General features: G+C 39.3%; 7 protein-coding genes, 2 long non-coding RNA genes and 1 pseudogene across 9 annotated transcripts; 4 read left to right on the top strand and 6 right to left on the bottom strand.

The window, feature by feature from the left end:
* Positions 1-2,735: 2,735 nt before the first annotated feature.
* On the top strand, positions 2,736-5,925 carry LOC109126387 (uncharacterized). Its single transcript, XM_087465417.1, has 5 exons — positions 2,736-2,961; positions 3,361-4,014; positions 4,118-4,227; positions 4,305-5,108; positions 5,887-5,925. Exons 1-5 carry the CDS (start codon positions 2,736-2,738, stop codon positions 5,923-5,925), a joined length of 1,833 nt encoding a protein of 610 aa, XP_087321543.1.
* A 7,247-nt stretch (positions 5,926-13,172) lies between these two features.
* On the bottom strand, positions 13,173-15,706 carry LOC104710808 (COBRA-like protein 2). The gene is made up of 6 exons (XM_010427464.3): positions 15,321-15,706; positions 14,892-14,971; positions 14,350-14,806; positions 14,092-14,248; positions 13,742-14,010; positions 13,173-13,657 (listed from the first exon to the last, which is right to left on the bottom strand). The coding sequence occupies exons 1-6, from the start codon at positions 15,391-15,393 to the stop codon at positions 13,374-13,376; spliced, it is 1,320 nt and encodes a 439-aa protein (XP_010425766.2). The 5' UTR covers positions 15,394-15,706; the 3' UTR covers positions 13,173-13,373.
* Positions 15,707-18,552: 2,846 nt separating this feature from the next.
* On the bottom strand, positions 18,553-22,478 carry LOC104710807 (uncharacterized). Its single transcript, XR_755081.2, has 3 exons — positions 22,346-22,478; positions 22,125-22,214; positions 18,553-18,902 (listed from the first exon to the last, which is right to left on the bottom strand). It is a non-coding gene; the product is annotated as an uncharacterized LOC104710807 (long non-coding RNA).
* Positions 22,479-25,046: 2,568 nt separating this feature from the next.
* On the bottom strand, positions 25,047-25,572 carry LOC104710806 (protein RALF-like 27 pseudogene; annotated as a pseudogene).
* Positions 25,573-44,381: 18,809 nt separating this feature from the next.
* On the top strand, positions 44,382-44,966 carry LOC147937988 (uncharacterized). The gene has a single exon (XM_087463699.1). The coding sequence runs from the start codon at positions 44,397-44,399 to the stop codon at positions 44,964-44,966; it is 570 nt and encodes a 189-aa protein (XP_087319825.1). The 5' UTR covers positions 44,382-44,396.
* A 5,007-nt stretch (positions 44,967-49,973) lies between these two features.
* On the top strand, positions 49,974-50,709 carry LOC104710805 (uncharacterized). The gene is made up of 3 exons (XR_755080.2): positions 49,974-50,290; positions 50,381-50,467; positions 50,621-50,709. It is a non-coding gene; the product is annotated as an uncharacterized LOC104710805 (long non-coding RNA).
* Positions 50,710-54,380: 3,671 nt separating this feature from the next.
* On the bottom strand, positions 54,381-55,211 carry LOC147937987 (uncharacterized). The gene has a single exon (XM_087465416.1). It carries the CDS (start codon positions 55,209-55,211, stop codon positions 54,381-54,383), a length of 831 nt encoding a protein of 276 aa, XP_087321542.1.
* Positions 55,212-57,154: 1,943 nt separating this feature from the next.
* Positions 57,155-58,105, bottom strand: LOC104715153 (uncharacterized). The gene has a single exon (XM_010432592.1). It carries the CDS (start codon positions 58,103-58,105, stop codon positions 57,155-57,157), a length of 951 nt encoding a protein of 316 aa, XP_010430894.1.
* Positions 58,106-59,840: 1,735 nt separating this feature from the next.
* Positions 59,841-62,204, bottom strand: LOC104710804 (putative methylesterase 11, chloroplastic). Its single transcript, XM_010427461.3, has 4 exons — positions 61,613-62,204; positions 60,870-61,106; positions 60,635-60,778; positions 59,841-60,547 (listed from the first exon to the last, which is right to left on the bottom strand). Exons 1-4 carry the CDS (start codon positions 61,976-61,978, stop codon positions 60,137-60,139), a joined length of 1,158 nt encoding a protein of 385 aa, XP_010425763.1. The 5' UTR covers positions 61,979-62,204; the 3' UTR covers positions 59,841-60,136.
* A 1,313-nt stretch (positions 62,205-63,517) lies between these two features.
* On the top strand, positions 63,518-64,879 carry LOC147937986 (uncharacterized). The gene has a single exon (XM_087465415.1). It carries the CDS (start codon positions 63,518-63,520, stop codon positions 64,877-64,879), a length of 1,362 nt encoding a protein of 453 aa, XP_087321541.1.
* The last annotated feature ends 6,510 nt before the right edge of the window (positions 64,880-71,389 follow it).

Genomic DNA, 71,389 nt, shown 5'->3' with positions numbered 1-71,389 from the left:
TGAACATGGTGTCGATCGATGCTAAGGCAGTGTCGATCGACACTCCCTCTCTGTTCTGACTCCAAGTTCGTTTCTTCTGAATTGATGCTCCAAAATGATCCAAATTGCTCCATTTTGCTCCTTTCATGCCAAAATCCTAGAAAACCTGTAAAGACTCAAAAACATCCTAGAAAACACATCAAAAGACTCTAAAAGACTCATTATATCATGGTTAAAAACCACAAAACCATGATATATCAATCCTCAATTCAGTTTGGTCATAAGGTTGATGAGGTGGCAAAGGCAGAGATGCAGGGGGTTCTTAGGATAACAAATTTGGGCGGTACGGGATCATATCTTGGTTTACCGGAGAGTTTGGATGGGTCTAAAACGAAGGTTTTCTCTTTTGTTCGAGATAGACTGCAGGGTCGGACGAATGGTTGGACGGCGAAATTGCTTTCAAAAGGGAGAAAAGAGGTGATGATTAAATCAGTTGCAGCTGCTGTACCGACATTTGTGATGTCTTGTTTTCGGTTACCGAAAGCAATCACATCTAAACTTACTGGTGCAGTGGCCAACTTTTGGTGGAGTACCAATGGCCAGTCAGGGGGTATGCATTGGTTAGCTTGGGAGAAATTATGTTGTAGTAAGCAGGTGGGCGGACTGGGTTTCAGGAATATTGATGATTTTAATTCGGCGTTGTTGGCTAAACAGTTATGGCGGCTGATTGAGGCTCCGGACTCACTGATTGCCAGGGTTTTCAAAAGTAGGTATTATCAGAACTCGAACCCAATGGAACTGATTCCATCATACTCTCCATCGTATGGGTGGAGGAGTATTGTCTCTGCTAGATCTTTGGTATACAAATGGCTTATTAAAAGGTTGGCTCTGGGGAATCTATTTATATATGGACAAATCCCTGGGTACCAGCTCAATTCCCGAGACCAGCTTTAAGTAAGGGTCCGTTTAAGGACCCTTCTCTCCAAATGACTCATTTAATTGATCGTCAAACAAATATATGGCATATGGATTTGCTCAACGAGCATTTCTACCCGCTGGTTGTCGCATTGATAGGGGCTTTACCTATAGGAAGTTGCCATAAAGCAGATTCTATAGGTTGGCATTTTACGAAAATAGTGAAGTATACGGTTTAGTCAGGGTACCATACGGAACGTAGGGAAGCACCTAGGACGTTTCAGGCCCTTGGTTGTGGTCCAGAGATTATCCCTCTTCTAGCCAGGGTTTGGCAGATTCATTGTCCACCAAAAATACAACATTTTATGTGGCAAGTTTTGTCAGGATGCATTTCGGTATCGGCAAATTTGAGGCGGTGAGGTATTACTTGTGATTCGGGCTGTGCAAGGTGTGGTGCCGATGAGGAAACAATAAATCATGCCATTTTTGTGTGTCCTCCGGCTCGCCAGACTGGGCTTTATCTCAGGTACCGGTGGAGCCAAACTATTTTCCGACAGAGTCTCTGTATGCAAATGTGGATCATTTTTTGGGCCCTAAAAGTCTAGGTTCGCAAATATCGGCTTTTCCTTGGCTTATGTGGTATATCTGGAAAGCAAGGAACACACGAGTTTTTGAGAATAAGGACGAGCAGCCTGACGAGTTTGTTCGGATAGCGGAAGGTGAGGCGACAACATGGCAGCAAGCTCAGGTGGAGAGTGAGGTTGAGGATCTTCCCTCAACCCTGATAATTCTAACCCTTGGCCGAGGGTGGCTGCAGATTCCCTTCCCACTTTTTATTCGGGTTATCGGTGCTTCATAGATGGATCATGGAAAGAGAGTGATAAATTTGCAGTTGCAGGATGTTTTTGTACGTTGTTTCAGGATTCGTCACCGACTATGGGAGCCACCAATTTTCGGCATAGTCTCTTCCCCTTATATGCTGAAGTGGAAGATTTCCTCTGGGCTTTGCGGTGCATGATCAGACATGACTGTGAGAACTGAGATCAGCTCTCTCCTTCCGAAGTGATTTAAGTGTGGAGGAGCTTATCACCGTTAAAGGTTCCGGACTGAATTGAGAGTGTTTGAATGTTTGAATTGTATTGTATTGCTTTTTCAGAAAAATTGTTCCATCCTTACAAACATTCCCCCCCTTACATATTTATACAGACCAATTTATTACCTAATTAATGTGTAATTAATAGGACGCGATCTTCGCGTCCTAATTAATCCTCTTAAATGCGGGAATCTTTGACCGAGCTCGAGCTGCGAGCTAACTAACACGACACCTCTCCGCGCTCTCTTCTTTTCTGTGGGCCTGATGGGCCGACCAGTGCTATGCCCTTGGCCCATTTGTTGTGCCTGGCCGAGGCCCTTTGCCTGTTTCCCGAGATGACGAATCGTGGGTACAACAGTTGTCCCCCAAGTCTCCCGAGTTGGGCAGTTCGGGGGACTTTTGACCTTCAAGGGATCAGTTTTGGGAAACTGAATATTCCCCGTATCCCCACGATTTGATCGTGGTGATGATGAGATTTGCCTTCCCAAACAGGCTTTGGGGCCCACTAGGTAACGTGTTAGCTATAAGAGAGAAGAAAAGCGGTCCGAGACCTTTCACTTCCCCAGGTAATCATTGCTCCCTGGTTCCGTGTATAAAGGTAAACTCGACTTCTCTCTTCTACTCTTAATTCCCAGTTGCATTTTCTTCCTTTTGTTCTGCGTTTTCTCTCTTCTTCTGTTTGTTTCTTTGCTTTCGCCGGAAAGTTCTTCATCCTTCCTCCTCTTCTCACAAACATTACTCAAAAAGTATGTCTCCTCCGAAATCTTCGTCGGGTAAAGCCACGAGACCTTTGATCCCGGGTGTTTACGGCCCTCATCAGCCATCAATTCTCTCGGCGGAGAATATAGCCGAGATTAGAGGGTCCACTGGGATTCCGCCGGAGATCGAGATCAAGTTCCCGGAGGCTCACGAATCCGCGGAGAGTCCCCCTCAAGGGTACTGTTGCGCGTTTAAGATATTTTTCTCTGCGTGTGGTCTGTCGTTTCCCCTCCCCGAACTCATCGTAAAGATGATGTTCAAACTAGGTTTCGCTCTCCCCCAGATGTGCCCGAACTTCGTCCGAACCGTCATGTGTCTGCAAACTCTGGGGGAAGAGTTTGACTACAAACTATCCCTGGCCGACTTTCTTCAAGTGTACACGGTGAAGATAGGTCGCACCAAGGGCACGCTCTACGTAAGTCCGCTTTCTGGACTGAAGGTCTTGATGACTTCCCCGAGAAGGACGAGAAGTGGCGGACTCACATTTGGCCACCTCGCAAGTTCACACATATCGAAGTGGACTTCGAAAATTGGTAGACCGGTGTTCTTAGTTAGGTGTCCTTAATATATATATATTTTTTTTTGCTACTTACTCCTTGTCGTTCCTGTCTCAGATCACTTTGAGCCCGGGGTTCTTTGCCCTACCTTCACAGAGTTTTTCTCGAGGTTTTGCAGCCAGGGTCCGATCGCCTGGGACTCCTTTTCGTCTGAAAGGATTAGAGAATCCACAGCGCGGCTCAGGGGACATTCTCTCATTTGCTCCGACCCCATAAGCACTTCGGAGATTAACTACAGAGAGGAAAGGGCTTGCCGAATCCCTGAGAGGGAGGCGAAGTTAAACATGGTGGCAGCGCTTGCCGAGGGCAAAGCTCGCCTCCCTAAGAAGTCTGGTCCATCTACCCCTAAGGTAGACGGGACTTTGGCATCCCCTGCTGGCCCTTCCCAGCCTCTTACAGGGGGTTCCGGGCCCCTGCCCAGTCCACCCGAGCCTTCCGTAATTGTCGTAGCGGACTCTAGTGACGAGCCGCGAGAGGTTATAACTCCCTCCGTCGAGGTCAGCTCCCAGCGGGCGGACTCGTCCAAAAAGAGGAAGGAGCCTGAGACTTCCTTGTCTTTTCGTGAGAAGAGCCGAGCTCGGACTGGTAAGTCCAGCTCGAAAGATAGGGGTCCTTCCTCGGAGAGGAGGTCTAAGGAAGTTCCCTCTACAAAGGAGTCCGGGGATTCCTCTGGCAATCTGCCTTCAAAGGAACGTCGTCCTTCCCCCCGACGTAATGATAACTCGAGGTTTTTTTTTTTTTTTTTCTTGTTGGGTCTCGGGGACCAAGTAAAATAACATTGCTCATACATTTCAGCTCCCCCCCGCATCCCCAGCTGACCTGATGAGGAGCTACACTCGGCCAGGAGTTTGGGTTCCGGCGTTTGCGGACATGTCCGAGCTCAACCGTGCGAACTTCTTCTGTTTTGCGGACAAGATTGGCGAGGTTAGTGACACATACTTCCTCAGTTTTTGTTTTTCTTTACCTCCTTCGCTGTTTTTTAACGAACTGCGCTTTCCCAGCTGATGATCGAGTTCAACTCCTCGGTGGCGTCTTATGAAGACCAGATGTTTGCCTCTCCCTCATCTTCCGAGGTGAGCCTTCTTCGAGAAAAGATTGCTGACCTGGAAGCCCAAGTGAAGGAGTATGCTAGGCTAGAAGCTGAGAACGCTACTACCGTGGAGAGAGCCGAACAAATCCGGGCTCGGATGAAGAAAGCCGAGGTACAGGTGCTCGACCTCGGAATTGCCAACGAATACCTCCGAGACAAGCTAAAGAAGGCGGGGGACCTCTACTATGAGGCCGCGGAGGATGCAAAAGCGGCGAAGAACAAGTTGCACAAAATCGAGATCCGTAATCAGCTGCTGGAAGCGGGCAACAGCTGCAAAATTGAGAGAGCTCGGAGAGAGGAGAGGCAGGCAATGAGGCAAACTCTCCGCCCTTTGGTCGAAGAGATAAGGGTCACTTTCGAGGAGAGGGAGAAACTAACTCCACTCAAGATCCGAGCCGCTGAGATTAAGGCTAATCGGATGCTGATCGAGGAGATCTCTAGGGGAGAGATCCAAGATATGGATGCTGAGCTCGGACTTCTGAGAGCCGACGAGGAGGAGGCCGACGGAAAAGTTTCAAAGGTAACCCTCCATGATCTCGACCTTTCTGTATTCTCCGACCTCTTGGTGGAAACGCCCGAGCTCTTGTGCATCGAGCACCCTTTGAGCATTACGATCGACGAATCCGGCACTAACCTCGGACAAATGTCGAAGCAGGGAATGGACAACTTTCTGGCGAATACGAGGTCGGAAGCGGAGCTTGCAGAGATAAGCATGGTCCTTCCTGACGCGGCATCAGATCCTCCCCCCCCCCCCCCCTACTCAATAGCTTTTTACTCCGGGGTTGTTTAGGCACAGGTTGCCCCCCGTTTGTTGCTTTTTTCTTTTTGAACTTATTTCGGAGTTTTATTGGTCACGGTGACCACTCCGCATTCGAGCATTTTGAAACAAAGAATTTTACCTTTTGCGAACTCAATCCCCACAACTTAGTTTAACTTAGGGTGAGAAAGAATGCGAAGTATACAACTTTGGTATTAACTTGCGATAATTTGTACGAAGTGAGGACTTCGGTTTTAATTAGAGTTTGCGAAATTAAACCTCAACTTTAACTTTGACAAGTAAGCTGGGTACGAAGTGAATACTTCGGTTTTGATTAGAGTTTTGCGAAACTAAGCTTCGACTTTAATAAGTAAAGCTGAGTACGAAGTGAGAACTTCGGTTTAGATTAGAGTTTTGCAAAACTAAGCTTCGACTTTAATAAGTAAAGCTGAGTATGAAGTAAGAACTTCGGTTTAGATTTGCGAAGTTGAACCTCGGCTTTGAATGATATGTGCAAAGTCTGACTTCGGCTTTGTATGATATATGCGAAGTCTGACTTCGGCTTTTTTTTTAGAACCATTATTAACAAAAAAGTTTAAGAAAACTTTAAATTTTATTAATATGGATAGCTGGACCCGAAGAGGGCTGCCTACGTACCCTTATCGGGATCAAGCTTAAACGTAGTTCGATAAAAAAAGATTAACTGTAAAAGAGTTTAAGGTGTAAAAAATTCCAGGACCTCGAGACTGGTTTTCTCTCTGAATCCTCGAGCTGATAAACTCCATTTCGGACTTCGCGAGTAATTCTGTACGGTCCCACCCTGTTAATTCCCAGCTTCCATGCATTGAGCTCCTCGGTGTTCTCGTAGACTTTTCGGAGGACTAGGTCGCCAACTGCCAAGGGCCTGCCTCAGATTTTGGAGTTAGAGTACCGAGCTACTGCGTTCTGGCAATTCTGGATCCGAACTAAGGCCTGGTCCCAACGCTCATTGATTGTATCGAGAGTGTCCTGTAGGAATTCCTCATTCTCCTCAGCTCGGAGTGGGTTCAGCGGGGTACGGACTCCAGGGACCTCTATGTCAGCTGGGACTACGGCATCAACTCCGTAAACCAGGGAAAAAGGTGTTTCATTTGTGGCCCGGCGAGGTGTTGTTCGAATCGCCCAAAGAACGCCCTGCAGTTCATCTGGCCAGCGCCCTTTGCGAGAATCAAGCCGTTTCTTCAAGTTAGCCAATATGACCTTGTTCATCACTTCGGCTTGTCCATTACCTTGCGGGTAACGAGGAGTCGACTTATTGAGTCGAATCTTCCACTTCGCGCAGAACCCTTCGAACTTCAAGGAGATGAACTGCGGACCATTGTCCGTGACAATTTCACGAGGGACGCCGTAGTGATAGATTATATTCTTCAGCACGAACTGCTCTACTTCCTTGCTTGTTACTTTCAAGTAAGCCGCAGCTTCTACCCACTTGGAGAAATAATCGGTAAGGGCGAGCACGTACTAAACTCCTCCCGGTCCTCGATGCAATGGAGCAATGATATCCATAGACCACCTCATGAATGGGTAAGGTGCGGACACCGAAGATTGGAGCTTGGTAGGTTGATGGATTGACGGGGCGTGCTTTTGACATTTCTCACAAGCTCGCGAATAGTTTTTGCAGTCTGTGACCATAGTAGGCCATAAGTAGCCTTGCCTTTTGATTTTGAAAGCCAGAGTCCAACCTCCGGAGTGATTCCCATTGGGACTGTCGTGAACAGCTCATATTAGCATCGCGGGCTCTTTACCGGCAACACATGTTAGATAAGGACCAGCTATACTTCAGCGCAAGAGTATTCCGTTGTGGACGCAATACCGTGCACTGACAATCTTGAGTTTCCTGGCCGCCCATTTGTCGGTTGGTAGTTCCCCTTTTTCCAAGTAAGCCTAGATTGGGCTCTGCCAGTCGCCTGCCCCTCAGCTGTTAGAGTTCGCACCGCCCGAAGTAGTATGTGGGATAACAGCTTGATTGTCAACTGGTGAGCTTGATGATTCCGGAATTTGACTCGCGTCTAGCTCAGCCAAAGGTGAGTGAACTTCCATCGGAGTAGGTATAACGGGGGCTAGGTCCTCCGGTGGCAAAGAGTCCGTAGCCGCCTTGCGAGCTGCCTCCTCAGCAGCCAACTGTTTTTTCATTGCTCGGGTGACGACATTTGAGCTCTCCAGTCGGATGCTTGGAAACTGGATGACTTCAACGGGGATGATCCTTGTCATCGCAGGATCCGAAGTGGATGCCAGAGATGCTAAAGCGTCCGCAGCGGAGTTTTCACTTTGTGGGATCTTCGTGATTTCAAAATCCTCAAACTTAATGACTAATTCTCGAGCTGTGGACAAATAAGCCTCCATACGACCATCCTTTGTCTCGTACTCCCCCAAGAACTGGTTGGTGACCAGCTGCGAATCGCAAAAAGCTCGGAGTCTCCAGACACCAATCCCTACTGCGAGGCGTAAACCAGCAAAGAAGGATTCATACTCGGCTTCGTTGTTTGACGCACTGAAAGCCAAGCGAAATGACTGCTCGATTACTTCGCCAGTAGGAGAAGTGAGTGGATGCCAGAGATGCTAAAGCGTCCGTAGCGGAGTTTTCACTTTGTGGGATCTTAGTGATTTCAAAATCCTCAAACTTAGTGACTAATGGATGACTTCAACGGGGATGATCCTTGTCATCGCAGGATCCGAAGTGGATGCCAGAGATGCTAAAGCGTCCGCAGCGGAGTTTTCACTTTGTGGGATCTTAGTGATTTCAAAATCCTCAAACTTAGTGACTAATTCTCGAGCTGTGGACAAATAAGCCTCCATACGACCATCCTTTGTCTCGTACTCCCCCAAGAACTGGTTGGTGACCAGCTGCGAATCGCAAAAAGCTCGGAGTCTCCAGACACCAATCCCTACTGCGAGGCGTAAACCAGCAAAGAAGGATTCATACTCGGCTTCGTTGTTTGACGCACTGAAAGCCAAGCGAAATGACTGCTCGATTACTTCGCCAGTAGGAGAAGTGAGACGGACCCCAATTCCTGCTCCCGACCTAGAAGAAGCACCATCAACATACAACGTCCATGGGACTTCGACATTGTCGCCAACCGAAGAGGCTAGTGGGAGTTCGATCAAAAAATCAGCCAGCACTTGCGCCTTAGCACAGGTTCGAGTTCGGAACTCGATGTCATATTCACTCAGCTCGACAGACCATTTAGCTAGTCTCCCGGACTGGCTTGGACTATGTAACACCGTCCGAAGTGGTTGCGTCGTTAGGATTATGATTGTATGGGACTGGAAGTAAGGCCGCAGCTTTCTTGCCGAAGTGACTACTGCTAGGGCCAATTTCTCCATCATAGGGTACCTGGATTCTGCCCCAGTAAATGACTTACTGACATAAAAAATTGGTCGCTGCTCCCCCCTTTCCTCCCGAACCAAGACTCCACTGACTGCACTGTCCGAGACAGCTACATAAAGAAAAAGTGTCTCTCCAAACTCGGGCTTAGCCTAGCCGGTGGTTCGGATAAATAAGCTTTGAGCTGAGAAAAAGCCTCTTTGCACTTCGCATCCCATAAAAAGTTCTTCCCCCCTTTTCTCAACAACTGGTAGAACAGGAGGCATTTATCCGTAGATCTAGAGATGAAGCGGTTGAGGGCTGTGATCCGTCCATTAAGGCGTTGCACTTCGCGCAAAGTCCTAGGAGAACTCATAGATAAGAAAGCATTAATCTGCCTCGGGTTTGCTTCAATTCCTCTTTCTGTGACGATGTATCCCAGAAACTCCCCTGATGGGACTGCAAAAGTGCATTTTGTGGGGTTAAGCTTCATCCCGAACTGATTTAGGATGTCGAAGCAAGCTTTCAGATCTGTGAGATGCGAGCTAGCTTCCATTGACTTCACCAACATGTCGTCGATGTAGACTTCCATGGTTTTTCCGAGCTGGTGCTCGAACATTCGATTTATCAGTCTCTGGTAAGTTGCACCCGCATTCTTTAACCCGAAAGGCATCACCTTGTAACAATAAATCTCGCGGTCCGTAATGAATGCAGTCTTCTCCTGGTCGTCCGAGTTCATAAGGATTTGGTTGTAGCCGGAGAAGGCATCCATGAAAGACATCAGCTCGTGACCCGAAGTGGACTCAACTAACCTGTCGATATGCGAAAGTGGAAAGCTATCCTTGGGGCATGCCTTGTTCAGGTCGGTGAAATCAACGCAAACTCGTGATTTTCCATTCTTCTTTTTGACTACCACTGTGTTTGCGAGCCACTCAGGGTACTTCACTTCATGTATCTATCCTGCCTTCAGTAAACGTTTCACCTCTTTGTTAACGATTTCAGCTCGCTCATGACCCAGCTTCCTTCGCTTCTGCTTTATAGGTCAGAACGTTGGATCCACATTCAGCTCGTGGGAGATAACTTCCGGACTGATACCGGGCATTTCGTCTACGGACCACGCGAAGGTGGCCATATTTTCTTTCAGGAAGGTTACTAGATTAGCGCGGAGCTTGCTATCTAATCCCACTCCGATCTTGATTTCCTGATCCAGAAACTTATCATTGATGAAAATGGGCTCAGTGAGGTCACCTTTTAACTGCTTCCGAACTGGATTCTTCGGGACCTCGAGCTGTGGTTGCTATTGAACCAGGAGCTTGTGACTTGCGAGGTAGCAGCTCCTTGCCGTCCTTTGGCTTCCTAAAACCTCCCGGACTCCTTGCAGGGTCAGAAATTTGACGCACTGATGGTACGTCGAGGCCGCTGCCTTCATCTGGTAGAGCCAGGGAGTTCCCAAAATAATGTTATAGGCCGCGGGTCGGTCAAAAACCGTGAATTCCACCATTTTAACCACTCCTTGAGTGGACACCGGTAGTGTGATCGTGCCCAAGAACATTGACGTCTCGCTCGTGAAGGAAACCAAAGGCGAGGACGGTCCCATAATGTGCTCTTTCCCGATACCCATTCTAGCCAGCGTCTCGAGGAAAATCAAGTCTACCGAACTCCCAGTGTCAATTAGGATCCGGCACACTTTGTGGTTCGCCACGTCGAGTGATATGACGAGTGCGTCATTGTGTGGAGTGTCCAGCTCTTCAGTTTCCTTCTTAGAGAAAGAAACTTCAGGTAGGTCGCTTGTTGTGACCTTAGCTCAATTCGGCTGAGGGCTGGTGAGCTTCTGCTGATGGTCTTTGATCGCATTGATGGAGTTTCGAAAGAGTCGCGATCCCCCCATTATCACGTCTATTCTTTTCTTGGGGGCTGCATCACCGTCAGATTGCTTCGGTTTTTTTGGAGGTGGAGTATCTTTGTCCACCTCGGGAATCGCTTTCTGCTCCAACTCCTCGATTGATACATTTGGCATTTCTCCCGCCACATACTTTTCTGCGAGGAGGTGCATCAGCTTCTTGCTGTCACGAGTGGAATGACTGTTGGTTTTGTGGAGCTCGCAGTACGTGTCCTCATCTCGGACCCACTTGTTACTTGGGAGTACACCACTCTTGGAGCGCGGTAAGAATGGAGGTTTGGAAGGTGAATTTTTTGGAGAATTCTTCTTGGAGATTGAGTGACCGCGAACGTGCTAGGCCCGGACTTCGGAGTTGTAGGCGGAGTCTTTTTGGCGAGCGCTTCGAACCGAGGTTTTCCTGTAGGCAGAGCGTTCTGTTTTTGCGCGGCGGCAATCTTGCCTTCCTCTGCGACTATCCAGTTTGATGCCTGGTGTAGCGCGTCCTGAATGGTTGGGAACCGATTCACGGACAACTCTTCGCGGAAGCGAGACTCGTGCCAGAGGCCGTTTTTAAGCGCGGCCAGAGCTGTGGAGTCCGAGAGTCCTGGGATCTTAACCTGGATCTCCTTGAACTTCGTTATATAAGACCGGAGAGACTCTCCAGCCTTTTGGCTTAAGTTCCAAAGCTGAGCATCTGTCACCGCGGTTTCGATTAAGCTAGAATACTGCTTGACGAACAAGGTTGACAGCTCGGTGAAGTTATTTATGGAGCCGGCTGCTAAACACACGAACCAAAGTAGTACCGGTCCGCTAAACGTTTCTGCGAACAACTTGCAGTACCCGGCATCTGCTTCGTGAGGCTCGAGGTCCACTCGGCTAGCTGTCAACAAGAAGGTCTTGAGATCACTGTGCAAGTTGATGCGGTATCTTTGATGCGGTATATTTGATGCGGACTCGGGCTATGTGATCGGAGAAAGGAGTTCGCCTCGACTCCTCAATCACCCGAAAAATATCTGGAGCTGAAGTGGTTGCACTGTGCATCATGGACCGCATGTCCCGGATTTTGCTCTGCATGTGGAAGATCTCGGGATTGGTAACATACCCCGGAGTCGAAGTGTTTCCATCCACAGGGAGAGGAAGACGGACTGGGACCTCGGGAGATCTGGTGACACCGGGCTGAACCGGAATGTGGCCATCGCTAACCAGCGGTGGCGCTGCTTGCGTATTGAGTTAAGGTGGGAAAGAATCTCCCGGGTGGCATTGGTTGCTGCCGTCTGCGAGGTGGAAGGTGGAGTAATACCGGAAAAATCCAAAGCACGTCGACGTGGGTTTTGGTCGGAGGACAAGAGATCAACCCGATCGGCGTACGTGCGGTGGGAGGCTGAGAGGTCGGCTACGGACGTCGTGACTTCCTCCAAACGGGTGGAGACCTGACTCTCCAGGCTTTCAAAACGTTCAGTAAGAGCGGTGGAGGCTGCTTGCTGACGGTCGGACTTCTCAGACAAGTCCTGCAAGAGCTTCTGGATCACCTCCAGGGATGCCTGATTGGGACAGTCGGTTGCCATAGCGGTGGTTGTGTGAAGTGGATTTGGATATGAAGTCGGAACTAATAAGAGTTAGGCGATAACCCCCCTCCTTCTAGCGCCAAATGTGAGAACTGAGATCAGCTCTCTCCTTCCGAAGTGATTTAAGTGTGGAGGAGCTTATCACCGTTAAAGGTTCCGGACTGAATTGAGAGTGTTTGAATGTTTGAATTGTATTGTATTGCCTTTTCAGAAAAATTGTTCGATCCTTACAAAGACTCCCCCCCTTACATATTTATACAGACCAATTTATTACCTAATTAATGTGTAATTAATAGGACGCGATCTTCGCGTCCTAATTAATCCTCTTAAATGCGGGAATCTTTGACCGAGGTCGAGCTGCGAGCTGACTAACACGACACCTCTCCGCGCTCTCTTCCTTTCTCCGGGCCTGATGGGCCGACCAGTGCTATGCCCTTGGCCCATTTGTCGTGTCCGGCCCGGCCCTTCGCCTGTTTCCCGAGATGACGAATCGTGGGTACAACAATGACTATCGGGATGTGGCTTTTTATACAGACTGCTCAGACTTGGTGAAGATGGTGTCTTCTCCTTTAGATTGGCCGGCATTCTCGACGTATCTCGATGATATCAATACAGACAGGGAAAAGTTTACTTCTTCCTCTTTATCTCTTATTACTAGAAATGCTAATGTAAGTGCGGATTCTTTTGCACACCAAGCGCGTACATCTCCGCATAATGTTTTGTATGTAAACAGTTTTCCACTCAATTGACTCGTATGAATTAATCTTTTGTTGTAAAAAAAAAAACTATATTAAATTAAGACATAGATGGATGAACATTTAAGTAAGATTGAATGGCTAAAACTTATAAGATTTTAAAGAAGAAATCCTACTATATTTTACTACAAGTTATTTATCTGTTTTGTAAACAAAAGAAGGATTTTTTTTTTTCAAAATAAGGAAAAATGAATCTACAATACTGTTCTACATCATATATGAGATACAAAGAAGGATGTTTAGCGTACAATTATCTCATATCATTGAGGTAGCTTTATAACACACTCACGTAAGAGTATCATTAGTGGGGGTTATTTAGGAAGAAAGTTACTTAAAAATAATATATAATAATAAAAGAGAAGAAAAAAATAAAAGAATCGATGATTGAGTTACTTGCTGAAGAATCGTTACTGTTAACAAATAGCCACATGTCATATTTCTAGTAGTTGCCATTAATAAAAAATAAAAAATATATATATATATAATTAAAATAATAATTTTCTTTTTTTAAAAGCAACAATGTCATCGTTACTGCAGTGATGATGGTCCAAACTCACTTGTAATGTAAACATCACCAAACATGTTCAGGACAGTATGTATATATGTATCCGAAACTGGATCCTGTCCTGAGTTCAGAAGTATGAATCAGGTCAAAAGCGCGATTTTGTCGACGTGATCCCTTTACATAAGAATCAAGAAAGAAAAGAAAGTGATGAGAAGTATAATGATTGGCGAGGTTGAAAGGTTTGGAGTAGCGTTCGGAAGCCATGGATAAGAGTCTGGAGATGGCATGACGCAGTTATCACCATTGAAGTAAATGCGCCTGGGAAACCCCCATCCTTTCTCGAATGTGAACTTTGACGGGTCCTTCCGGAAGAGAAGCTCAGACTGTACATTGCCTACGGGACCACCTTGGCTCAACAAATCGTTGTAGAACTTGATTCCCCAAAGCATGGCCGTGTCATCTGCAATATATGATCGAAAAGATGGGAATAAGAGAAAGAAATATTGGAAATGAGAAACTGTAAAGAAGAAGCTAAGGAACTTACTTATGTCAGCGTAAGGAGTAAGAGGTTTGTAGTTAAAGCTGAAAAGCTGAGTGATATTATCAAAGTTGGGATGCTGAACGACTAAGTTCCACTGCGAGTAGTTCATATTGTAGTTAAAGTTTGTGATTGCCACTTTCACTCGCCAATACTCTTTGTAGTTAGTTTTGACATGCCAATGAACTCGGATGGGACACATATGCTTCGTACATTGCAAAAGTGGTTCGAGGCTGTTCTTCCCTGAAGCTGGTACTACCAAAGCTATCTTCGGGCTGTCACAAGAAATTAATCAGAAAATTAACAAAACAAAAATAACTAAACCAAGATTGAGTTATTTAGAGATAGGAACTTACTCGACACATGAACCAGGTTGAGAACTATTTTGACATCCACAAGAACAAGTTGGGCATGGTACTATAGTTTCATTGTAGAAAGATGAGAGTGAGACACAACAAGTCGGAGTTTTCCGTGCTAGAAACTGTGAATACGTGCACGTAATGTTCCATGTAACTAACAAAGGAAAGTAACAAGAGAGGTTGAATTAGAAGCAACAAAATATGACTTATAAGGAAACATTATATGCAAAAAAAAAACACAAAAGCTAAACTTACACAAGGCCTGAGTCTTTCTTCGTTTATCCGCAGAAATGAATTTGCTAGGCTTAACGATTTGCGCAGGTCCGCAAGTGTAACCAGGTCCTGGTCCCTTCAAAGTGACGTTCCTAGGCGCTCTAACCGTCGTATTAGTCGTTCCAGATTGACCAACACTAATCTGAAACGAAGAAATCGCGGTTGCTGGATCTTGTGCCCACGAGCTAATCACACCGCCTCTACAACAGTTGGATATCTGTTGGGTGTAAGGAGTTCCCGGTAACAAGTCAACAATGGTTGGAGTTTTCTTGCAACAGTGAGGAATGTTACCCTTGAACTTAGAACAATCTCCTTGTTCTGTTGCTTGCGCACCAACCATACTCCATATAACTTCCTTCTTCATCCAACTCCATCCTAATTGCCACCCAGGCGCTTGAATGTGACGGTATTGTTGGAAATTGAAGATTGTTACAACAGCCTGCAGCCATTAAAGGAAACATTTGAAACAAGATTTATGCTATAACAATGGTGATTTTAGTAAGTTAAGTTATAAGATATCTTACCACATAACCATCAGGAGTCCAGGACATAATATCCCATTTTATGGTAATGTTTCCAGTTGGATCAAGTGCATCATAAGCTTCTGTGTTAGAAAGGTAATATCAAATAGCTGAGCCGTGAGCTCATAAACAGAAAACAGAACCAACCCATAAAGACACACACACAAAAAGAAACAAAAAATATTCTTATCAATTGGTTAAATACAAAAGATTACAACTCAACAAATTAAAAAAAAAAAAAAAAGTCAGATAAACCCCAAACTATCATCATCATCATCATCATAAGGAGATCATTTCAAGGGAATTCTCAGAATAAGAAGCAATTCTTGTTTTCTTGGTGCAACCTCTCAGAATTATGAATTTATCAGAGACAAAAGTGATAAAACAAGAGATTTATTCTTCTTTCGGACAGAGCATTGAAAACAAACCAACCTGTTGTAATGAAACTGTTCCAAGAACAGAGAAACAAAAGCAAAACGGAGAATCTTGAGAAGTGAATGTCCATTACTCTGATCTCTGAGCAAACCCGTTTCTTTGATCTCTCCCGCCGGCAGAAACTTCTCGAAGATGTGAGAGAGAGAGAGAGAGAGGAGAGAGAATAGAGAGACAGAACAACTGGCTTAGTTTAAGTCTTTAAAGACTTAGAACCACTTAAGCCAAAAGTTTCTAGTTTTAATCGGTCTTTCATTAGCTTACGTTTTATATAGTTTTATAGATAAACTAAACAAAAAGAAGAAATGTATTTACTATTTTTAAATAGTTTGAATAAGCATACGTTACAAACTTACAGTAATCTTGTGAAACAAAATATCAATCTTAGCTGGCTTGCAAATATAATTTCAGAATTTATAAACTAAATCTGAAGGTAGAGCCGGTCAAGTTACGCCTAAAAGTATCCGATGATATGATAAACTAATAATAGGAAAAATCTTACACTCAAATCAGAATTTCTATTAATGATATAAAAATAAAGAAAATATCATGTTCAAAGCTGTGATTTTTGGCTGATATATTATCTATATTAACATTTTTGAAGTATATTTTGTGTTATGTCCTTTTAGTTGTAGTTATTTAAAAAATTATTTACAAAGTTAATCCCTAAAACATTTCCAAAAATAGCATTACTTCAGTTTTGGTTTCCTAAATATTTTACATATCATTCCAACTAAAAAAATACAGCATAATCAATAAGTAAACAAAAACTATGATATATTTAAACACATCTTCTATTGTGTATTGAAGATATTTCATCTTTGAATCCTTTGTAAATAAAGAAAACAACAATTTGATTCCTATTTTATTTTCCAAAACCTGTGAGTTTTGATTCTTAACATAAAAAGAATTTTGATTCATATTTATTTAAATATTATAATTAATATATATATATATATATAAACTTAATAAATTTTAAAATATTACGAATATGTAAAAAAATTTTAAAAAATAAAATACTATATAATATGGTTATATAGTAGATGAATTATAAAGAGGACATGTTGGACTTAATAAAATATCATTAAATTTATGTTTACACGGGTTAAATCTTTATTTTATCATTTGTCAATATTATTAATATTAGAATATTTGACATAAAAAATTATTTTGATTTTAACTAATATTGTGTAAAATAATTAAATCATTAGGAAAAATGTGACTTAATCATAGCGTATAAATGACTTACTATGTATTTAGATATCTTATTTTTTTTTAAGAAAAATCAAAATAGAATCTCAAACACTAAATAAAATAAACTAAATATAACAAATAAATGGTCATGAAATATATTGCGGGTTAAAAAATTAATATAAATATTTAACAGCACAAACGGTCGGAAAATTTACTTATTCCTTTATTTGCAGAACATCCAAAATTTAACAAACAAATACAATATAATTTATAAATAATAATAAAAGTTATAGTTTATATTTTTGGTTAAGTTATAAAAATATAAAATCAGTTTATAAGCATAAATCAGTTTATAAGCATAAATCACACACTTTTTGAGTTTCCTCGTTCGCGAAGCATTTTGGAATTGGCTCAAGTCTCTTTAGATCCGGAAGGGTTTCCATATGCTTCAATCTATGCGAATTTAGATTTTATTTTCTGGCGGGCTTCGTCCCAATCGGGAGTTTTTGATATATCTTTCCGCCTTCCTTGGATTCTTCGGTCAATTTGGAAAGATAGGAATAGGAAAGTTCTACAGGGAACAGAGGGCGAACCGAGTGATATTTTGAACCAGGCGAATAATGACAGGCTATTGTGGGAGGAGGCCAAATCCTTATCGGGGAGTTTTCGGCATCTTCCACCTCCCCTAGAGGTGAGGGAGCCCTCTGCACGCTGTCACGTTGATGGTTCCTGAAAAGGTTCGGATCCTTTCTAGGATATGGGTTGGTGGTTTTGTAATGGTGAGGACTCGACGCTTCTTCTGGGAGCACGAAGTCTTAGACGTGGCCCGTCCCCATTACATGCGGAGTTACAAGCTCTGATGTGGGCTATGGAATCATTGCGGGCAGCTGGGTTTGATTGTCAAACCTTCAAGACGGATTGTGCAGAATTGATCGCGATGGTGCAACTGCCCGAGGATTGGCCGGCCTTCTCAAATTTGCTAGACGAATTCTCCTTGCTCTAATCCTCCTTCCCCTCCTTCACCCTGAATAGGATCTCTCGTGAACTCAACGTCAGGGCAGATTGTCTTGTCCGGTCTTTAAAATCTTTATTTTTTGAAACTTCTTTTGTAAACTCTTTTTCTTCTGTTTGGGCAACCAACTTTAGAGTGATCTTTTAACTTATTTAATGTTTGGTTGAAAAAAAAAACTTATAAAAATAAAATGAAGTTTGCTAATTTTCAAGGGAACAAATAAATCGAATAAATTATAAAGTGAAAACGAAGACTAGACTTACAACAGAATATTTTATATTTATTCAACTAAGAAAACATATAAAATAAATATTTTAGTGGCTTTCAACTACAGCTACTACTAATCTATTTGCAAAAGTACAGTTGTTTTGAGAAAAGGACGGCAACGTTTGTCACATTGGTTTGGTCCATGATAATCTAGAACTTTAGGAGTGTATTGAACTGAGGATTTTAAAAGATTTTAGGGTATTTTTAAATCCTCTGTTATTTAATTGATGAGGATTTTAAGAGATTTTAGGGTATTTTTAAATCCCTTGTTATTTAATTGATGATTTTAAAAAATCATCTGAATTCTTATGTTATTGAATATGAAATTTATAAAAATCAATTAGAATCTTTTGTTATTCAATCAATAATTTATAAATCTCACCTTAAATCTACTGTTATTCAAAAAATCACAAATTTTTTATAAAAAGCCACTGAATGTAATTTTAGAAGATTTTTTTCTAACAATTCTAGTTAAAAAATATGTCATACAAAATCCCACCTAAAAGGTTAAACTTTGAAAGAAAATTTCTTCGACATCTACAGAATTTTTTTATAAGTGCAACTCCGCGTATTAAAATAGAACTAGGCTGCCGTGTGAATTGGACAAATATTTCATCTGTGGGCTTCAAATTCATGAATTGGGCCGAACTCGTGTCATTTATATCTTCAAAGCTTAATTAAGAGTTAAATCTTATTTATTAAACTTTGCTAAGACAAGATTTTATGAAAACTAAATCGAAATCTAAACAGAAGGGCATATTTCATAATAGTAGAAGGGCATATTTCATAATAGTAGATAGTCTACACTATTAGTTGGGGAGTACAAAAGCAGAAAAAAAAACTTTATATCAATAATTACAGCTAGAGATGGAAACAGTTGTATCCAATCCCTAATTTTACTATGGTATATCGTATAACAGAAAATCTTATATTGATTGCATCCAATATTCTTCATTTCCCACAAACCCTACTTCAACTGCTATAAAAAGCATAGCATAAAAAGTAATTTTCAAACACATCAAACTACGAATATACAGAATAGAAATTTACCTTAAAATAAGTCATGGCGGCCACCGATGGTTTCACACACATGTTTCCGAGCTCAAGTCCTTCAAAACAACATGGAAGATAAGAGTCAAGATCGTACATACATAGAAGCAATATATCACATACACTGGAGAGACAATAGAGTTTATATTGGCTGATTCTACAGTAAGTTTTTCTCATTTTTCTTATAACTTTAAAAATATTTTCTTCAAACAACATAGAACTTACAAGTTTTAACAACATAGGCACTCACAGATGAAGATAATGTCAAGATCAACAAAAATACTTATTCACCTTAATAATAAGGTACCATAAATCTTATTCACCTTTTTATTTTTACATCTATATTAAGTGAATTCTGTTTTTATTTATTTTACATTCAAATTACTAATGGAGATGATTGTTTTGATCTTATCTTTCATCTAGAAATTCCAGAGTTTACAAGATTAGACTAATGTAAGTTTATCCTAACCTGCCTTATGATTATTTTAATGGAGTTCAAATTAATATGTCCAGTTATATTACGTCAATGTTTTGATTTACCAGGCACTCACAGATGAAGATACCTGTCGAGATCAACAAAAATTCTTACTCTTAAAGGTGATTCAGAAATATATAGATCTATTCATTCAACTTATCATGTTTGCATAATGAAACAATTCTCTTATAAATGAAACTTTGCTTTTTAAAAAAATTTCATTACTAATTTATACGATATAATTTATTAACTAAATTCAAACTACTCATATGCTTTTCAGTTTTCTTGAAAATTCTTAAAACTAATAAATCAGTTCAATCTATACTAGTATTTTTACAGCAGTTTTTGCTCAAAAATACTAATTCTGTCCCTCTGGCAATTTTATATGGACCTTTTAGTATTTTATGAGCCTCTTGATAATTTATAATTTAAGGGCCTCCATTTATTTGGGAAAAGGGCCATTTCATACCCATACACACCTCAAAAGTGCGAATTGCTGCCTGTACAAACAAAGAGTGCCAATTTAGACATGTACTCTAATACATTTCTAATTTCATACCTGTACTCACAAAATCGAGCCAATTACAAAGTCCACGTTAACGGATTTAAGTCAACCGTTAGAGATGCTGACTCAGAATCCACGTGTATGCAAAATGACGCCGTTTTGATACGTTTTCCTCGCAAAAAAATTTGTGGACATTCCACACTCAGGGAGATTCGAACCCTCAATCTTGAACATTACTAGCATTGGACTTAACCAATTGATCCCACAACAACACTCGGTAAAATCATACAATTATATTGTTATAAACCTAAGGTAGCATCTAAATCGAAGAAAAATGTGGGATATCCACACTCCCGTGGGTCGAACCCGCGTCCTCAGATTTTAATAGCAAAGACGTAACCAATTGATCCAACAACATCACTCGGTTATATCACACAATGTTATCCTTATAAAACGAAAAGAAATCTAAGTCACAATTAAAAAACCAAAATTAATTTTAGTGTAACCAAATAATTTGATTTTATTTTCTCAAAAGTTTTTAATATGAACAGATGTATTAAAGTAGATGTAATCTAAAAAATTTATATTAAAAATATGAATTAATTAATCTAAATTAATTAATCTAAATTTTTTTAGATTAATTATTTTTTTTAGATTAATTTTTAATGAATTAAAGAAAAAAATAAATTAATTTTTTTAGATTAATTAATCTAAAAATTTTAGATTAAAAATGAATTAATTTTTAATTAATTAAAATTACATTTAATTAATTAATTTTTAATTAATTAAAATTTAGATGTAAAAATATGTCCTATTGAGAACATCTGAGGACGTTTACATTAAAAAAATATATCCTATTTTTTTCTTTAATTCATTAAAAATTAATCTAAAAAATAATTAATCTAAAAAAATTTAGATTAATTAATTTAGATTGATTAATTCATATTTTTAATCTAAATTTTTTAGATTACGTCTAATTTAATACATCTGTTTATATTAAAAACTTTTGAGAAAATAAAATCAAATTATTTGGTTACATTAAAATTGATTTTGGTTTTCTAATTGGGACTTAGATTTCTTTTCGCTTTATAAGGATAACATTGTGTGATATAACCGAGTGATGTTGTTGGATCAGTTGGTTATGTCCTTGCTATTAAAATCTGAGGACGCGGGTTCGACCCACGGGAGTGTGGATTTCCCACATTTTTCTTCGATTTAGATGCTATCTTAGGTTTATCATAATATAATTGTATGATTTTACTGAGTGTTGTTGTGGGATCAATTGGTTAAGTCCAATGCTGGTAATGTTTGAGATTGAGGGTTCGAATCTCCCCGAGTGTGGAATGTCCAATTTTTTTTTGCAAGGAAAACGTAACAAAACGGTGTCGTTTTACATACACGTGGATTCTGAGTCAGCATCTCTAACGGTTGACTTAAATCCGTTAACGTGGACTTTGTAATTGGCTCGATTTTGTGAGTACAGGTATGAAATTAGAAATGTATTAGGGTACATATCTAAATTGACACTCTTTGTTTGTACAGGCAGCAATTCACACTTTTGAGGTGTGTACGGGTATGAAATGGCCCTTTTCCCCCATTTATTTAGGTTGTAGGAAAACGATGTCCAAAATTTCATAGGACCCGCGAAAATATATTCTTTTGCTAATAATCTAGACAAAATTTCCGGAAAATGAATTTGTAGACAAAATTTCTGGAAAATTACATTGAAATAACTATGACACTAATGATATTCTCAATTGCCAAAATGATTCTGAATACAAATGAGTAGACCCTTGATTTATCAGGCATTCAAACTTTAAAAACTTTTATTTGGTTTATTTCGGTTCTTTATTTTAAAGATTTTTAAAAAGTTAAATATGAAAAATATTTAAAACTTTTAAAAAGTTAAATATGATAAATATTATACCGTAGATATACAATAAATATTAAAAGTTAAGATGGTATAGTGTGAGTTAAAATATCTTCGGACAGGGTTTTATCGATATTTATATAAATTAAAAAATATCAGTAATTCGGTGTTACACGGGTAAAACATCATTTCATTATTTTGTTAACACTGTCAGTATCAGAGAATAGACATATGTAATTAAATTTAAATATATTTTATATAAAAAATAATTTTTATTGCGGTATTATATGGTTTATTTAACAATTATTATATAATTATAACATATTTAACCAACAAATACAATTTATAATTTTAATATTTTAATTATAAATAATTTTATCCCGCGGTATACCGCGGGTCCTAATCTAGTAGGAAACATATATTTTTGGTACCTTTTGACCTTGGTAATTTTAGGATCATATGGAGAGCATCTTGCCATATCCTTCTTTAAGATGTTTCCAAAAAAATTATCCTGCAAGTTCCTGAGATACTAAATAAATACATAGTTACGATTAAGGCATAAGATTTTCGTAGGCCGTTAAATTGAATGATAGAAATGTTTTTCTTTGATTTTACAGGTACGTAATGTTGTAAAATTGAAGAAAACGATCACCTGATGCTTTTTTTATTTGGTAGGGATGACGACTTCGAAAACATTGAAGATGATTAGCTCATAGTACCCAGAGAGTGAGGTCTCAGAAGCCTCATATCATTTTCTGCATTACCGAGAGCTCAACAGCTCCAACAAAATGGAACAATAAATTAGTAAATGTTAATCCCAGAACCGAACTAGATACTAATGATAATTCAAAATGGCAATGCAGCTACGAAATCAACAAGTGGACAAACAGCATAATAATTAATGAAACAAATTTCAGTTTTGCATGAACTTCAGAATCGTCAAAAAGAAGGACCAGACTCGCCAAAAACCAAAGCACATCTTCTAAGGAAAATTCATGTTACAATTTAAATTACTTGAGTGATCTATACTTGCTTGGGGTTATCTCACGAAACTTAATGAAAAAGAAGACGATAACGAGATCTCTTACCCATGAAATAATCGAAGATGAAACTCGATTATATAATCACATCGACACAATGAATCTGAAGAGACTCTTGATTAGGGATTTGATAGGTAGACGACAATGTAACCTTGGGGCTTGGGTAGAGTGAAATCGTCATCAGAAGGTACTATCACCGGATGTACTGGTGGTGAAGAGCTCGAAAATCATCAGGTCTTGCAGTCCTTTGTTGTTGCCCAATTGATTCAGAAAGCGGAGGTGTAAAAGAAATTTAGGTCAAAAGAGTTTTTTTAGTCACACTTTCCTTTTCAGATTTGTTTTTTATTTGCCGAGATTTTTTTTGTTTGTGCACAATATTTTTCTTTTCCTTTGACTTTATACTTTGTTACCCCTTTTCTTTTCTAATTACTTTACAATAGTTTGTTTATTATGTAAAGATTACATTGTTTCTTATATATTAGTATGCTTTACGTTTTGTACCATGCCACCTATCTTCTTGATTCACACGAGTATGCTAAAAAAAATTAATTTCAAAAAACATTAATTAGAATTACGCATAAAATAATTACTATAATTGTGATAATTTTTAAAATATTATTTATGGATAAATACCAAAATTGAAATTTCTATTTCAAAATACCATTATATAGTATAGATTTTTTCAAACCAAACTAATAGAAATGAGAAAATAATTAATATAATTTTAAAAATATAAATAGTTTAAGAAATCTCAATAAGTTGGGTATTAAAATCGCGGTTGGACCGGTCCGACCGGCCGATTTGGTACGGGATTAAAAACATTGCTAAATACCCAACTAATATGAGTTCGGGTACTATATTAATTTAATCTGTTTACAAGCGTAACTCCGTACGTACGTCTTAACTAATGGATCGAACTACTTTTTTTTTTTTTTTTTTTTGAAACACATGGATCGAACTACTTATAATTCTTTTTATATAGACTGATTTGTCATAGAATAGTTTTAAATATATCAGATTTTAAAAATGTTGACAAACTAATACAAATTAACATATTCAGCAATTTCAAACTATATGCAAACATACTTTATATAAAAAAAATAATCCAACACAGATAATAAGTTGCAAATTTTATAGCAAAATTAGTTTAAAAAATCAACCCCGCACGTATGTGCTGATCGATCCCTAGTTTAAAATTATGTGTAGGTAATCAAATGGAAGCTATCTATTTGTAGAGATTTTTGGTTCTAAATCTAAAGAATATAACCTTAAATATCCTAAATTTAGTAAAGTAATTTATATTCACTTATGTACAATAAATAAGTTTAGATATGCTTTTATTTCGGATTTCTTCTTATGTAAAATATGGATAACAAATCTGACTTGATCACCAAAATATTCTCGATTTCCTCCTATATATCTAACCTACTATAACCTCTATATAAATAAGCTTTCACTAACAAAAGAAATATCACGATACATTTTATCTTTTACTACGGTATAAGAAAGTCATTCCAGAAATCAATGGTTGTTTCACTTGCCGATCTCAAAGACTTTTACAAAACTTTGTATTCATCCAAGTTCAGATCATCTCAGGAGCATGAGGAGTCTCCTTAGATTTAATAATGTCTCCATGAATGCAAGATCTAAACTTGGATGCGCATAGAGTTTTGAAACTGATCTCAACTAAACAAAGTATCGTACATTTTTTATATGTATCCATAACCCGTTAGTCATGTTTATATGCATAGTTCACAAATAATTAATCTCGTTTCCTATTTTCTTTTCTACGTATATATATATATATATATATTTTTTTCTTTTTCATTAGCAAATTTTTCTTTTTAGTTAATTATGTGAATTTGTATTTTAATAGCTATTGCCAACCTCACAGTTAGTTGAGATCCGGTTTGTATACCATGTTTTAAGTTCTTAACGAGATAGAAGTTTCATTGATTCAAAATTTCTTATACACATATATATAGCAACTTTATGTGCATTACTCAATCAACCAACTTTACTTATGAGAAATACCGTAAAATAGCACTAAAACAAGTTTTGTTGACAACTATAGCACACATTTCATAAATTTCCAAAAATAGCACTATTTAACACATAAAAATATTTAAAATTAATTTTTAGAATTTTGTTTTTTAGGTTTGGGTTCTCAATTTCATATTTAAGGTATAGTTTTGATGGGTAGAGTTTAGTATTTTGAATTTAAGATTTAATTTTGAAAAATTAATTGATGCTATTTTTGAAATTTTAGAGATATTGTGCTAAGTTTGGAAAAAAAAACTTATTTTAGTGCTATTTTTGAGAATCTCTCCTTTCTTATTAGAGTAGTTAATTTAAACACTTTTACATTTTAATCACAAGATCATCATTAAAACACACATAATTAAGAAGAAAATTAAAGAACTAGTTAGACTGCACGTTTGCATCTCTGGTAGTAAGTACAAGTTGATCCTCTTGAATTAATAGTTCCTATGCAATTACCGGCGATTCTACCATCACAAGTCGGCTGTTTCTGTAAAGTTTCGTAGCTTAAATACCTTCGTTGTTGCAGAATCCGCCGCACCACAGCCTCAAGTCCTCCCTCATCATCCTCTATTCCCGCGGTTATGCATTCTTTGATGGTGTCTCCTGGGGCACATCCGTTATATCTCAAGTCGTCGCTAGTAACATTCCTTGCAGATGCGGTTGTCGAAGCCTCCACGAGGAAAAGGAGGAGAAGAGAGATACTGAAGAAGAACGAATAGGAGAAAAATGATTTGGTCATGTCTTAAGCTTAAAAGTTTGGAGATGTGGATTGAACACGAAGATAATCTATAACTCTCTCATCATATACTTGTATACAACATTAGTTTATTTATTTTTAGTAATCATGTTCATATTAATTATTGTCTTGTTGGTCTAATAATTGCGGTTGGGAGTTGACTTCAATTGTTATATAGTAGGTTTGGTTAGGCACCCAGGTAATTAAATAATTGACCACCAGATGTTTAAACTTTGATATCATTCATTACTATTGGAATCTCATCTAGTGTCTCTTCAGTTTCAACTTACACATGGATGGATTCATGAGAGCTATGAAGTGATGATATCCTCACTCTTTCGATCGAGTTTTGGACCTTCTCCAAACATACAAGTATATAGTATTCACAAGAATGTTTTTTTAGAAATTATAAATTCATACTTTATCGAATTGTTTTAATGTTTGCACGGAATCAACTCAAACTGAGAGAATTAATTAATTTATATTGTTTATTAATTTATCTAATATAACCATAGAAATGTTTTACATGTGTTGTCAAAAAAAGAAAAAAAATGTTTTACATGTATTATATAATCAAGCCGGTATATGTATACAAGGCCACATATGTATTCCCTATATAATAAAACAGAAGTACACAATCTTTTTTTGTAAACTATATAATTTTTATAAGTTGGTTACAAAATAGGTTATAAATTAAATATAAGTTAGTTACAAAAAAAGGTTACAGATTAATTGGTCAATCTGTGGGATATATGAATACACTTAAATATCCCAAAGAATTATCTTAAAAAAAATATTCCAATAATATATACAATTTCCAAAATAAAATCTTTAGTATTCCATGTATTGTTACAAAATATATTTTATTAAGTATAAAAATAAATAAAATATTGGCAATTTATTACACTTAATCGTGATTTCTGAGATCCTATTCTGCAGTTAAAAATAAAATTTTACCAAAGCACGGGTCATATTAAAACACTTTCACCAAATATTTTAAAAAATTAAAATAAAAACAAACAACAAACATAACCATTTCTCATACATAAAATTACAAAATTAACAATATAAAACTTACAAAATATATGTTTTTCAATCTATCATATTTAGCATATGATTTTATTGCATATTTTTTATCCAAAAAAACTTTAAAAAATAATCATATAAATTACATTTTATTCTAAAATTATAATATCAATAAAAGAAATTTCAACTCGTATTTTAGCACGGGTCCAAATCTAGTACAAGTTGTATTATGCTTCTTTTATTGGGTGTTATATGCCATCACCTAAATCGTTGCTTTCTTTTTTTGTCATCTGACTAGGAGTTGTAAGCTCTAATTTCGACTATTTCAATTTTCAAATCATATGATCGATCGATTGTCAATTTTTCTAGACGGATTCTTCAAATATTGAGGCAATCTTCTTCTGGGTGGCCAACCTTCACTACTCTTCTACTTGAGAGTTCATTTCTCTTTGAAATCGGTTTAAACTCTTGAAAGTTGGTTTGGGTAACCAGCTCTGCCTCTTAGTTTAAATTGTTTGGTTTATAAAAGAAGAAATATGACATTTCATATCTTATATAATAAAGTAGGTTTCCACTTCTAAGAAACTCCACAGTTTACCATGTAGCTTCCCTTTAAATCCTACATATGTTTTATTTTTTTACTTACTTTATCCCATGTTTAATCAATTGTTAATGGGCTGTGTATTATGTTTGTAGTAAAATGGTTAATGGTCATGTTAACTAAGCCTACCAAATTTATCGACTTTTTTTTTTTGGTCAACCATTGGGCCACAACATGCCTGCCCATTAGCCTAATCCCTACATTCATTCGTAAGGAACAGGACTCGATCTCTGGTGTGATGGTGCCTTGTGCATTAAAGACTTACCATTGGCCACTGCACAAAGGTTACTTCACACCAAATTTATCGACTTATGCCCAGAAAAAATAACAACTACGAAATCTATGAGTTCCCGTCTTCTCCTCTACTATGTCTCTCTCTCTCTTCCCCCCCCCCCCCCCCCCCCCCCCCCCCGGCGCTCAATTTTCTCAGTCTCTATTTTTCCCAAATCTGTTGTTTAGAATTTAGTTTATGTTAACCAATTCCTCAAAATCTTTTTTCCTATTGAAATCGATTGTCAATTGTCCTTTTGGCGTTGGGAAAATAAGAGGCGTTATTACGACGAAGTCTGATTCCATGGAGATTGTGGCAAAGTTTCTAAAGATAAACAGTTTGAAATCGGTCAGATGCTGGCTTCGGAAGCTGGATCGGAATCTGGAGAGTTGGAACTTGGATCCTCTGATCCACATGCTATGGATGTGGAGAAGCCTGTTACAACTAATGTGCTGGTGAATGAGAACTCTCATGAAACCGACGCTAATCCTCACCTAAAGATGAATGTAGTGTTCATTTTTGAGACTTGGAGATCATTAATTTGTTTTGTTTTGTTTCAGGTATCAGATCCTTCAATGGGTGTGTAGAAAGGATATGGGTTGCCTAAACGAGCATAGGCCTCTCTTTTCTGTCAATGCAAGTTATGTCAAAGTTGATGCTTTTGGGACACTCATTCCTTGTCCTGTTCAGGTTAGACGCACAATCTTGACCTGATGATGAAAGTTCTTTGCCTCTACTCTTTCAGGGAAGTGATGAATCAGGTCCTTTTACCCTTACTCCTACGCAAAAGCATCTTATGATAGAAAATAACTAAAAGATTTAAAGCTTGAAAGTAATAACACCTTTTCTTATTGATTTAGAAACTTCTCAAAAACTAAATCTCTCTCAAGTCACATAGAACACCTCTCTATTGACCTCTCTATTTAAAATGAATTAGACAACTCCTAATTCTAATAGGATTACAACATAAAGCCTTATCTAAATAAGCTTCTCCTTATCTAAATCTTGTTTATGCATCCTTGTCTCTTATCTCCTTAAGAACCTTCTTAATGAGAGAACTACTAACATAAGTTGGAATTATCCAACATTCTCCCCCTTAATTCCAACATGAACTCTGGGAAGCTTGATCTCTTCAACTCCAAGTAAACTCCTCATTTCCTTGAATTTATCTCGTCCTAGTGGCTTCGTAAGTATGTCGACCTTTTGTTCTTCTCCTGGCACATGCTCAACTTCAATTTGATCATTCTCTACACATTCTCGAATGAAATGGTACTTGGCAAGCATGTGCTTTGTTTTTCCGTGAAAGACTAGGTTCTTGGTTAGAGCTATGGCTGCCTTGTTATCAACTCTAAGAAGGATCTTCTCTCCTTGTAAGCTTAGTATCTCACTCAACAATTCTTTTAGCCAGATAGCTTTTTTGGCAGCCTCCGTAGCAGCCATGAACTCTGCTTCGCACGACGATAACGCCACAGTCGGCTGCTTCTGTGTCGTCCAAGTAATAGGTGATGAGCCGTAGTAGAAAACATGCCCTGTAGTGCTCCTACCATCGTTGATGTCAATGTTGTGACTACTGTCACTGTGCCCAGTAATCCTTCTCGATCCATCTTTCCTGAAAAACAAACCATAGCTTGTAGTTCCTCTTAAGTACCTTAGAACGTGTTTGATAACCTGTCCGTGTGACACCCTTGGACTCTGCATATAACGGCTAATGACTCCAACAGCAAAAGACAAATCCGGTCTTATGTGGAGATGATATCTCAAACACCCAATGGTTCTTCTGTATCTTGTAGCATCAATTTCTTTTTCCTTTTCTGCTTTCGACAAACTCAGACCCGGCTCCATCGGTTCATGAGTTGAATTGCAGGAACCCATCCCTGCATTAAGAAGAATCCCTTGAGCGTAAGCTTCCTGTTTGATTCTTATTCCATCCATTCCTTGAAAAACTTCTATGCCAAGATAGTAAGTTAATTTTCCCAAATCTGACATCTCAAACCTCCTCGACATGTCTTCCTTAAAACGCTTAATGATCTTGAGTGACGTCCCCGTTACAAACAAATCATCAACGTAGATAGCCACAATCAAAAACTCCTTCTCCTCCTTGCGGTACACAGTAGGCTCCTTTACACACTTCTTAAAATTCATTTCCTTTAGAACTTGATCGAGCTTTGTATTCCACGCTCTTGGTGCTTGACGGAGGCCATACAAAGCTTTATGAAGTCTATATACTCGATCTTCTTCAACTTTTTTCTCAAAGCCCTCAGGTTGTGTAACATAGACCAATTCCTTTAACTCACCATTGAGAAAGGCTGTCTTCACGTCTAAATGATGAATCTCCCATCCTCTTGTTGCCGCGAGTGCTATCAGAAGCCGTATAGTCTCGATTCTTGCCACCGGAGCAAAGACCTCATCGAAATCAATACCTTGTTTCTGCACATACCCCTTTGCAACTAATCTCGCTTTATACTTTATTCACCGAACCATCAGCCTTCTTCTTGAGTTTGTAGACCCACCTAACTCCTATAGGTTTGACACCAACTGGTTTATCTACAAGCTCCCAAGTGTTGTTCCTTGTAATAGAGTCCAGCTATGCCTTTATAGCATCAATCCATTCTTTTATTTTCCTAGCTTCAAAGTAGTTCTCTGGTTCTCCATCCAAAGTTAGAAACAGCCTGCAACTCTCTGCTTCTGCAAATAAAACATTGTCATTGAGATAGCGTGGTTTTGTTATTACACGACCAGATCTAGTGACCAGAGGTTAAACTCCGACTTGTTGCTCCTCAACTTGATTCCCATCAATCATATCATTCTCATTATCTTCTTCCTCTTCTTGATCACCATGATTGAACTCTTCTTGGTCTGCATCTTCTTGATCATTAGCTTGTTCGTTAACGTGTACACCACCATCTTCGACAACACCTTCTTGAAAGAGCCTGAACATACCAGGTTCACCATCTGAATTGTTTGTCATAGACAACCAGTCCCAAGCCTTACTTTTGTCAAACATGACGTCTCTGCTGACAATCACTCTTTCTGCAACAGGGTCGTAGAGTCTATAAGCTTTAGAATCAGGTTCTGTGCCAAGATTGATCACTTTCTTTGATCTATCATCTAGTTTTTTCAACTGTGGTCCATTGATCTTTGCGTAGGCAACACAACCAAACACTCTCAAGTGCTTAATTTTTGGTTTCTTGGTCGTAAAGCACTCATACGGAGTCTGACCAAGTAGTGCTTTTGTGGGCACTCGATTAATGAGATAAGCCGAGTGGCGAACAGCTTCTCCCCACATATTATTCGGCACCGACATGGCTTTCATCAGGCTTCTTGTCATCTCCATCAAGGTACGGTTTCTTCTCTCAACCACACCGTTTTGTTGTGGTGTATACGGCGCAGTTAGGTGTCTAGTAACGCCGTTCTCTTCACAAAACCGATTGAACTTTGCTGAAGTAAACTCTCCTCCTCTATCAGTTCTAAACGTCTTGATGGAGAGCCCACTCTGTTTTTCAACAAAGTCTTTAAACCGTTTAAAGCGATCAAACACTTCACTCTTTTCTCTTAGTAACATTGTCCACATGTACCTAGAGAAATCATCAATTAGAACAAAAACATATCGGTTATTAGCCGGTGTTGGTGGTGAAATCGGGCCACACAAGTCTCCGTGTCCAAAGCCTGTGATGCACGAAAACTTGTTTTAGTCGGGAATGAACCTCTTGTTTGCTTCCCAACTAAGCACACCTCACACATACCCCTATCATGGATCATGTGTGGCATTCCTACAACCATATCCTTTTGAACCATGTTATTCATAACGTTAAAACTTACATGCCCTAGCCGAGCATGCCAGCGCCATGTTGTATCATCACTATCGAGCTGTAGACACAATGGAAGGCTTATTTCCATTGGAGTCTTGTAAAGCCGGTTTGGAGACCTACACACTCTTACAAGCAACCTTCCACAAGGATCTAACAGAGTTACAAACTCTCCTTTCATGTTAACTTCACATCCTCCTTCTGTTGCTTGTCCAAGGCTCAATATGTTGTGTTTAAGGTCAGGTATGTAATATATTTCTTTGAGTGCTCTTACTTCTCCAGTCTTGCACACAAAATTAATGATCCCCTTCCCAACAATATCAACATACGAACCATCACCAAACCTGACTTTACCTTCGATCCTCTCATCCAAACTGTAGAAAAACTCCTTATTTCCTGACATGTGATTACTAGCTCCATTATCTAGATACCAAACACTTGCATTCCCTTTGTTGATGTCGTAATTCTCCGAAATCACCTTGTCTTCATTGAGGAACACAACTTCATGCATATAAAGTCCATCTGCTTCTTGTGTCTCATTCAGGTTCGACTCTTGATTCTAGTTATGGTTTTGTATCGGCTTGTTGGTACATGTTGTCGCATAGTGTCATGGCTTATCACATCTCGAGTAGATTACGTTGGATAGATCCTTCTTAGGCTGTTGTTTTTGGTTTTCATCTGTGGTTTCTCCTCCTTGGTTTTGGCCATTGAATATCCCTTGACCCCTGCCTCTACCGAAACCACCTCTGCCAAAATTGCCTCTACCGTAGCTTCCTCTACCATAGTTGCCTCTATCTCTGGATCCTTCTCTACCGCCATATCCTCCACGATTATTAGAGGTATTAGTGAACATCAACTTCCCTTGATCTTCGACTGGACTCACTTCACCGATTCGCTCCTCATAAGCTTTTAGTCTTCCCACAATGTCCACAAACGTCGTGGTGTTTAAATCAAGGACTTGCTCTAGAGAAGCTACCATATGGATGAACTTTTCTCTAGGCAATTCTGTGAGAAACTTCTTTACAAGTTTCGGTTCTTCGATGGTCTCTCCCAAAGAAGCTGACTAAGATACAATCCCTGAGATCTTCCCTGCAAAGTCATCTACCGTATCTGATTCACTCATCTTCAAACGCTCTAGTTCTGCGAACAAGGTTTGAAGTCTTGCCTCTTTTACACGTTCCGCTCCTTGGTGACGTGATCGGATGGCACCCCAAAGTGATTTGGCTGAATCTTGCCCTCCTATTTGCAAGATAAGTGACTCTGGAACAGACTGAAACAGAAGGGCAGTCGCAATATCATTCTTCTTTTCATCTGTGGATCCAGGTTCGATAACATCCCATACCTCGCTGACTCGAAGTATGATCTTCATCCTCATCGACCAAACTGTGTAATTAGTTGGTGTGAGTAAAGGACATTGGATTGATGGTGCTCCAAGGTCCTTTGTTCGTAACGATGGATTTGCTTCAACCGCCATGCTTTGTCGTAACTCTTCTCCACCGGTTTTAGATCAGAAACACAGCCTTGCTCTGATACCAAATAAAAGATTTAAAGCTTGAAAGTAAGAACACATTTTCTTATTGATTTAGAAACTTCTCAAAAACTAAATCTCTCTCAAGTAACATAGAACACCTCTCTATTGACCTCTCTATTTATAATGAATTAGACAACTCCTAATTCTAATAGGATTACAATATAAAGCCTTATCTAACTAAGCTTCTCCTTATCTAGATCTTGTTTATGCATCCTTGTCTCTTATCTCCTTAAGCACCTTCTTAATGAGATAACTTCTAACATATGCTGGAATTATCCAACAATAACATGGTCCACCAGGTTCCTTCCAGTTTCTTAACTCGGCAACCTACACTTTAATATGTTATAACACCCAACAAAATATTTCAATCATATGTTTGTTTTTTTCCTCCATCTTCTTAATTTGTAGTCCATCGCTTTCCCTCAGGATTCATTTACCATTGAGTTTGATGGTGCTTCGAAAGGAAACCTAGGAAAAGCTGGTGCATGAGCTGTTCTTCGTGCTTCAGATAAAAGTGTTCTCTTCACTAGACGGAAAGGTGCTTCAGGTTTTCTCTTCTTATTTGTATTTTCCTATTGTTCCACGATGTGAATTTTGTAAACTTATCTCTTTTTTTTTTGTTGGTATTTATGTCGATTTAGCTCAAGTGGTGACCGACGCTGACAAATCAGTTTTGTAATAACATTAAATTGATCTAGCTGAAGTGGTGAATATTTATAATATAATCAGTTCTGTATTTTGTAAAGTTTGTGAATTGCATTTTATTGTTTGGCAGTAATTAAAAAAAAATCAAGGAAATATTTGCTTTTACAGAGATCTGTTGTATGCAAAGTGATTCAGAAATAATTGAAGAAGACAATGAAATGGTGTTTCTTAATAGGAAGTAAGTTTTTGAAATCTTCTGAACTCAATGGGATAGTCAGACACTCTCTTTTAGTTATGGAAGTTAAAAAGTGACTTACGGTTCAAGAATTGTGGAGTAAGATGGAAATGGTAAAAGATAAATTAGCGTTTAAGGTTATCTGCTTTGATATTCCCACAAAGGGAAGGTTTTTTTGATTGATAGTCTAGGAGGACGGCTTCGTCTGGGTTACATGTATGTAGTGTGCTGAACAGTTTTGGACTAATGTAATGTTCTTTTGTTTTATGCCAAACAGGCCATTTTGGCTCCTAGGGATATCAACTCAGTTGAGATGGACTTGGAATCATTGCATAATCTAATTACTGGACTCGTGAGCCTTGGTTTAATATTTTTTAGCCAGCTGAAGAGCAATCGTGATTCTCTCTGCACTCATTGGCATGTGCATTGTTGTATCCGTAGTGATTAAAGCGACTGCAGCTGTGAATCAAAGTCATTAACATTAGAAAAAGAATCAAAAGTCTCCTTTAGGGAATCTCATTCCTTTTAGTATCTCTCCTAACTATTTCACCTTTTGCAAGATGGCAAGTTGGACACACTGGAATATAAGCACGTACATTCATCTGCTTTGGTATTCTCACAAAGAGATATTTTTCGATTGATAGTTTTGGAGGACGGCTTTGTCTAGGTTACATGTATGTAATGTGCCGATCCGTTTTGGACTAATGTAATGTTCTGTGTTTTATGTCTAATAGGTCATTTTGGCTCCTGGGGATATCAGCTTAATTGAGATGGACTTGGAATCATAGCATAATCTAATTACTGGACTGGTGAGTCTTGGTTTAAATCGATTGTAACTGTAAATCATAGTCGTTAAGATTAGATAAAGAATTAGAATTCCCTTTTAGGACATCTCATTCCTTTTAGTATCTTTGATTTGATAAGTTTTTGGGTATCACATACAATTGTTAACTCATTACTGATTTCATTTATATTTCTGACTGTCATCCTCGCAAAGACACTTCCGCAAAATCGATGGAAAACCTTGTGCAACGCACGCATAACATCATATAACTCCAGCCTATATGCAACCAGTCCCACCCGCTCAATCACTCTGAACGGACTCATATACCTCGGACTCAGCTTATTCTCTGTTAATGGTATGTTCGGACCTTGCAACATGGCCATCTTGAGGTACACTCTATCCCTGACCTGAAACTCAAGATCTCTCCTCCTCTTATCGGCATAACTCCTCTGCAGATCTTCAGCTTCCTTCATGTTCAACTTCAGAACCCAAATTTTCTCTGAGGTTTTCTGAACAAAACTAGCACCAGATATGCTTCTCTCCCCCATATGAGTCCAGCATAACGGTGTCCGACATGGCCTCCCATACAAAGCCTCATAAGGAGTCATCCCGATACTCGCCTAGTAGTTGTTGTTGTAAGCAAACTCTACCAAGCTCAGTTGATCCGCCCAATGGCCACTCTAGTCTAGTACACACATCCTCAACAAGTCTGAATCATCCTCTCAGACTGCCCATTTGTCTACTCATATACACCTTAGTGTCCATCTCTGCCTGAAATGCCCTCAAGAATACCGAAGTAAACTTTGAATCTCTATCAGACACAATGCTAGCCGGCACCCTGTGCAACCGGACTATCTCCTTCACATACTTCTTAGTCAAGACCACTGCTCCATCGGTCTTCTTGATTGCTAAAAAATGTGTCAACTTAGTCATTCGGTCTACAACGACCCAAATCACATCATAAGTCCGACACACTGGAAATCCTACCACAAAGTCAATCGTGATCATGTCCCACTTCCACTCCAGAATGGGCAAACTCTTCAGCAAACTGCCCGGAACCTGATGTTCAGCCTTCACTAGATGGCAGACATCGCACATCATGACCCAAATAGCTATGTCCTTCTTCATCCCGACCTAGTGATTGTACCGCTTGAGGTAACAGTATATCTTAGTCGCTCTTAGATGAATAGAGAACATGCTCGCATGAGCCTCACTCAGAATCTCCTGCCTCAATTCTTCATCATTGGGCACATAGATCTGACCGTGCACAAGGATGGTACCATTGGCAGAGATATGATACTCAGAATCAATATCTCTAGAGGCATTCACCAGCCTCAAATCCTTCTCCTGAGCCAACCGCACCCTACTCGGAGTATTTGCTCGATCAGCCGCCTCCAAACCCTACGACTCCTGAGATACAACATATAAACTCAATGCACTAATCTCTCCTACCATAGACTCCATGTCTTGCTCCTGAGCCGAAGCTGTTCGCTTCCGACTCAGAGCATCTGCAACCAAGTTAGCCTTACCAGGATGGTAGGCTATCTCTAGATCATAATCTTTTACCAGCTTCATCCACCGCCTCTGCCTCAAATTCAGCTAGGGCTGAGTGAATATATACTGCAGGCTCTTATGATTTGTAAACCTTTGTACCTTCACACCATAAAAATTATACCTCCAAATCTTCAGGGCAAAAACTACAACACCAATCTCCAAGTCATACTTCCGCAACTGTCGCGAAGCGTAGGTAATAACTTTCCCAAATTGCATCAACACACACCCCAAACCAACTCTGGATGCATATGTATAAACCACATAGGGCTCCCCCTGCTCCCGCAATGCTAATACTAGCGTAGTAGTCAGCATCTCCTTTGGGCTTGCGAAACCCTCCTCGCACTCATGTGACAAAAAAAAGGACACTTTACCCTGTCAACTTAGTCATCGGCCGTGTCCTGCTCGCAAACCCCTGCACAAACCTCCTGTAATAACCTGCCAACCTGAGAAAACTCCTGATTTTCGCGGCATTTTACGGTCTAGGCCCATCTCTGATGGCCTGAATCTTCTCCGGATCTAAAGAAACTCCCTCTGCAAACATAATGTTACCCAGAAAACCCATCTCCCGCTGCCAGAAACTACACTTGTTCAACTTGGTGAACAGCTTGTGCTCCCGCTGCTTCTTCAGAACTGCTCTCAGAATGCACTGTATGCTCCTCAAGACTCTTGGAATACACCAGGATATCGTCTATGAAAATGATGACAGACAAGTCTTGAAACCCCTGGAACACGCTGTTCATTAATCTCATAAACGCTTCTGGCAAGTTAGTCAACCTGAAATGGGATCCAGTGTTCCTCACATCTGCCTCATTTATTGGGATCTGATGGCAACCCATTGCCAGATCAATCTTGGAGAACCAAGTAGCACCTCTCAACTGATCCAACAACTCATCGATCATGGGAAGAAGGTACTTGTTCTTCACAGTGACCCGGTTCAGACCCTGGTAGTCAATGCACAAGCGTAAACTTCCGTCCTTCTTCTTAACGAACAACACCAATGCTCCCCACGGTGAGACACTAGGACGAATGAATCCCTTGGCCAAAAGATTCTCCAGCTGCTTCTTCAGCTATGCCATCTTTGCTGGTGCTATCCTGGAAGTCTCCTTAGATAGCGGCGTCATCCCCGGTTCTAGTTCAATCGTGAAAGGATTAGACCGAGACAATGGTAACCCCTGCAACTACTGGAACACATCCTCAAACTCTTCTACAACCTGAATACCAATAACCATACACTGCCCTACTAACCCCGGCATAGAAATTGTCACCAGATAAGCCTCACGCCCCTTCTTGATCATCTTCCCAGCCTGCATGGCTGAGATCACTAGACTCCCTGAAGTCAGTCTCACACCCTCAAATATCAACTTTCTTTCTGGACGCTCAAACTCCACTCTACCCATGACAATCCAGATGAACCATGTGACGCTGCAACCAGTCCATCCCCAGGATAACATCATACAACTCCACGGGACTGATCATCAAATCTGCTAGCCTCGACTCCCCCGCGATATGAATGTCCACTCCTCTTGCATGTTCAAGGACTCTTAGAAACTTGTGTCCTGTAACTCTGACAACTCTCGCTCCCTCTTCGGGTCCCCTCAGATATTGGTACTCTCAGCATACTCCGGGGTAGTGAAGCAATGGGTTTCTCCAAAATCAAACATAACGTGGGACTTAAACCCGCCCAACAATAAGGTCCCTACACACACTTCATTTGCTAAGAACCCTAACACTTTATCACAGGCAATTCATAAAATCTGGACCTACTGAAATTCACAAAGTCTGAGTCTCAGAAATTATACATGTGATCTCTCCGGCACTGGTTCCACTGGTATCCACGGTGTACACCCATGGCACCTACTCAATCCGTGCCACTTGCTGCACTCCTGACTGCCACCGCCATTTACTGCAACTTGGGACACTTGGGCTTGATGTGCCAAGGCTCCATGCAATGGTAGCAGACACGAACCACCATCTGAGCTGCCGGCGTGGCACTCTTCTGGGGACAGCTAGCCACCTTGTGGTCCATGCTACCACACCAGTAGCATCCTGCACCACTTGGCCTATACATAGGCTCCCACTTCCTTTTGGTTCCCTGCGTAATCTTGCCGCCCTAGCCAAAACCTCCATGATGCTGAGCTTTCCTCGGCTGGACCACTGGACTAACCGTCACAGCATGTGCTCAAATATCCCCTTCAATCTCGTCTGCTGTCTCAACCAGCTCTGCCCTTGAAGCATAGCTCTGCTCTCTGCAATGAACCCTCAAGCCATCTCGAAGGGCCCTTATGAACCTCCAAACTTATGCCTCCTCGGACTTCAATGCCCGGCCCCCATACATCAAAAGCCGACTGAATACCACATCCAGCTCACGCATAGAATGAGTCCCCTGAGATCACTGCAGGAACTACACCTCCAACCGGTCTAGTGCCTCATGCGGAAAATACTTGTTGTTGAACTCCTCCACGAAGTCAACCCAATATTCTCCCTCTGCACTCTCCTTGCAGCCATTGTCCTCCACCACAAGTGAGCATCATCTGCCACGTATGACACATATGTCCACCCAGTACTCCTGAGGACACCTGAGAGACTAGAAGTTGCGTTCCAGCCTCGTTCTCCATGCATCTGCCACAATAGCGTTGATACCTTCTAAGAAGCGCTCAATACCAATCCTACTCATCTCCCTCACCATACTGACATACTGAGAATGTGCTCCACCACCCGCAGCCACTGCCTGCTGCACCTCGGCCGTCACAAGAGGCACTACTTGAGCCTGTGTTGTTACAACTTCCGACAACTGCTCCAACAGCTGCGTCAACAAGCCCGCCAGGTCAACACCTCCATCAGGGGCTCCACCTACTGGCACTTCCGCACCCGGAACTCTAGTACCACGGACCAACCCGGTACCAACACCGCCCACACCGACTCCACCGGTGCCTACAGTCATATCGGCACCACAACCGACCACACTCATGGACCCCTCCTAGACACCCTGCAACTCGCCAACGTCCTCAGCTGTCACACTCTGCTCCATGGTATCACTAACAGTTGGGCCTATGCCCCTGCCACAACCACATCCGCGTTCACGACCACGTCCGCGTCCCGCAATCGCTCCACCTCTAACCATCTGCACTACCATGAACAAAAGACTAAGCAAGCAATCTAACCATACACAAAAACACAACTTACCGTGGAATCACACAGAAGGTTTGAAGATGATGTTCTAGGACTCCATGCCACACATACTTGACTAACTCACATAATCAATCAAAGCATGCAAATCCCTAAACATCGACAACAGAAACCTAGTGAACCCGTACCTAGAACCGTAAGGGCTCTAATAACAAACTGAAATGATCCAACCCATTTTTTAAAAAATATAATATTATAATAGTGATCACATACTCACTAACCACCTAACTACATTCAAACCAAACAGAAGAAATAACCAAACAATCAATCAATTAAATTAAATAACTAAGAATTATCCAATAACCAAATAACTAGTATTAATTCCATAACAGACCAAACCAATAAACCATTCCAATATAACCAAAGAACCATCAATCCTAGAAAACATTCTATGTACTCAACTCTAGCAACCTAACAGAAGGTAGACTACAATCAATCGAGCCACTAGAACATCCTCCTCTTCATCGCCTTGATTCCACGATCACACTTTACCTTTACCTTCATCACAAACACAAATGAGATGTGTGAGTATTATCAAAAATACTTTGTGAGGCAATCCTCCCATGTACTGGGCTATACACACAAGCGAAAATACAATCACAAACAAAAACAAAATAAGCATACCAGACAAGGTGTAACTCCATGACCTTGCGTCGGCCGACGAACGCCTTGCATTGACCAATGCATCTTCGTTGCATCGACCGATGTAATCCTCCAAATCTCTAGTTGCATCGACTGATGCACACCTTGCATCGACCGATGCAACTGATACTAGGATTTTTGTGTGTCTTATCCTAGCAGGTCTCAATTAACCTTATGTGTTGTAGTACTTAAGGTGTCAATCCAAATGGGATGTTGCTAACAATCAAGATGCAATCAAGCAATCACAAGTCAAGCCAATTCAAGAAGAGTGTTTGTCTAACAATCCTAGAATGGTCAAAATGCAAAACGAAAATGAGTTACAGAACTAGAAGCGAGAATGCATGACAAGAAGCGAAAATGAATAAAAACATAAACGAGTCTAAGCATTAACTAAATAAGCGAGAAACGAAACAGTCTCGGGAATGTAATAGAAATCAGAAAGATAAAAGTCCTAAGGATGGGAGTAATTGACATCGGTAGAGTATCCTAGTCTACAGAGTGTTTAACATGCCACAAGCAATCTATCCCTAAACAATGAACACCACGACTTTGCTAATCCAATCTCTTGACAGAAGCTACTCAGACTCAACCACTTCCAAACCTAGCTCTCGCTAGAGAAACATGATCAAGCATGGCATGACAAACAAGTTCATTCACGTCAACAAACATCCTAGACAGCTAATCTCTTAGGCTAGGAACGTAAGTCTCTGGCACTAGTTGGTCAGACATTTCATCAAACTCCTTTTGGGTGTGGAAATGTCTCAAACCTAGTCCCAATTGATCAGAGAAAAACTAGTATTTCTTACTCTAGTCCAGAAGGGAATCATACAATCAACGCTTAAACACTCTACATCCTAGGATCCTCCACCTAATCTATCCCATCCTCAAGAACTAACGCACTACTCAGATCCGAAAATCATCATCAACAATACAAACTCAGAAAACATTGAAACAAGCATTCTTAGATAGGTAAAAATGAGAAGAACAACTTTGTAGAAGAAATCCAATCAAAATACTGAATAAACTCAAAGGTGTCGGAATACAAGATCAGAGTACATTTTTGGTGGCTAGGTAAACCTTACAGAAGAAACAAGATAAAAACTAAGATGTCCTCAGCCAAAACTTAACAAAATGTATTTATAGTAAAAACATGTAAATCCCTAAAACTTAAAACACAAGGTGAAACGTCAGTTTGGGAATCTCCTAAAGCGCGTAAGACGGAACGTCCTCCTGACATGTGCGGTGGAGTCGTGTGTCGTCTCTCCCTAGAGTGAGGTCGAGTGGAGTGAGTAGGAGTGGCTCCAGTGGTGTGAGTGAAACTGGCTCGAGCATGGTCGGTGAAAGTGGCTCGAGCTGGGTGTATACGCATCCACTAAAACGATGATAAATCTTGAACCACACCTCCGATTGGCTTAAAATAAATGACATTGGAAAGATGACTCAATTATCTACAACTTTGATGAAGACGTCAAAAGCTGAATCCCTAGACCGGTGGCTCGAGTGATGGCTCGATTGTGGAAGTGAGGAGTAGGTCGATTGTGGAAGTGAGGAGGGCTCGATTGTGGAAGTGAGGAGTAGCTTGATTGTGGAAGTGATGAGGGCTCGATTGTGGAAGTGAGGAGTAGCCCGATTGCGGAAGTGAGGAGGGCTCGATTGTGGAAGTGAGGAGTAACTCGATTGCGGAGGTTGAGCGTGGCTCGATCCTCTGCGCTTCCAACATCTCCTAGACACCTGAAAAACTCCGAAATGCGCAATGTATGCAAGGATGATGCAGAAACTTCCTAAACATGCAAAATGTACGAAAGAGGTTCTAAAATGATGCGAAACAACTAGTTGTCCTAGCTAAGTGCATGACAAATACAGGCTAAGGAGATGCAAAATATAGACACATCAGCAACCCCTTGCATTGCCGTCAAATCCCTAACTGTCGGCCGATGCACTCCTTGCATCAATCGATGCAGTAGCACGACACAACGCTTCTCCGTCTCTTCTTGGCTCCAATCCATCGAAAAAAACCTCCACACGACACATAACTCACAAAGAACATTCACAAGCAATCAAACAAGCCAATATCAACCAAAAATCACACAAAACAACCATCAATTTGCTTAGATCAGCCATGGTCACGCATTCACCTTTGGGAATGACAAAAATTTGATCTAAACTCAAGAAAAAACCTCCTAGCACGCTCCTACCACGAACCCAGCTACATATCTCCACTCCACAGGCAAGATCTCTCAAGAAAAAACACCAAAAGCTCCAAAAACTCTTAAGAATGGCTTCTCTCTTTCTTTTCTCTCTGGAAAAATGCAAAAAACAGCCAAACACGTCGAGTTCCCTTTATATACCCGACCTAAGGGTTTTCTCCAAACAAAAACGCAACAAAACGAGCGTTTAACTTAAGGTTACATGCGAAAAACCGAACTTGCATCAACCAATGCATCCACTGCCTCGATCGATGCACCACCCAAACCAGGATTTTGGTACATAGATGTTACAAAAGGACACCGGAGGATGTGAAAAACCATAGCTTCGGCCTTCGGCGAGCACTACAAGAAATATCCACATTGATAGCACATAACCATAGCTCATTTTCCATAACTACTATCAAAAATACTCCCTCCATTTCAAAATATAAGATGTTTGCAGTAAAGCACGCAGATTAAGAAATGATCACTTTAAAAAAGTTTAACCAATCATAAACCAGACTGCATAATATAAAGTACTAAACTAATCTAAAAGTTACATAGAAACTTGAAAACATCATATATTATGAACCAAAAAAAACTTCTCTAAACATCCTATATTATGAAACGGAGGGAGTATTTTTTTTTTTTGATTACTCTACATAGCACTTAAACAACACTATAATAAAAAGTTATGAAGCGAGAAGTTAAAATCACTTGTTCCGCTAATATTTGGAGTGTTACAAAAGTCAACAAAACATTTGCGTATACAAGTTATATTGGAGCCCATTGTCTTAATTGTTACAGTAGTAATTGTCTATATTTTTACTCTATAAATATGGACGTATTGTTTCACTTGTATGATACACTTCCTCTCGATAATAAATGTAAACTCTCTTTCTCCCCTGGCTTCTCATATACACTTCTTATATTATTTTAGATAGCTCATAGTTTTATTTACGATACAAAAATCACTAAATTAAAACACGTTATCAGCACGATCACTCTGCCAAGTTCACGACCAATTTATCAAGATGATATTTATCATTACAGGAGCGTGGCTCTGCCGCCCCATGGCATTTTAATACATAATGATTTATTTACTGCTTTGATTTATTTTTCTATTATGGATGACTTTAGTCACCATAATTTAATTATAGTTTTTATGGATGACTTTAATCACCATAACATATTTATTGCTTTTATTTATGCTTTTATTTACTGCTTTAACTGTTTAACATGAATGATTAAAAGTCACCATATTTTATTTATTGTTCTAATTTATTACTTTAACATGGATGATTAAAAGTCACCATCTTTTATTTATTGTTCTAATTTATTGATTTAAACATGGATGATTTAAATCACCATAATTTACTTACTGTTTTTTTATTGCTTTAATTTACTATAGATGATTTAATCACCATATAATTATCATTTTATTATTTTTATAAAAAGAGGCTCTGCCACCTAAATATATATACATATATATAATTTTATACTTTTAACTAATACATATTACTGTAGATCAATTATATCAAAATTTTCTTAGAAAATAATTTAATTTATTATTTTAAGTCTCAACGGTCATAAGTGAAAAAAATTAAATAAATTTTAACTTTTCTCACTTTTCAAACGGCTACTTAAACGGCTAATGAACAGTGAAATTAATCTATATATACACTCATTTTTACTCATCTATTTCACTCAAATTTTTTATTCCTTTCAAAAATCTTCCTAAGAAATTAATTAGTTTTACTAGGAAAAATGATTCATCCATTCTTAGTTTTTGTAATAGGTTTTATAATTGTTGCTATTTATGGTTTACTCTTTGGAGAGTTTTCTCCCGAAGAATTTTTGATGGTTCTTATTTTATTTTTTTATGTAATTGTGTTTCTTGTAATTGCGCTACTTATGCAAGCACCTCCTATGTTTTAAAATTAAAATAAATGAAATCTCTAATTATGTTTTTATGATTTTATTTTATAGAAAGAAAGAAAAACAAAATGGCAAACATCGAGACGCTCCAATTCCCGGCCTTAGATATCACTGGAGCTAACTTCATATCTTGGACTACCAATATCGAATTACATCTACAGTCTTATGGGTTAACTGAAACCATAAAAGATAATAATAAATCGACGGACCAAGAAAAGGCAAAATCGGTGATCTTCCTTAGATGACACCTTGATGAAAATGTCATATATGACTATGCACACATGAGAGATCCCAAAGAGTTGTGGAAGTCCCTGAAGGATCGATTTGATCATCAAAGGGACATAACTCTCCCACTTGCTCGGGATGAATGGCAAAGTCTAAGATTCCAAGACTTTGACAAGGTGATGAATTACAATTCAGCCATGTTGGGAATTGTCGCTAAGCTAAGATATTGTGGTGAAACCATCACTGAATATCAGATGCTTGAGAAAACGTACACCACGTTTCACAAGAATCACATCACTCTGCAGCAACAATATAGGTTGCGTGGATACACCAAATTCTCAGATTTGATTGTGGCGCTCTTAATAGCTGAAAAGAATAATGAGCTCCTCATCAAAAATCACATGTCTCGACCCACCGGATCAAAAGCATTTCCTGAGGTTAATGCATTGGATGTTAAAAATCCGGTGAGAGAAAATAGAGCTTTTCGAGGACGCGGTCGTCGAAACTATCGCGGACGCGAGAGAAGCTATAACCCTCAAAGCAGGAAGTCATACCAATGGATTCGCTCTGAACAGAGTCCGAAAGGAAAAGAAATCCAAGCAAACACCACCCAGAAACGTGAGAGTGCTTGTTTCAGATGTGGCACTAAGGGACATTGGTCTCAGGTATGCCGAACCCCTGCACATCTTTGTGCTCTGTACAAAGAATCCGCTAAGGGAAAAGGAAAGGAAGTGAACCTTGCGGAACATTCTGAGGGTACAACCCACCTTGAGGCTGCTGACTTCGCAAATGATCCTGATGAGGATGTCCTTGCAGAAAACTGAAATGCTTGTCTTATGAAACTCGAATTTCTGACAATTATGCCATAAATAAGTCGATGTTTGTTTGAAATTTCCCATATTTGTGTGCTTCTATTACCTATCTTGTATAATTATTGTGTGCTTTATGAATAAATTTGTTTTCAATTTCTATTAACCGATTATATTTATTTCACACAGAACCAAATGGATCACATTACAAGTGGAACATTATCTAAGACAAATCATGGAGACATTTTGCATACCAGATAGTGGAACAACGCACACTATTCTGAAACATAAAAAATATTTCTCCGATCTGAAATCAACAAAGGTTATTGTTAATACAATATCAGGTCCCACCGACTTAATTGAAGGAACTGGTAAAGCAAATTTCGCATTACCTAACGGGACCAAGTTTTCAATAAACAATGCATTATTTTCTCCAAATTCAAAGAGGAATTTGTTGAGTTTTAAAGACATATACCTTCAGGGATATGACACTCAGTCTGCAACTGAGAATGGAAAGAAGTTCATGTACATTACTTCTGAAAAATCGGGGAAAATACATGTATTGGAAAAATTACCAAGACTCCCGTCAGGTTTGCACCATACATACATAAATTCAATAGAATCACACCTTGTGATCAAAAGAAAGCAAAATGATTTCACATTGTGGCATGATCGCCTTGGTCACCCAGGCACCACAATGATGCGGAAAATTATAGAGAGCTCACATGGACATTCACTGAAACCCCAAGAGATTTATCAGGGGAATAAAATGACATGTGTTGCATGTTCTCTAGGAAAACTTATTATAAAGCCATCGCCAACCAAAATCGATAAAGAATTACCAAAGTTTCTTGAACGAATTCAAGGTGACATTTGTGGACCTATACACCCACCATGTGGACCATTCTATTATTTCATGGTAATGATAGACGCGTCTAGTAGATGGTCACATGTTTGTTTGTTATCAACTCGAAATATGGCATTTGCGAGATTTCTGACTCAGATAATCAAACTAAGAGCTCAATTTCCTGATTATCCAATTAAGGGAGTTAGAATAGATAACGCTGGTGAATTCACGTCCCAAGCATTCAATGATTATTGTATGGTAACAGGAATCAGTGTTGAACACCCTGTTGCCCATGTGCATACACAAAATGGATTGGCTGAATCTTTAATTAAACGTCTGCAATTAATTGCAAGACCATTGATCATGAGATCAAAATTACCAACCTCAATATGGGGACATGCTATTTTGCATGCTGAATCACTTATACGCATAAGGCCAAGTGCATATCATAAGTTTTCTCCACTACAATTAGCATTTGGTCGAGAACCAAATATTTCTTATCTAAAAATATTTGGTTGTGCGGTATATATACCGATTGCACCCCCACAACGTACTAAAATGGGACCACAGAGAAGGTTGGGAATATATGTTGGTTGTGACTCTCCGTCAATTATACGATATCTAGAACCTCAGACTGGTGACATATTTACTGCACGTTTTGCATATTGTCATTTTGATGAAAAAGAATTTTCGGTTCTAGGGGAGAAAATAAAAAGATGGAAAAGGATATCAAATGGTGTGTACCATCTCTGTTACACCTTGATCCTCCCACAAAGCAGTCAGAACTAGAAGTTCGACGAATTATGCATTTACAGAGTATAGCCAATCAACTACCTGATGCATTTGTAGATATCAAAACGGTAACTAAATCACATATACCAGCAGCAAATGCTCCTGCTAGAATTGAAATCGCACAAGAACATGGGAAAATTGATGAAACACATGAGTCTAGAATACGCTTAAAGCACGGTAGACCAATTGGTGCGAAGGATAAAAATCCTAGAAAAAGAAAGGAAGTTGAAAAACATGACGCTCCCAAAATGACAGAAAATATTATGGAAAAAACGAATCATGATTCTTCCACCAATATAGAGCATCATGAATCTGAAGAAAATCATGAGATTTCTATCAACTATATTCATAGTGGAAAGATATGGAATCGAAAGAAAATGGATGATGTCTTTTCTTATCTTGTTTCAAAGGAAATAAACGAAGAAATCGAGGATCCAGAACCAATGTCAGTATATGAATGTCAAAAGAGACATGACTGGATAAAATGGAAAGATGCAATACAAGTTGAACTTAATTCTCTTGATAAAAGAAATGTATTCGGACCAATTGTGGCCACACCTAAGGGTGTAAAACCTGTTGGTTATAAATGGGTTTTTGTCCGAAAACGTAATGAAGAAAATGAGATAACAAGGTACAAAGCTCGTCTTGTGGCCCAAGGTTTTTCTCAAAGACCTGGGATTGATTACAAGGAAACATATTCTCCAGTAGTGGATGCTATCACGTTTAGATTTTTAATGAGTCTAGCAGCTGATAAAAATCTAGAGATGCGTCTCATGGATGTTGTAACGGCATAATTATATGGATCATTAGATAGTGATATCTATATGAAAATTCCTGATGGATTTAATATGCCTAAAACATTAACTTCTAAACCAAAAGAATTATGTGCAATAAAATTACAAAGATCATTATATGGTTTAAAGCAATCTGGGCGTATGTGGTATAATCGTCTTTGTGAGCACTTAACTAAAGAAGGATATGTGAATAATCCCCTATGCCCTTGTGTTTTTATCAAGAGAACAATATCCGGATTTGTAATTATCGCGGTCTATGCTGATGATCTAAATATCATTGGAACTCAAGAGGAAATACAGAAAGCAACAAACTATTTAAAAGGAGAGTTTGAGATGAAAGATCTCGGACAAACAAAGTTTTGTCCAATCCACATACACTAAAAGAGTTTTAAAACGCTTTCATATGGATAAAGCAAATCCTCTCAGTACACCAATGGTCGTTAGATCACTTAATATTAAAAAGGATCCCTTCCGACCACATGAAAAAAATGAGGAGATACTTGGTTCTGAAGTACCGTATCTAAGTGCAATTGGAGCACTAATGTACCTTGCAAATTGCACTCGGCCTGATATATCATTTGCAGTTAACCTTTTGGCAAGGTTCAGCTCATCCCCTACACAAAGACATTGGAATGGGATAAAACATGTCTTTCGTTACCTTCAAGGGACTATTGATTTAGGATTATTTTATCCTAAAGACTCAAGGGGCTAAATGGTGGGTTTTGCAGATGCAGGATATTTGTCAGATCCACACAAAGCTCGATCACAAACTGGATATGTTTTTACTGTTGGGGGCACCGCCATATCTTGGTGTTCTCAAAAACAGAGTTTAGTAGCTACTTCCTCAAATCATACTGAAATCATCTCACTCCATGAGGCAAGTAAAGAGTGTGTATGGCTTAGGTCAATAAGTCAACACATTATGTCAAATAGTGGGATCAACGTAAATATAGAGCCAACTGTCTTATATGAAGATAATGCTGCATGTGTTGCTCAGACTAAAGAAGGATATATCAAAAGCGATAGAACTAAACACATCCCTCCAAAGTACTTCTTATATACCCAAGAGCTTGAGAAGAATAAAGTACTTGAAATAAGATATGTTAAGTCTTCTGACAATGCAGCAGATCTATTCACAAAGTCATTACCTACTTCAATATTCAGAAAACATGTCCATAATATTGGGATGCGTTATCAACGGAACCTCTGAAGTGTTACACTAAGTCATTCGAGGGGGAGCAAGTATGATTGTACCCTTTTACCTTACTATAGTTTTTCTCAATAAGTTTCCTAGAAAGGATTTTAACGAGGCAACAAGATCCATCGCAAAGACACAAACGACAATGAACTCCAAGGGGGAGTGTTACAAAAGTCAACAAAACATCTGCGTATACAAGTTATATTGGATCCCATTGTCTTAATTGTTACAGTAGTAATTGTCTATATTTTTACTCTATAAATATGGACGTATTGTTTCACTTGTATGATACACTTCCTCTCGATTATAAACGTAAACTCTCTTTCTCCCCTGGCTTCTCATATACACTTCTTATATTATTTTAGATAGCTCATAGTTTTATTTACGATACAAAAATCACTAAATTAAAACATGGGGAAAATTTTCACTTAAGCGCCGTATGTGAACAAGTTTATAGAAAAAAAGAAAGAAAAACTTACCTTTAAAACATAAACATATCTCAATAGAAAAAAAAATTAGAAAGTCTCCTTCGTCAAGGGTTTCATCTGCGAAACCACCGTCGTCTCCATCAACGGCATGAGTTGGAGCTTCAGTAAAGTCTAATCCGGTGTCTCTCGACTCTCTCCCGACCCAAATTGGTTTCTCCCTGAGATTAGTGCCCAAGCTCTTGCCAAGGCGAAAAATTTGACCCCTCTCCCAACAGATCTGAATTTAGAGGATGCAGCTTTGGTTTCACCGGCAAAATCTCTCGCTACTGCGAAAACCACAGAAGTGGATGACCCAGAATCCGGCAAGCGTAGATCTCCTTGGGCTGTTGGGCTGTAAAGGACTCAGCGAATCCAAAGCATCACCAACAACTTGCTTGTACCACCATCACAAATGCAGGAGGAAACTTGGTCGAAGGTTCTCTCTTTCTCTCTCTCTCTCTCTCTGTTTATCACTGAACCAACTCACCACCAAGTATTTGATTTTTCTGTGAAGTTGGAAGAAAAACCATTCTTAGGAGCTCAGGTACGTTTTCTTCAACGAGATTTCTACATTATTCTACTTCTCAATCAATGTTTTATGATGATGAGAAGGAGGAGCTTGAAGCTCAAAAGGGGGCGTTTGAAACTTGAGTTTGAGAATCCTGGCTCTGATAGAAGGTTAAAGCTTTTAGCTTTTTTTATCAAGAGCTGAGCAAAACGATGGCCCTGTTCGTTTTTGAGTCGCTACTGTAGCGACTGCGACTGGTTTAAAGATATTTCTTTTTGTAATTCTGAATATTGTAAAGGGTATAATTATAAATACTGTAAAATCCCAATTAATTAAGTCATAGAAGAAGATGAAAGGTTCTGCAACTTTTGTGTTTGGAGCTTCTTTTATCTGATTTTAAATATGGTGATTTGATTATAAAAAAAGTAGCGACAGTCGCTGATTCAGATCATGGCTTGGGTTTCATCGCTGATTTTTCCGGCGACTCCAAATTCTTGATATTCTAATCGCAGCGATCGAAATTGAAGGCAAGATGAAGAGAGAGAAAGAAGGAGCAAAGGTATTTTTCATGGTCGCTGTCGCTACTGTAGCGACTCATAAACGAACAGGGCCGATGTTGCAACGTATCTTGTGCTTTCTTCTCATCCACGGTTGCAGAAGGAAGGGTTTCTAACCACTTGGACCAATTCTTTTGTTGGACCTTGGGATCCATCTCAAGGTTTATACAACCCTGGTAAAAAGCTACCTATACAAATCACCTCTGGTTCTTCAATTTTTGTTACTTTATAGTTGTATCTGACCATCATTCCTCGCCGTTTCTCAGATGAAAAGATTAAGCTTTGGCTTTTTCTACCTGGGCGTCATTCATCAATAACTGATAAAGCTCCGGCTGCTGTCTCAAAGCTTAGAGGTATATTTTTTTTTCCTAATGATTTGTTACATCTTTTTCTCCTCAATATATTCGAACAGATCGTCTCTCTTTTCATGATTATGACAGTTTAGTGCACAGGCCTGTGGTCTATTGGTATACATGTCCTTACTTTTCTTTTTCTCCTGTTGAAAGTTGTTGCGTCAGGAATTTGGGTAGCACCTGGGGACTCTGAAGAGATATCAATTTGCCTTCTCTCAATCTTTACGTAATTGCATTGAAAGGTTTTTTTTTTTTTTTAATGATCCCCTGGCGTAATGGTTAGATTAAATACTTAATGTATTGAAATATCATATTAATATGTTTGATATTGTGACAGAGCATTAACCGGACTTTCCTACATGAGATTTTGGAGATGTGTTTTCAAAATTCAGCCCTCAAAGCGAAGAATATTTGAGGTATCTGCAACCTCTTTCCATCTAAGAGAGACCATACATTATAATCGCTGAGTTTGTTTATTGACCTTTTACCTTAAAGCAAATATATCTTCTTTTTCTTATCGTTTTTTTCTCTGGCTTTTCGACCATATCTCATCCTATAGCTTTTATTCAACATGGGTCTGCGAGACCTTTGTTTCCTGAGTTTAATTCTTAAAATCGAAAGAATTCTATGATTGGATCTGTGTCTCGTCTCTTGGCTAATGCTCCTTGGATATATATGCAGGAGGGGACAGCCTACTGTTCTTCTTTGAGGATAAACCAAATCTAAGGGATTAACCATAGTTATTTGTGTTTGTTAAATCCAGTTTAGGTATATGATACTACTCCTCACATCCGAGTTTTAGTTGGGTAAAAGTAAGAAAACGTTTGGATGCAAACTCAATTGAAAATAATAAAATGGAAAACAAGTTAATGCTACAGATACAATTTATCATTCCTAAATTTTGGTGTGCTTATTTGATAAAATCTGACATGTGTGTTTTGTGCTTATTTCTTTAGGATCGTATGGTTTAGTAGTGTTTTTTTCATTGGTGTTAAGAGAAGGGTTCCATACCTCAGAACCTTTTGTGCAACAGTGTGTTGGTTAACAACAAAACGTTATGGTTTAATTATGCTAAGTCGATAACAGATGTTCTTACTCTTAACGATTGTGATGACAATTTCTTGTTTTCAGAGAAACATGGGACTTGTTCTTCTCCTATTTGTAGATTTTTTGGTATAGTTCATTTCCTCTTTTATGAAAGTGAGCCAACCAGTTGACCTTACTAAGCATCTGGGATTGTTCCTACTCTTCAGTGAGTTCTCTTCTGTGTCTCTTGTCTATATTTCTTCTCTTACCGAGCTAGAACCTGAATAGGCTCATAGAGGTTTCAGTAGTGCAGGTTGTTGGTTCAGCAAAGGCGCAAATAAAAACCATGTTCCCCTAGAAAAAATTGTGTATTGTAGATTGTTTCTCGAGGACAGACAGAGAATATGGATTACGAGGCCTCTATCGTGGTGTAGGTACATACAAACCGTAACTTTGGATTTGCTAAATATTTGATATTTCTTTGCCTCTTTGGTTGCTTGTGATCTTCCCTTATCCTGGTTTGAAGTTCTACGTCGAAAAGATGAAACGCCATGCCCCTGCAAAACATAAGAAAGACATTTCCCTGAAACTTGTATGCGGGTCTGTCGCTGGATTGCTTGGTCAGACCTTGACATACCCTCTTGAAGGTTGGAAGCAGTTCGTCTTTGTAAAGTTAGTTTTATTTTGTTCATGTAAAGTTTGTCTTTGTTCTTTGTAATGTTAGTTTTATTTTGTTTAAGAATTGGTGGCATTTATGTAAGACTTATTTTGGTTAATGTAATATTAAGGTTAAGTATATTGATTATTTTATGAAATCTGAAAATATAAATCTAATTAAATAAATTGTGAAAAATACCTATGACATATAAAATAGCATTAATTTTGTGTTACAATCTAGTGCTATAATATAGCTACGGTAGAAACTTCTAATATAGCGTGTAAAATGATTTATAACACTATTTTAAAAAATTAGAAAAACGTGATAACAAAGTATTTCACTACTGCTATAGTAGAAGACTCTCGCTACTGCTATAGTAGAAGACTCTAACACATCATACATATTCGGCGCTATTGTATGTATGGTACCTACAATAACAGTGGCCTAACATAGTGTTTGTGAAAAAGCTATAAATAATGTATTATAGCGTTTATCTACTGCTATCAATGTAGATATTTGTTGTAGTGGAGTGGCTGCTCGGGCTTCGTGCTTGGGAGAGAAACACATTAAGTTATAGGCGTAATTATGTTTTTTCCCCCAACTATACGGTTCCTAATTCTATTAAAGATGCATTAATTCCATTTGATACAATGCTATAAGTAAGAAATACAAAACGTTTCCTTCTACAAAAATATTTATATAAAAAACATTATCTAGTATATTTTTTTGGAACAGAAACTGAAACCCTTCCTTCCTCACATCCTGCAGAATTTTTGAACTCACTCGAATTATATATGATCTCCAGTTATGCTCTTATGAAACATGAATCAAAAAGAAGGACTTTGCAATGGAATCATATTAGTTGTCACATGTTTAGATTTTATTCTCTATATATTGTAGTAAGAAATAAGCTCAACGGCAACACAATCACACCACCAACTCATTCTCAAAATCAAAAGATCACACCAAGAAGAAAACAACATCAACTACATAATCCTATATTCTCCAACGAGTATATACTACAACCAAACAATACACATTTTAGAAAAATAAATTAATCGTCATTTACTCTAAAAATAATAATAATAATACAGTAAAAAACCTTTATAAATTAATATTATATAAATTAATAAACACTATAAATTAATAAATTGTGCTGGTTCCAAGTTGAGACAGTGTATAAAATAACAAAATTCGATAAGATAATAATATAATAATCTTTTTGAAATCCTCGTGTAAAATATGGTCCAAATAATATGATAAATTAATAATCATGTAAATTTACATATATATATAGATATATATGTAATAGTATACATATATATGTTGATATAATAATGTATGCTTTAAAATTTTCCTTTTTTTCCTAAAGCTCATATCTATAAAACAATTTTTATATTGTATTTTAAAATTGTAACGAAAACTATTCTATAATATATCATAAAAATGGGTAAATTTTTTTAAAAATTTCAATTTCTAGATATGCATCATTTTCATTTTGAGTTTTATAGGGTATTAAAATATGATAATTGATAATATTATTCATAAATTTGAATTTATGTATGTCATGTATATAAGCCAATTTGTTTATAATATTCATAATTTATTGTCAATAATATTTCTAAATATTATAAATTCAATTCCAAAACCATAAAATTTATAACATCTGAAAGTCTAATCTTATTTTGCTAAAATTATCCTAATTCATAATTTTAGGAATATTAAATAAAATATATCTATAAATTAATAAATATCACTATAAATTAATAAAATGTCATAGTCCCCAACATTATTAATTTATAGAGATTTTACTGTATTAATAACCCCGTGCAAAGCAATAACCTCCTACCCCTAGAAAATCAATATAATAACGTAAGGTTCTTTCAAACACAAGCTTTGAGAAGTAGACACATGACATTTATTCTCTTGACATATGTAATTTCTATTAATTTTTTTGTTTTTCTTCTACCCATCATTAACTATATTAAGCTAAATAATTAAATTTTATAGAAAAATACATCATATTATAGTATCTCAGATACATATTTTAAGAAAGGATATAATTCACTCAAAAGCCTTTCATTTGTAATAAAAATACATAAGTCTAATTTGATTACTTATGTTTTGCTTATTTTTTGATTATGTTTTGCTTATGTCATGTCTATATTGTACTTTGTATATTGCTCATTTTTGTTAATTACTTTTTTTTTTTACAACAGTAGAATTGACTCAAACAAGCCAATTAGGAAAAGTACAGCTAACAGATGTAACCACGTGCGGTTGAGTACGAACTTGTCGTGCTAATCGATCCGCAAGTACATTCGCATTCCTAGGAATCAAAATTAACGAGAATCTTGTAAACTCCTTCATATCCTCTATAATGTCGACAGGATAGGCAGAGAAAGCCGGCCATTCAGCTGGTGAGGACACCATCTTTACCAAGTCTGAGCAGTCTGTGAGAAAAGCCACCTCTTTATATTCATGACCAATCATACAGCGTAACGCCCACACAAAAGCTTCAACCTCAGCATGAAGCGGTGAAAGACTACGCCTAAAATTGGAGGCACCCATAAGCAAAGAACCATCGGTGGAAGACGTACACACCCAGTCTGCACCCGCAAACTTATCCATATCCTTCCATGAGCCATCAACAAAACAACGAAACCCATTATACGCAGTAGGAAGAGAGGAGACCCCTCGCACCACCCGCGGATTAGGTGCTGTTGGAACCGTGAAACCTTCCTCGTTCTCAACCTGGGCCATAGACCAGGCTAATGCCTCACTGGCCGCCAACTGTGAAATCGCATCCGGTTTTTCAGCCACATTTTTAATAACTTTTGCATTCCGTGCTTTCCATATATACCACAAAATCCATGGGAAGGCGACTACCTGAGCCCCCAGGTTTTGTGGCCCTAGAAAGTGATCCATATTGGCAAACACCGATGCTGTTGGGAACCCAATTGTACCTGATGGAACATTGGACAAAGCCCAGACCTGTCGTGCGGGAGGACACTCGAACAAGGCATGATTAATCGTTTCTAAAGGAAAACCACAACGCATACACTCTAGGTCACAAGATATTCCCGGCGTCCTAGATTAGCCGCGACTGAAAGACAGCCAGAGAGAACTTGCCATATAAAGTGCTGAATTTTTGGAGGGCACTTTACTTTCCAAACACTAGCCTTTAAAGGGGCACAATCAGGGCCACATACTACTGGCATAGTACCGTGTGGTGGTGGCAATCGAGCCGTATGATATCCAGATTTAACCGTGTACTTGCCCGATTTTGTAAAATGCCAACCAAAAGAGTCATTCTATGGTGTAAGACTCAGAGGAATCGCACTAATTAACGACACATCTTCTGGATCAAACAGATCAGCTAAACGATCCATCCTCCAGGTATTAGAACTCCGATCAATTAGATCATTCATCTGGATTGAAGGATCCTTAAAAGAATCCTTACATAACGCTGGTCTCGGGAATTGAGCAGGAACCCAGGGATCTGTCCATATAGACACAGTATCTCTAGACCCAACCCGTTTAATCAGCCCTTTGCTTACCAGAGAGCAAGCGGAAACAATACTTCTCCACCCATAGGAAGGAGAGTATGATTTTATAGGATCCAGAGAATGCGAGTTCCGATAATACCTGCTCTTAAACACCCGTGCAAAGAGCGAATCAGGCACTTCTATCAGCCGCCATAACTGCTTCGCCAATAAGGCGGAGTTAAAATCATCAATATTCCGAAACCCAGTCCGCCGAATTGCTTTAACGCACAAAGCTTTTCCCAGGTTAACCAATGCATACCCCCATACTGTCCATTTGAACTCCACCAAAAAATCGCAATGGCACTTGTTAATTTTGACGTTATAGTTTTCGGAATGCGAAAACAGGACATCACAAAAGTCGGAACAGTCGTGGCCACACACTTTATCATCACTTCCTTCCCCCCCCCCCCCCCCCCCTCGAGAGCAGTTTGGCCGACCAACCAGTAGTGCGACCCTGCAGCTTATCCCTAACAAAGGAGAAAACCTTCGTCTTTGAACCCCCCAAACTCTCGTGGATCCCCAGGTAGGATTCCATGCCACCTAATTTAGATATGCCAAGAATCGACTGTAACTCCGCATTTGTATCCTCCGGGACCTTGTGGCCGAATTGAATTGAGGATTTATCCAAATTTATCAATTGACCAGAAGCCGCTTCATATGACCGCAGAACCGTTAAAATAGCCTCACACTCTTCCTTAGTAACTTTACAGAAAAATAAGCTATCATCCGCAAATAGGAGATGAGTAATAGGTGGGCATTGATTTGCCACCTTAATACCGGTGATCAGTTTTTCCCGTTCTGCCTTCCGGACATTTGCTATTAGCACCTCCGTGCAAAGAATAAACAAATAAGGTGATAAAGGATCCCCCTGTCGTAAACCCCTTGCCGGCTGAATGAAACCATGTGGTTGTCCATTCAGTAAAACCTTATAATCCACCGATGACACGCAGTACATAATCCAGGATATCCATCGCTCTGAGAAACCCATTTTCCGGAGAACTTGCTCCACAAAGCTCCATTCAACCCGATCATAAGCTTTGCTCATATCCGTTTTGATAGCCATGAATTTTGACTTTCAAGAATTGTTTGTCCGAAGCCCATGGAACATTTCCTGGGCAATTAGAATGTTATCCGAAATCAAGCGACCTGGGACAAAAGCAGACTGAGTTTCCGAGATAAGAGTTGGTAACACCCGTTTTAACCGTTGACATAAAATTTTTGAGATGATCTTATAACCCACATTACATAAGCTGATAGGCCGTAGCTCAGCCATGCGAGTTGGTTTCGGCACTTTCGGAATTAGACAAATATGCGTGGAATTGAGCCGCTTATCAAAAGAACCCTGCTCGAAGAAAGAATTGACCAGATTGAGTAAATCCGTCTTCACGACGTGCCAAGCTTTTTGAAAGAATAACGCTGTCATCCCATCCGGCCTAGGAGCTTTATCCGGATGCATCATAAATAAAGCCGCTCTAATTCTTTCTCCGTAGCCGGACCAGTCAAGAAAGCATTATCCGCATCTGTAATCACCCTAGCAATTTCCCCTAGAATCTCATCACAATTAGCCGGTCCAATTGTTGAGAATAAATCCTGAAAATATGAAACTGTCGTGTTACAAATCGCCTCATCATCCGTAGACCACACATTGTTCTTATCAAAAAGTCCCACTATCCTGTTCTGTGCCCTGCGCTGCTTCGTTTGTGCATGGAAATACTTGGAGTTCCTATTTCCTACCCGCATCCATCGATTCTGACTCTTCTGATACCAATAAATTTCTTCATCCCGATAAGCCTCCCTCAATTGATTGGTCAAATCCGTAATCGTTTCCGGGGATGTTGCATCATCTGCCTGTGCTTCCGTTAGCTGCCGTGTAATAAGGTCTATTGCATCCCGTCTGACTGGCACTTGTGTCTTCTGCCACCGCGAGATAGACTGCCGACAGTTCACCACTTTGTCCACAAAAAGTCCCTGCCCATTCTGCCCATCCGCTCCCCAGCCTGAAGAAATGGTACTCATTAATCCTTCCTTCCCAATCCACCGTCTATCGAAAACAAACCGCCTCTTCCCCTTAGGATGTTTGGCGCCTATATACGCTAACATGGGCTTGTGATCAGACGCCACCATCGGCAAATATTCTGTCACGGTATCCGGGAAAAGAGCATGCCAGTCTTCATTTTCTAGAGCTCTATCCAACCGACACCGTATAGGCTTTTTATCCCTCCAACACCGCCAAGACAAGTAATCACCCAAATACGGAAATTCCAAGAAACCACAATCCTGGATCATACAATTAAAAGACCGGAAAGATGCCGCAGGACGAAGTTTACCCCCTCGTTTCTCATGGTTACCAGTCAACTCATTAAAATCCCCAATGACAAACCATGGGGAGCTACGAGATATCCCCATTCTTGTTAACCGTTCCCAAACTAAATCCCTATTTTTTGGTACTGGATCCCCATAAATAAATGTTAAATTAAATAATTTGCCTTTGTAAACTGCCTCAATATCGATCAATCGATCGGACTTAACAGAATAGAAACATCAAAATCATCTTTATTATAGAAAAGTGCCAATCCACCACTACAACCAACAGGATCAACAGTTATTAAATTTAAATAGCCAAAATGGCCTACAAAACGTTCCATGAAAGAAAAAGACTGCTTTGTTTCAGAAAGAAACAAGAAATCCGGACGATGCTGAAACCAAAGATCCCTAAGATGTCCAATAGTTGCCTTGTTACCCAGGCCTTGGCAATTCCAGCTTAGAACCTTCATCTATCAACCAATCTGTTTTGGTGGTTTACCACCACCCGCCGCACCCTTCCCCTTGTCCTGGTTCTTCGGGTTGTGTCCATCGCCCCCTTGGTCCGAATTCTTAGCTGCAAGCTTCCTCCGTGGAGTACGGAGGTAAACATTCAACTTCTTGGTACCTCCCCCCTTTAGCAGACCCCCCTTGACCTTAGCCTCCTTCTCACCTTTCACTTCATTTCCCTCCTTAGTCTCCATTTGCTCATCCGCACCTGTGGAAGGAACCGCCGTGGTTATCGAAACATAGCCTACCGCAGTCGAAGCTTCCTCTGAAGGGAACTCTGCAGCACCGGATTTTGTCAAACATGCGTCCGTACCACGCAAAACCTCATCCAGGTTTGGTGTCTCCTCATCAATCAAATTGACATCATCCTCCACCATCACATCCGACTCCAAAACCTCCTCCTTATGCTCAGCCGTCACCTCTGCTTCAACCTCGAACACCTCCGTTTCCTCAGCTACTGTTTCTTCCACCACCCTCGACCCAGGAGACCCGCTCACCGGAACAGACACGGCGACCTCCCCCATCTTAGTATCCCCACCGTCACTCAGAACCCCATCATCGCCCTGTACAGATATCTGTTCCACCATTCCCGCAGCCTGCGGACCACCTCCAGCAACACCATCCTGCTCCATGGTCTCTTCTTGGAAGAGGGCTTTCCTAACTTTCTTCTGGACCTGCTCCACCACAATGAAATCCGGAGAGGATTCTTTGACAACCGGTTCCGTCTCTACAGGATTCTTTGACCACCGGTTCCGTCCTATAGAGGCGAAACCGGTGGTCAAAGAATCCTCCCCGGATTTCATTGTGGTGGAGCAGGTCCAGAAGAAAATTAGGAAAGCCCTCTTCCAAGAAGAGACCATGGAGCAGGATTACTTTTTATGATTTGAATAAACAAAAGTGAGAAACAATGTAGTGACATATACAAAATTATTTGTATAATCAACTACTTTAACTATTTTTTATGAAGTTAATAAGTGATATATTTTCTAGTTTCATATATAATAAACACAATCGATTTCGACAAGGATGAATTTATAATTATTTTTATCTTTTTGGACAAGGATGAATTGATTTCCATGAATCTTTACAAACATTTAATAGTGGCCTATACATTATTATAGGGGTTGGTTGACAGTGATATATGCGTTCACTTTGGAGGAATTGTAAAGCATTGACTATCAGAAATTGAAAGTGATGTTTGTTGCAAAGTTTTATAGTATCCTTATCCGTTTGCATATATGCCAACTTAATTCACAGCTTCTATGATCCTCTCTCAAAGGAATCTCATACATCAAATTAGTTCATAAATACCAAAAAGAGAGCAAGCCCATGAAACCAAACCCTCTAGAACATATATAATTAAAACAAATTTTGTAGTCTATGTCCCAGTACAGTCATTTTTATGAACAATTTATTTCTGGTAAAACAAGAACAAAAAAAGATAGAAACAAAAAAAGAGAGAGAAATACAGACATAACCTTGGAAGGATACAAAAGAAACAGAAACAAAATCACAAAATGAAACAAAAAAAAAAAAATACAAAGGGAAGAGAGATCTCATGGGCCACTTTGGAACACCTGTTAGCGAATATGATAATGAAGATACTTCATACTTGTGAGAAAGGTGTTAAGTAGGGGTGATCCTGGCTATCTCAAGTAGAAGTTTATGCAAAGCTTGTGGCTTGGAGAAGAAAGGAGCATGGTCAGAGCCTTTCAACCGGTAAACTTTTTCAGGTGGACTACTATTGATCATGTTTTCTTGGAGAGTCACTGGTATGGCACTGTCTTCTAGCGTCTCTATGTAGTACCGTCTAACTGATCCATAATTAGCATCTGAAAGAGAGAGTTTCTCAAGAACCGGCGCAAATGGGATTGACCTCATTGATACAGAAGCCAATGCAACGTCCTTTGAAGGGCTTTGGTTAAACAAAAGGTCTTTGAGAAGAGATTTGTCTAAGTCAATTGCTGTTGGAGGGTTTTCATTACCATTTGTGTACATAAAAATCTGTGCTTTCCTCATTAAATCGTTCTGACCAGCCTGCAATGTGTGTGTGTCATAATCACAGTTAATATAAGGCGCGGAACAAAGCTTGAAACAGGAGAAGAGAGAAATGAGAAAGCAAACCTTAAGAGAGAACATATCGAGTATGCTTTGACCGTTGGTTAACATCGCTGCAGCGAGGTAAACCGCTTTCAAAATCTTTGAAGGATACAGTTCCATTGCATAAGATATACAAGCTCCACCAAAATCATGACCGACCAAGATCACCTGCAATTTTACACAAAACATTTTCAAGTTTTCGGAAAACAAAATTGGAGGGAAGGTGTGGAACAAAATTGGATGCAGTCAGAAACAGAACCTTCTCTCCTATGGGAAGCTTTTCGAGAACATCCGTAAGTGGCTTCACATACTGAGACAAACTGGCAATGCTATTTATATTGAATGAGTTAATACCGCAACCAGCTAAGTCTATAGCGGTTACTTTGAAACCATCTTCCTCAAGAAGTGCAATGGTTTTGTACCAACTCCAAGCGCCAAATCCTCCTCCATGGATGAGGACAAAATGGTTTGTTTCCAAGTCATCTAGCTTCACACCCTACTCATAGACTAGGAAAAAAATGAATTAACTTCCACATAAAGAATGAACCCAAAATGTATAAAATCATTTCCTAATTTGCAGGATGGTTAGGTTTGTTTGGACCTTAGGAAACACACAAATTGAATCATCTATACGAGATTAAGATGAACAAATTGTCAAACATAAATGAACAGAACAACACATGAAGCGTATGTTTCCAAGTTTGCATCATTAAGATAATTCTTTCAACATTACCTATTTCAGAATATAGTCTCATATTGTCACCACAATCACACCATTGATCATAATCAATGAAACAAAGATAGAGCCACCGAGTTTCAACTTTCAAGACTCAACACCAACCTCTACTAGAATACTCAAAAGACTTACACTGCTCTGCAACCACTAAATCAGATGAGCCAACTAGAATTATAGAAACTATAGAATATAACAATCCAAGACTCATCATTAAATGCCTGACACTAAGTCTAATTAAAGTGACAAGTGAAGAAGAAGTAAAGAACCTGATTAAGCAACTGGTGAGGCTGTAACAGAGGATCTGTAGAAGACCTTGACCTCGAACTCGAGCTACGAGGCAACTGATTCTTCTTCGAACCAGAACCAGGATAACGCTGAGACGCCGACCGATCAAACGGCAAAGATCCTCCGCCGTTCTGCTGTCGGAACAGGATAGCAGCAGCAGCAAGAGCGTGTTCTTGAATCACAGCATCTTCGAACTTGTTGTCCCTTCTCGAAGAAGAAGACCTGACCCGGTTGCTATTAAGACCCGACCTGGAACCGGTAGAAGATTGTCGTTTCGTGATGGGTTGTTTCTTTTTCACGGGTTTAGGCGGAGGCCGCGGAGCAAACAAAGAACAGAGATTTCCCATTGTTTGAACATGAGAGAAGAAGAGTGTGAAAAACTTAAAAAAGGTTTAAGCTTTATGGAGTTTTTAGAGAGAGAAAGAGAGAGTGACGTGGGGGATTCAGGTGAAAGTGGTGGCGAGAAAGTGGAATGGGAGAAGCTGGCAACTTTTTAATGGCTTTCTCGGAGAGTCTATGAGAGCATGAGCATTGGTTGGGACAAAAATTTGGTCCCTCAAATAAATTAATATTATTTTTAGAGTTTCTTAATTTTGGTATGAGCATTGGTGTCCCTCACATTTGGTCCCCTGGAAAAAATAATACTCCCTCTGTTTCAAAATATAGGATGTTTTAGTAGAAACACACATATTAAGAAAAAGTAATTTTTAAAAAGTTTAACCAATCATACTCAAGACTGCATAATATAAAATATAAAACTAATCTAAAAGTTGCATAGAAAGTTGGAAACATCCTATATTATGAAACAAAAATAATCCTTAAAACATCCTATATTATGAAACGGAGAGAGTATTATTTTTAATATTTAAAATTTAATATTTAAATTAATAAGTAAAATCATATTAAAATTTTATTCAAATAAAACATATAACATTAACATTAATAATATAAGAAAATTACAAACTTACAAAAACTTGGAAAAAAAACAAAATGAATTGTTCCGTCGATTTTTTTTTCCTTTCCCCTACAAATAAAACAACATCCAATTAACCTTGAACACGTGTCCTGAGGGACGAAGCAAAATTGTCCCGATTTAAGGACCGTTTCTTCATATATTTCTTGATTTCGATTTAAATTAAATGTTTAATTCACGTAGGACGCACGAGGGACGCTGCAATGCACATGGCCTGACCGTGAAGGGGAGAGGGGGCCCATTGCTTTAAGGGAAAAGTGCTTAGACCATCTCCCATGTAAATCTGAAATGTCACAATTTCTTCTTTCTTTTTTTTTTTTTTATGTCACTTTTGAGTTTTATTTTGAAGATTGTAAATTTAGCATTTGAACTGATGTAACTGCTTTATTGAAGGTTGAGTTATGTTATAATTTTTTTTTTTTTGTTATATAAACATCCATCTAAACGATTAATTTGTCGTACTTTTGTTATCGAAATGTTCTTTTTCTTCTCTCAAATTATTTACTAACCTTAACAAAATGTCATTGGCTATTCTCACACTCATCGTAACAATAGAAAGCAAATATTTTTTTGTAGACTTACACACAATGATACCCTCCCTCGTTAGCACTTAGCAGCGACAATGTTAAGAAAGCGGAATATATTTAGGTATTATTGGTTTATGTAAATATGCTATTTGGTTCAGATAGTTGGTTTAGCATACGGTTTAGATACTTGTATATAACACATTACACATGTATTGTACAGCTATGATTAATTAATTTGAATGAGAAAAATATCTTTTAACAAACTTCTTCTCTCTGGTTTGTAATATAGTATCAGAGCCATCAAAGCTCAGATCCACCTCAAATTTTTGATCCTTTCTCTTCATTAAGCTTATTTTTCTTTGTTTCTGAGCTCACCTCATGCTCCAATGGTAACCGTATCTCGTGCGAATCAAAAAATGGGTAAAACAAAATCTCAATCAAGCTCCGCTGTTCGAAGATCACAAAGGTTAAACTCTGATGTTGATGATTCTGCTCCGATCACTCTCCCAGTTGCCGATCCTCAGGTTTCCGGGCTTTCGCGAGCTGTCACATCGCCGATCTTTGCTGATCCATCTCACTCTCCGTTTCATCTACACAGCGCAGATCATCCAGGTTTGAGTATCATTTCTCTTCATTTGGATGAAACGAACTATGATGACTGGAGTTTTGCGATGCGTATTTCTCTTGATGCTAAGAATAAGATAAAATTTATTAATGGAAGCTTGCCTAGGCCTTTGATTACAGATCCTAACTTTGATTTGTGGTCTAGATGCAATAACATGGTTAAGTCATGGTTATTGAACTCTGTTTCTCCTCAGATCTATCGTAGTATCTTGCGTAAGAATGATGCTACAGATATTTGGAAAGATCTCTATGGTCGTTACCATATGACTAATCTCCCACACACTTTTAATCTGACTCAAGAGATCCAAGACCTTCGTCAAGGTTCTATGTCGTTATCTGAGTATTATACTCGTCTCAAAACTCTCTGGGATCAGTTGGAAGGTTCAGAGGAACCAGACGATCCTTGTGTTTGTGGGAAAGGTGCTCATCTGCAACAAAAGGCCGAGAGAGCCAAAACGGTGAAATTCTTGGCTAGTCTGAATGAATCTTATGCGATTGTACGCAGACAGATCATTGCAAAGAAGGTGTTACCTCCTCTGGTAGAGGTATACCATATCCTGGATCAAGACGACAGCCAAAAAGGGTTCACCATTCCCACTGCTCCCACAGCTTTTCAAGTCTCTCAAGTTGCTCCTCAGATGGTCTCTCAAATGGTCCCTTCTTCACCTTTATCCTCGGGTATTATGTATGTTCAGAATGGACCAAATAAAGGAAGACCGATATGTTCTTTTTGCAATCGTGTAGGACACATTGTTGATCGCTATTACAGGAAACACGGTTTTCCTCCTAGATTCACTTCAAAAGGGAAATTCACTGAAAAATTTCAGAAACCTCCAGTGGTTGCAGCTCAAGTTTCTTTATCTCAAACTCCGGAAAAGACCTCAACCAACATGGAGACCTTGATTGGTAACCTTTCTCCGGATCAGTTGCAAAAAATTATTGCTCATTTCAACTCTCAGCTTCATACTGTATCTCCTGGAGCTGGTCATGTCGCTGCTACTGCAAGCACTTCCCAAACTCCACAGACTCCTTTTGATCACTCGGGTATCTCGTTTTCCACTTATACATACTCTTTTATTGGTATTTTGGCAGCTTCGAAACATGCATTATCCACAGACACATAGGTGATTGATTATGGTGCAACACACCATGTGTCTCATGACATAAATGTTTTTGTTTCTTTGGATACTTCTATGGAAAGTTTTGTGAACATGCCAACAGGACAGCATGTTAAGATCAATGGAGTGGGAATGGTTCGACTTAATAAAGATTTGCTTCTCACGAATGTCTTGTTTATTCCAGAATTCAGATTGAGTCTCATCAGTATCAGTTCTTTGACTTTTGATCTTGGATCTCGGGTGATTTTTGACACTTCTTGTTGCAAAATACAGGATCCTACAAAGGCGGTGATGATTGGTAAGGGTTGTCGGATTGGTAAGCTCTATGTGCTCGATACAGAGGCGCCTTTGGTAACAATTAATGCAATGGTGGATATAGGTATGTAGCACAAGAGACTTGGACACCCTTCTTACTCAAGATTGGATGTGATTTCAGAAGTTTTGGGAACTACAGGACACAAGAATAAGAAGCCTGCTTACTGTCATGTATGTCACTTGGCAAAGCAGAAGAAGTTATCTTTTATATCTGAGAACAACATTTGTAATTCAACTTTTGAGTTGTTACATATAGATGTTTGGGGACCCTTTTCAGTGGAAACAGTTGAAGGTTATAAATATTTTTTGACCATTGTTGATGATCATTCTAGAGCAACCTCGATTTATTTGCTTAACAACAAGAGTGATGTTCTCACAGTCTTCCCAGCTTTCGTTAATCAAGTTGAGAATCAATATAACACTAAAGTGAAGTCAGTAAGATCAGATAACACTAAAGAGATAGCCTTCACTGAGTTTTATCAGTCACGTGGTATTGTTTCTTATCATTCTTGTAACATCCGCGAACCAAAATTGGGGATTTTGGGGATGGGTGTCGATCGACACCAGTGTAGTGTCGATCGACACCAGTAATTTCTGGTTCGACCAGATTGTTTTAATTAACGATTTGGACCGGTTTGGTTTAAGGAAAACCATAGAACCGGATTATTTAAGTGAGAAAACGACCTAGGTCGTGTTTTGGTTGTTTTGTCGCCGTTGAAACAAGGGAAAAGGAGAGAAAACTTTGTTCTTGAGTTTTGGGGGAGATTGGTGAGATTTCTTGGTGTTCTTGGGAGATCTGGAGCTGAGGAAGTGTTAGAAGCTTCCTAAGGTGTTGGATTCGTCATCCTTTGGTCAGAATCTTCCTGCAGAAGAGGTGAGTGCATGACCATGGCTTATCTAAGCCTGAGAATCCTTTGTTTGCTTGATTTGTTGTGTTTTGTGGTGTTGTTCTTGCTTGTGGTGGTTGTGTTATGGTTATTATAGGTTCCTGAGGCTTTTGGTATCAGAGCCTTTACGGTTCTAGGATTGTTTAGAGTGGTTTAAGGAAATTTAATTGGTTGAATTATTTTCTTATTGTTGGATGCATGATGTTGTGTGATGGAATTGATTATGAGTAATTAGTCAATTTGCATGTGGTATGGAGTCCTAGTATCATCCTCTTCGAGCCTTCAATGAGATTCCACGGTAAGTTGTTTTTTTTATGTTGTTAGTTGTGTAGTGTTTTTAGCTTCTGTGCGGAAGGTGCAGTTTGCTATTGGAAGTTGCTAGAAAGTTGTGGATCAAGCCGGTATCGGGAAATACCATTGGCGGTGACTTGTGGAAGTGGATGTATTGCATATGGAGTTCATTTGGATTTTTGACTCGTGTATCATGTGGAAAGGAAATAGCTCGGGAATTCTATAAATGGAAAGTTTCCATAAATAGAAGGTTGCTATAAATGGAAAGTTTCCATAAATAGAAGGTTGCTATAAATGCAAAGTTTCCATAAATAGAATGTCAAAAAAGGAAAGTTTCTAAAAATAGGAAGTTTAAATCTTGCCTATTAATGGGAAGAGTTGAGGTAGATCTAGTTGGGAGATACTTGATGACATCAAATTTGTTTGCTCAGGAGTGTGTGGGCCCAACTCATGTGATACCGATAGCTCGATGGACTTTGTGGCCAGAGAGTGGGAGTGGTATGTTTGCTTCGGATGACGATCCGAGAGCGCGCTTTAGGGTGACGACCCAAGAGCGGGATTTTGAGACTCCCTGGATACCGTAGCTGTGAGCCGCGGCTCGGCAGTGAGCCGGTATGTCTCGAGGGTTGCGACCCGAGAGCGGGGGGAGTGGGCGTGTGAGACTCCCTGGATACCGTAGCTGTAGGCTATGGCCTGGCAGTGAGCCGGTATGACTCGAAGGTTGCGACCTGAGAGCGGGGGGAGTGTGAGTGACTTCCTGGATGTCGTAGCTTAAGGTGGTTAGCCTGATAGCGAGCCGGTATGATTCGTTGGTTGCGACCACGGACGGGGGAAGCACTGAGTTGTGAGCAAATAATGTATAGGATGTGAGTATATTGACTAGAGGGAGACCTCGTGGTTCAGTCGGAGGTGTGCGGGCTGTTGCGACAGTTGCAGGGGAAACCTTGGCTGACGGTGTTTAGTCCGGTCGGAGGACGTGCGGGCCGTGTTGACGGTGGCACGGAGGTCCTTGACGGATGGATGGTGTTGCGGGATTCGAGGATGAATCCTTATTGGTGGAGGAGAATTGTAACATCCGCGAACCAAAATTGGGGATTTTGGGGATGGGTGTCGATCGACACCAGTGTAGTGTCGATCGACACCAGTAATTTCTGGTTTGACCAGATTGTTTTAATTAACGATTTGGACCGGTTTGGTTTAAGGAAAACCATAGAACCGAATTATTTAAGTGAGAAAACGACCTAGGTCGTGTTTTGGTTGTTTTGTCGCCATTGAAACAAGGGAAAAGGAGAGAAAACTTTGTTCTTGAGTTTTAGGGGAGATTGGTGAGATTTCTTGGTGTTCTTGGGAGATCTGGAGCTGAGGAAGTGTTAGAAGCTTCCTAAGGTGTTGGATTCGTCATCCTTTGGTCAGAATCTTCCTGCAGAAGAGGTGAGTGCATGACCATGGCTTATCTAAGCCTGAGAATCCTTTGTTTGCTTGATTTGTTGTGTTTTGTGGTGTTGTTCTTGCTTGTGGTGGTTGTGTTATGGTTATTATAGGTTCCTGAGGCTTTTCAGGTCAATTGGTGACAGCTTGTCCTGTGGGAAGGTTGTTAAAGGGTGAGGACCAGGGTTCGAGGAACGCCTGGCGCACCAATAACCTACTGGTGGATTGGGATATCCACAGTGATGGGTTAGAATCGATGCCCTGCAGGGCCAGCTTGGAGTCTGTTGGGCCGGCTAGCAGTGGGCTAGCAGGGTCCACAGACGGTCCGTTGGGGCAGCTAGCGGTGGGCTAGTGGGGTTCGCGGGACGGGTTGTCACATAAAAATCAATTTTTTATTGTTACAACCCGTCTCGTGGACCCCACTAGCCTCACTGCTAGCCCCAACGGACCGTCCGTGGACCCCACTAGCCCACCGCTAGCCGGCCCAACAGACCCCAAGCTGGCCCTGCAGGGCATCGATCCTAACCCATCACTGTGGAAATCCACATCCACCAGTAGGTTATTGGTGCGCCAGGCGTTCCTCAAACCCTGGTCCCCACCCTTTAACAATCTTCTTACTCCTCAAATATCTGATTCTATTCCTTCACAAAACATCTCTTCCTCACTACAAATTTCTCCACAAAGAGTAAGGAAACCTCCTGCTCATTTGAGTGATTATCATTGTTATTCCTTAGATATTGAAGTCGCTCATCCCATTTCTTCTTTTTTGTCCTATTCCAAAATTTCTTCATCTTACTTGGCTTATATTAATAACATTACCAAGATTCCTATTCCCTCTTCATATAAAGAGGCAAAGAAATCTAAGGAATGGTGTGAGGCCGTTGATAAGGAGATTGCAGCTATGGAACAGACTAACACTTGGGATGTCACGAGTCTTCCACCTGGTAAGAAAGTAGTTGGCTGCAAATGGGTCTTCACTCTGAAGTTTTATGCAGATGGATCATTGGAGATATATAAATCCAGGTTGGTTGCTAAGGGTTACACTCAAAAGGAGGGTTTGGATTATAAAGAAACATTTTCACCAGTTGCTAAGATGGTCACTGTGAAACTGTTACTCAAGATTTCAGCTTCTAAACAGTGGTATCTGCATCAACTAGATATCTCTAATGCTTTCTTAAACGGTGATCTTGATGAGGACATTTCTATGAAACTTCCAAAAGGGTATGCTGAGATTAAGGGGGACGTTTTGCCTAAGAACGTTGTTTGTCGGTTAAAGAAATCTATTTACGGCCTCAAACAAGCCTCTCGCCAATGGTTATTAAAATTTTCTACTTCCCTTTTATCTTTGGGTTTTGCGAAGTGTCATGGTGATCACACTTTGTTCGTTCGAAGCTCTGGAGATGATTTCATTGTTGTGTTGGTTTATGTTGATGATATAGTAATTGCTAGCACTTCTGATTCTGGTGCACATCAGTTAACCGCAGCTTTGACACAGAGTTTTAACTTACGAGAACTTGGTCCGTTGAAGTATTTCTTGGGTCTAGAAATAGCTCGGAACTCCCCTGGTTTATCGATCTGTCAGCGTAAATATGCCTTGGAACTTTTAACTTCTTCTGGCATGTTAGTTTGTAAAGATGTTCAGACTCCCATGGTTCTGAATCTGCAGCTTTCACGGACTTCTGGTGATCTCTTGACTGATACAGAGATGTATCGCAGTCTTGTTGGTAGGTTGATGTACCTCACCATCATTCGTCCGGATATCACCTTTGCTGTGAATAAGTTGTGTCAATTTTCTTCTGCTCCTCGCACCTCTCATCTCACAGCAGCTTATCAAGTCTTACAGTACATTAAGGGGACTATTGGACAAGGACTGGTCTATTCTGCAGAACCAGACCTTTCTTTGAAAGCTTTTGCGGATTCTGATTATGCTTCTTGTCCAGATAGTAGACAATCAACGACTGGTTTCACAATGTTTCTTGGTTCGTCACTTATCTCTTGGCGTTCTAAGAAGCAACAGACCATTTCTCGTTCCTCTACAGAAGCTGAGTATCGAGCTCTTTCTCTAACTTCTTGCGAGATGATGTGGATCACTACTTTACTTCGTGATTTGAGAGTTGGATCCTCCTCTGTTCCGATCCTCTTTTCCGATAGTACTGCAGCAATCTACATTGCCACAAATCCAGTTTTTTCACGAGAGAACTAAACATATTTAGGTCGATTGTCATACGGTTCGGGAAAAGCTGGATAGAGGACTTATCAAACTGCTTCATGTTCGAACTGAAGATCAGGTTGCAGACATTTTGACCAAGCCTCTCTTCCTTCCTCAATTTGAGCATCTCAAGTCCCAGATGAGCCTTCTTAACATATTCTCATCTTGAGGGGGACTATTGGTTTATGTAAATATGCTATTTGGTTCAGATAGTTGGTTTAGCATACGGTTTAGATACTTGTATATAACACATGTATTGTACAGCTATGATTAATTAATTTGAATGAGAAAAATATCTTTTAACAAATTTCTTCTCCCTCGTTCTCTCTCGTTTGTAATAGGTATCTAAATGATTGGTATTATAGACCGCTTCGATTTTACTATATTCGGTATTGTTAAACTTAAACAGATGATTATAGTATTTGGCAGATTATACGGTTAGAAACTTAGACGGACTAGGTGGTCATTGAGCAGGCTTCGATTGTTGGACGGGATCCACAAGTTTAAATGTGTCTAATAATTTTTAAAGTTTTTTTCATTTGCTGGTCTATGTTATCAATACAATAAAAGAAGAAGGTGTTTCTCTCAGCTTTTGTATTGAAGCAGAGACTGAAACATCATTTAAAATGAATACCCAATCAAATTAAAACAATTAATACAGCTAAGCACAATATTAGCCAATTGAATTTCTCGACAAAGGAACAAAAGTAATTCTTCAATTTGAGATGATGATAAACTCTGATTTGCCACCTGCTGCTTCTCAGTCAACATCCGTTTAACTTCATTCTTCCTCTGATCTCTTCACCGCGGTGTTCCGTAACCACATCTCATAAGTCGGGTGATTCCCCAAGATTCCAATCTTAAAGGAAATCCTCGAGGTCTGATTCATCTCTTAATTTAAACCTAGAGGTACATTAACCAGACCCTTAGAGCTATTTAATTCCCTTTTTTTAGTGTTTGAGTTACATATATATATTCTAATCTTACTTACCTAGAAGAATTACCCAAGTAAGGTGCAACATAAAAGTTCAAATCCACACAACAGTGCTCTTCAATAAGGTGTTTGGGTCACCAAAACAGAAAATCAACAAGTTTGTTTTCTTCTTCTACTAAGATCATCAGCTCCAAACGGGTATTTGTAATTCCTGCAACTATATTTTGTGTAAACGGTATAACGCCATTTACATGCTTGATCTTTGGTTCACAAAAAAATTGTTAACACAATAGCATTTTATCGTCAAGCAGCCTTTTTTTCTTTTGGTAAAAGTCAAAGCAGCCTTTTAACATTATTAGATGAATTTCATTGCTCATACCTATGGTTATGTTCAATAACTACCTCAATGTAACTGTATGTTCTTAGGATTATTTAATTTCATATATGTGTTG

This window comes from Camelina sativa, chromosome 9 (genome assembly GCF_030686135.1).
Source record: "Camelina sativa cultivar CO46 ecotype springtype chromosome 9, ASM3068613v1".
NCBI classification, from domain to species: domain Eukaryota; kingdom Viridiplantae; phylum Streptophyta; class Magnoliopsida; order Brassicales; family Brassicaceae; genus Camelina; species Camelina sativa.
Note: the sequence above shows the minus strand (reverse complement) of the source record. Positions and strands in the feature narration are given on the sequence as shown.

Bases quoted from the DNA above. Each gene is read 5' to 3' on its own strand.
- LOC109126387 (XM_087465417.1), top strand. From the start codon at position 2,736: ATGTCTCCTCCGAAATCTTCGTCGGGTAAAGCCACGAGACCTTTGATC. The intron at 2,962-3,360 runs GTCTGTCGTTTC...TTCCTGTCTCAG, and splicing joins GATATTTTTCTCTGCGTGTG to ATCACTTTGAGCCCGGGGTT. The intron at 5,109-5,886 runs GTCCTTCCTGAC...AAAAAATTCCAG, and splicing joins AGCTTGCAGAGATAAGCATG to GACCTCGAGACTGGTTTTCT.
- LOC104710808 (XM_010427464.3), bottom strand. From the start codon at position 15,393: ATGGACATTCACTTCTCAAGATTCTCCGTTTTGCTTTTGTTTCTCTGT. The intron at 14,807-14,891 runs GTAAGATATCTT...TAATGGCTGCAG, and splicing joins GGACTCCTGATGGTTATGTG to GCTGTTGTAACAATCTTCAA. The intron at 14,249-14,349 runs GTAAGTTTAGCT...TTCCTTTGTTAG, and splicing joins AAGAAAGACTCAGGCCTTGT to TTACATGGAACATTACGTGC.
- LOC147937988 (XM_087463699.1), top strand. From the start codon at position 44,397: ATGCTTGAGAAAACGTACACCACGTTTCACAAGAATCACATCACTCTG.
- LOC147937987 (XM_087465416.1), bottom strand. From the start codon at position 55,211: ATGCGTTGTGGTTTTCCTTTAGAAACGATTAATCATGCCTTGTTCGAG.
- LOC104715153 (XM_010432592.1), bottom strand. From the start codon at position 58,105: ATGGGGATATCTCGTAGCTCCCCATGGTTTGTCATTGGGGATTTTAAT.
- LOC104710804 (XM_010427461.3), bottom strand. From the start codon at position 61,978: ATGGGAAATCTCTGTTCTTTGTTTGCTCCGCGGCCTCCGCCTAAACCC. The intron at 61,107-61,612 runs GTTCTTTACTTC...GTCTATGAGTAG, and splicing joins CTCACCAGTTGCTTAATCAG to GGTGTGAAGCTAGATGACTT. The intron at 60,779-60,869 runs GTTCTGTTTCTG...GTAAAATTGCAG, and splicing joins AGCTTCCCATAGGAGAGAAG to GTGATCTTGGTCGGTCATGA.
- LOC147937986 (XM_087465415.1), top strand. From the start codon at position 63,518: ATGGTAACCGTATCTCGTGCGAATCAAAAAATGGGTAAAACAAAATCT.